This window comes from Leuciscus leuciscus (genome assembly GCF_965113295.1).
Source record: "Leuciscus leuciscus genome assembly, chromosome: 4".
Lineage (NCBI taxonomy): Eukaryota > Metazoa > Chordata > Actinopteri > Cypriniformes > Leuciscidae > Leuciscus > Leuciscus leuciscus.
In genome coordinates, this window is record NC_138728.1 from 24,980,382 (window position 1) to 25,045,837 (window position 65,456).

Consider the following 65,456-nt stretch of genomic DNA (forward strand, 5'->3'; position numbering starts at 1 on the left):
CTTAATTCTAAAAAAAAATACAATACAATACAATATTTATTTATAACGCACAATTAAAAACAGCCAAGGCTGACCAAAGTGCTGTACAGGGCAATAGATCAAATGCAGGGCAGAAACAGGACAATAAAAAAAAATAAAAAAAAGGCAATAGTTGTATCATAGTCAAGGGGTATTAAAAGCAAGAGAAAATAAATAAGTTTTCAAGGATGTTTTGAAGATGGAAATTGAGGGAGCTAGTCTGATATAGAGGGGTAGACTGTTCCAAAGTTTTGGGCCTGCAGTCGCCTCGTTTTTTAAGTCTGGATCTGGGCACGATAAGAAGACAGTGATCACTGGATCTCAAAGTACGTGGTGGAGTGTACGGGCAGAGGAGATTGGTCAGATATTGGGGGGCCGGTTTGTTAAGAGCTTTATACACAAATAGTAAAATTTTAAAATCAATCCTGAATGTGACAGGTAGCCAGTGGAGTTTGAATAGCGCTACCACTTTTGGAGCAATGCACAACATGTTGCAGAAATTTTCACTGCCCTTTTTGTGATAGCAGTATTATTAAACAGACAAAATGGGACAAATTGAATAACCACATTAAAATCCACTTTAAAAGGCTGTTGTTCATGAAGGAACATCTGGACTTACAGTGTACAGTGGCAATATATATTATTTTACATGTATCCATTTGTCAGACACTTTTATCCAAAGATAGATGGTTTTCTGCATGATTTAGACAAAATATTAAATTATCTTCATTTAATGTCTAAAGGTTACACAAACAATCCACACTGAAACTTAAGCTAACAAAACACAAACAATTATATATTCCTGTATTTTCTGTATTGTTTCTCACAGTAAACTGCCATGCAGGCTAGAATTGCGAAACATTATTGGATAAATCTTATAATTTACATTTCTCTGGGCCAATCGGAATCTTAGCACTTTTTCTCTTGGCCAATCGGAATCTTAGCACTTGCGTCATAATCTTGAAGCACACACACCGTCAACAACAGCTGAGCTCGCCATTTGCCTGGCTACCGTGCGAGTCTAATCGAAACTCACGCATGAATTTTCCTGCATTGAACTTGTTTTAGCGCCTGCCAAAGTCTTATTTGATCGGTGAGTAATGTAGATGAACGGCTGCGTTTGTGACAGGGCGCATGTTTTAACTAAAAGAACGACCAGAGAGAGAGAGAGCCGGTCGCGCGCGCGCACTCTCTGTGTAAACAACTTCTCGTTAGCTTTTGGCGCTTTTTTTTTTTTTTTAAGTTAGCTTGCTGCTCATGGTTCATGTTCAGTTTCCATGTTATTTTAGCTGTACACGAGAGAATATGTAAATTTGGGATACTAAACTGCACGTAAACCGATAGCAGCATGGCATAGATTTCTGAGTCTGACTGGCTAACTTAGCTCTTTGCTAACTAAGTTAGCTTGTCCATATAGCAGCTTGCTACGGGGTTCACAGATGATGCAAGGTGGGTTTAAAGGTGAATTGTCTAATTTATAAATGTGCGTCGTGAATGTGACACCTAACGTAACAACGTTACCAGGCAGAGGAGAAGGACGATGAGGTGATTAGATCTAACGTTAACTTAACGTTACGAGGAAGCACAAAAAAAAAAAAAAAAAAAAATCGGAGGGTTCTGTTAGAAATGGTATTCTCATTTTCAGATATTTTATACATTTGAAATATAAAATCGGTTGATACAAATTGGGCCTGAAATTTTATACAAATGATTTTTATTTTGCAGTATTATTGGATTCGGATGAGAATATCAGGGGTAATCGTTTTCTCTTAATTTATAATTGCAGTTTAAAAATTAAATTCTTTAACTTTATATATTTTATTTTACATTACCTCTGTATAAGCGTCAAGCTATAACGTTACCCCCTTCAATAATGTACGAAGGAAGCTGCAGCCCATGAGGACACCAGCATGTTGCACAATACTGGTGAGTACTGATGACAACTTAAACATAATATTGTGTTGTGTACAACATAAGTCACAGGCTTATTCATGTGTTTTATCTAATAAAGATTGTGCCATGTCTAGCCAAGTGGAGCGTCCTGGCAGTGAAATGTCCACTCCTGGTAAGTACTTTTCCCCCTGCACAAAACATTGCTCTGCACAAAGTCACACTCCATTCAAGACAAGTAGTTTTTTACTGCTTGTGAATAATCTATTTTAAATATATACAGTGCTGGTCAGAGTTATTTAAGCCGCTTAATTAAGATTAAGAGTGAGAAGAACCTACTCATCTTGAATGGACCAAAAAAAGCGAATGTTTTAGTTTCATCTTTCCATAGAACGTTTGAAAAGTAACGGACACTACTGGACCTTCAAACGGGCAGCGTTCTATGGTCAGAGTCTGGTCGTCCCTCTGCCCGTTTGAAGTTCCAGTAGTGTCAGTTACTTTTCAAACGTTCTATGGAAAGATGAAACTAAAACATTCGCTTTTTTTGGTCCATTCAAGATGAGTAGGTTCTCACTCTTAATTAAGCGTAGTAATGACTCCAGTATTTCATTATTAATTTAGTATAGGCAACATGACCGTACTTACTGGCTGACTCATGTGTTTCAGACATTAAGTCAAACTTTGAATGTCTTGTGGAAGCCTTCTCTGACCCGGAGAAATGTGCAGCCAGATTTCAGCGCAAGGAAATTTCCAGTGAGTATTCACTTTATCTGTTGCCCCAACCTTTATTTCTTTTTTCAGTGGAAAATAAATTTAGTTTGAGGAATAACATTTCAATATTTTTCTACAGAGATTGGACTTTAATGGCAACCAACAATCCCAATGTTCAAAGAAGGTTCAAATGTCTGTAATGCCAGCAGACTAGCACAAGACAAACAATTGTTTAAAAAATACATAAATGTGTATATATAATTTTAGAAAATGACAGATGGTTTTGCTAGATAAGAACCTGATTTCTCGACTGGGATTGTGTAGAGACTCTGAAGCTGCATTGAGACGGACATTTGAACCGTCTTGGAACATTGAGATCTTTGGTTGCCATTAAAGTATATGCCATTAAAAATATGGAAATGTTTTCCTTAAACTTAATTTCTTTTCCACTGAGGAAAGACAGACATGGATATCTTGTCACTCAGTGTGAGTAAATTATCAGGAAATGTTCATTTTGAGGTGAACTAATCCTTTAAGGCTGATTTATACTTTTGCGTCAGACCGAAGCCCGAGCCTCTACGCTATAGGCTACACTGTTTCATTTATACTTCTGCATTGTTGTCCCTGTTGACGCACAATTGCACATGCAGAAAGAAGCCTGTGAAACCCGAGGGAGGCGTTCTAGACCAATCACAGCGCTTCCGTCCACGTAAAATTGACGCATTGTTACATTTTGGGAGAGGTGCACGTCAGGGTGTGCTAAAGGGTACGCTATGTACACAGCCTACTCTGTAGCTACAGCGGGAGGTCGACGCATAACTATAAATTGGTCTTTACTTACTGCTTGAGAATCAAGTTTGGTAACAGTTTATTTTATTGGCTTAATGACATGTTTCAAACAGTCTTGCTTAGAGGAGCAGAGTGTGGCAATTCTTACCTTTTTGTTTGATTTCAATAATTGTACATTTTTGAATATTCTTTGTTTTTTTCGCCCTTAAGATGCTAGCGCACCTCTGAGCAAAGACCTGTTGACACCCAGTAAGTATTCATCTCATCTCACTTTTGTATTTTGTCAGGCCTTGTGAAATGTAAGAATATTCAGTTTTTCATGATTTCATCATAAAGCAAGAGGTCATGGGATTGATGGCTATTATTTGTTTAATAATTGTAAATAATCCTGTAATTTACAGGAAGCAGTATGCCATCTTCACAACTCTGAGACAAATTGTGGGCGCTACGAACTGGAGCAAGGTAAAAAAAATAAATAAAAGAATCTTACATTCTTTTATTTTTTTACTTTCATAAAAACTTACAAACATTTTAAAGGTAAGATTCAAAGAATATGCTTTCATTCTCTTGTATAAGAAAATAGATCCGTTATAGATCTTAATCATACATTTTGTTTTCACAGAGTAACCTCGCCTCATAACGAGGGCGTAACCTCACATTTACTCAGAGCTATGTCTGCAAGTTCAGATTTTCATGACGCTGATCATGACAACATTGTGTGTAAGTAACTTTTACTATTTTCTTCTTGTTTCATTTTACTGTGACTTGCGTTGTTTTTATTCATATCACTCTCATTTAATTGTTTTTCCAGCTGCCTGTAAGACGTACTACGAGACAGTACGCAGGAACTTCAGGTACAAACAACCAGATGTTGACACCCAGTAAGTATTCATCTCATCGGTCACTTTTGTATTTTGTCAGGCCTTGTGAAATGTAAGAATATTCTGTTTTTCATGATTTCATCATAAAGCAAGAGGTCATGGGAGTGATGGCTATTATTTGTTTAATAATTGTAAATAATCCTGTAATTTACAGGAAACAGGAAGCAGTATGCCATCTTCACAACTCTGAGACAAATTGTGGGCGCTACGAACTGGATCAAGGTAAAAAAGAATCTTACTTACTTTTATTTTTTTACTTTCATAAAAACTTACAAACATTTTAAAGGTAAGATTCAAAGAATATGCTTTCATTCTCTTGTATAAGAAAATAGATCCGTTATAGTTTACGATCTTAATCATACATTTTGTTTCCATAGAATAACCTCGCCTCATAACGAGGGCGTAACCTCACATTTACTCAGAGCTATGTCTGCAAGTCCAGATTTTCATGACGCTGATCATGACGACATTGTAAGTAACTTTTTCTATTTTCTCCTTGTTTCATTTTACTGTGACTTGCGTTGTTTTTATTCATATCACTCTCATTTAATTGTTTTCCAGCTGCCTGTAAGACGTACTACGAGACAGTACGCAGGAGCTTCAGGTACAAACAACCAGATCTGGCATTGCAGGCCGAAGCTGTGAAGAGTTCAGCTCGGAGTCGAGCGAGAAGAAAGAGGGTACGATTTTTAGTCAATGTGACTATTTTTCACGTGCATTAATAGATGTTTTGTGTCCATACACAGTGCATCACAGTACTGATTGTCTGTATTGGTTGATTTTACAGCTGCTAGAAGCGAGACGGTGTGCTAGGTGAGGATGACGTGGGCATTTGGAAGTGCGCCACCATAGATCTGATGTCCGATGAAGTTCAACCACCAGCCAGGAGCTCACAGAGCTCTGTGCTACGCTGCAGTCGAGATTAGAGGCGACTCCTAAATACAGGGCGACGCACCACAGACGTTTTCAAAGTGGATCGAATTCAGAGAGAACGCCGCTAGTCACCTACAGCTCCGAAGATGAAAACAGACACTGAGCTTCCAATTTGTTGTGTGTGCAGATGATCTATGCTTTGTACATAGGTGTATATTGTTTTGTGTTTGTGCTAATAAAGCTCTTTCTTTGAATAAACAGCATGTCCCTGGCAAAATTTCCTTTCCTTTATAAATTCATGTCCTTGATGGTAATAATAGTGTAGTCCATAGGTTAACAATGACATGAATATACCACAGAATAGCATATTATGAATATAGTTTTTTTTTTTATATATTATTATTTATATGAATATTATAATTTTTTGAATTTATAATGAGCGAGGGTGACCAATAGTAACAGATCTGCCAACCAATCACGTGTGATTTTTCTTGTTTAAACCACGTGGGTTCAACCAATAGTGAGTGAGGAAATTCAAGCCTTTCTCTGGCGGGAGCTGCTATTCATATGGTAATTAGAGCCATTCACACCTCCGGCGCGAGCGCTCTGCATACGTCATGGTTCGTTTCCGACAATATTCGGCACAGACGAACGCGACGTTCACAGGCTGTAAATTGTCGTTAACTGCCGAAAATTAGGGAGATTTACGGCCGTTTACGGGGTCGGAAATCCCAATTTTCATGCAGTGCTATAATGTATTATGTGTTTTTCTGGCTGCTCTCTTAAGGGCCCGAGTGTGCTTGTTGTACCACGGCGTTGGACTATTTTCTTTAATCTTCTTTAAGCGCAAAGGAGCAACTGTGTCTAAAGTGCTGGAAAAGAGAGAGTTAAACGTTTCTGTCGCAATATCGAGTTCTTCTAAGCTATCTGGGATGCTGAGATGATGAAACTGATCAGGAAGATTATTGATAAAGCAATCTTTAGTGGCAGAAGTGATAGGTCTAACATATTTGTAACACGGAGTCGGCTTTGCAGCCTTGGCTAAATGAAGTATACACGAGACTAGATAATGATCTGAGATGTCATCGCTCTGCTGCAGAATTTCAACGGCATCAACACTGATTCCATGTGATAATATTAGATCTAGAGTATGATTACGACAATGAGTAGGTCCTGACACATGTTGTCTAACTCCAATAGAGTTAAGAGTTTAAATGGCAATCCTAATGCATCTTTTTTGTTATCTACATGTATATTAAAATCACCAACAATTAGGACTTTATCTGAAGCCATTATTAACTGATAGAAAGTCTGCAAATTCTGTGATAAATTCTGAATGGAACCCTGTTATACAGTAGCCAGCATAAATCTCAAACGTGTTTATCATTTACACTATATATTGTTACATTAAGCACCAACACTTCAAAAGAATTATATTTGAAAATAGACTTAGTAATTCAGAAAATATTACTATAAATTACAGCAACACCTCCCCCTTTGCCTTTCAGACGAAGTTCATGTTTATAACAGTAATCTTGGGGGGTGGACTCATTTAAAGTAATGTAATTGTTTGTTATTTGCCAGGTTTCTGTCAAACACAGCACATCTAGATTATATTCTGTAATAATATCATTAACAATAAGTGCTTTTGAAGTAAGGGAGTGAATATTCAGCAACCCAAGCTTTATCATTTGCCCATTTGTATTATATCTGTTTTTTATTTGTTGAACATCAATTAATTTTTTACCCTTAGATGGGTTTGAAAGTTTTTTGTATTTCCTAATTCGGGGAACAGACACAGTCTCTATATGATGATATCTAGGTGAAAGAGTCTCTATGTGATGTGATTTATCTGATCTTGGTGATGTGAGACAGCTAGCAGACGGTCGGTTTAGCCAGTCTGTCTGCTTCCTGACCTGAGCCCCAATTCATGTTTGAGCTCTAAGACTATGTGCCATAGGAGGGATGAATACCATCTCTTTTCAACAGGTCAGGTCTGCCACAAAAACTTTTCCAATTGTCTATGAATTTTATATTATTTTGCGTACACCACTTAGACAAAAGTCTAAAATCATATCGAGAACGTTATTATATGACCAAAACCAACTTATAAACTTACCATTGTGTTCTCCAGTTCTGCCTCTTTCATCCCTGTGTCTGTTTAATACCATGACACATATTAAATAGAAGAAATTGTGTATAATGTAATATTTTAATTGGTATTTCTCCTCGCAGGGTCTGATTTTTGAGAGATGTGCAGAGACAGCAATGCAGGTATTGATTTGCGATCATTGTGCTCATTTCATTTTATAAAGTTTACACTCACACACTTATTATTGTGTAGTGATTTTAGAGTTTTATATAGCTATACTATCGTGCTATCCCCTGGCTCACCTGTTATCCAGCAAACACAAGAATGTTTTTCCTATTATTTGGTAGAATTCTTTATCTGTTTTGAAGCCATTATCTGTGCCTTTCTGAATAAGGTATTTGGCTTCGGGCACATCCATAGTTTACACTTTCAGAGCATAACAATGGTATTTAATTAAAGGCACACTATTTCTTTAAATGATCAAATAGTTTTGCCTGATGTAGTTTGATACTGCTGGGTGTGGCCACACCTCATAGGAGGACTCCCTCAATGTGAAAGGTAGTAAGTTCTTTGACATTCAATTTTTCATTTCTAACTTACAAGGTTGCTACAATGTTATAATTGTGTAGCGTCTGGACCAATCAGACACACAAATTATTAATTTATTTAATGAATAATCTGTGTAAACTCACTCTCCCAAATAAGGCCTGTGAAACGTTCCCCAAATGAAGCTAACACACTGGCAGGACACGGTGTCTTGTTACAGGACACACACTGAAACTGATTTTACGATCGAAAGGAATGTCCTGAGAGCTGCGACTCTCACTTAAACTCTTGCAGAGGAAGAGAAATAAAAACCCTGTTAATCCTATATATTCTATATATATATAACCACTTGATAAATGTGTAAACATGTATCTAATTTTCCCACTTCATGATTTTCCTTTAATGTGGTTGTCTTTTGTATTCGTGTAAACTCTATTGGGTTAATATTTCAGACTTTAGATAATATGGTTAACCAGATCAAATGTGTGGCATTTTTGGTCTCTATAAACTCCAATCTTCATCCCCGTTTTGTTAATTTACATTACATTCTGCTAACTTTGTGACGCATAAGTATTATAAGCATCTTAAAGATTCTTGTGTTAAACATCCAATCAAATTGCATGTTCAAAGGGACAATGGGTCGTAAAAAATTTCCTTCCAAAGGGAAATCTTCTCATTGGCTCACACAGCTCCAGAGGTTGTGCCATCTTCACGCTTTAAAGTCACTGATCAGCTCTTAGCTCTCTCTTAGTCCCTTTTCCTGAAATGCTGACGTGAAGATGATGCTGAACTAGAAGCCTCTAAGGACCCACCAAGCTTGTGCCAGGCTGCGGCCTTGTCTTTCCATTCACCAAAGATACTCTGAAAACCACTGGTTCTCTCTCATCAAGACCACATCAGCAAAGATCAACTGGAGCCTCAACAAATTGCATCAGGACAGTTTAATTCAAATGGCCGAGACATGCAAGTATCAAACTTAGTCTCATTATTTGATACATTAAGTATCCTTACCCCTTTAAAGAAGGGCGTTTTAGAACTAAACTGATGGTTTGCTCAAGGCTGTTGATCTGCTGACAAACAATGATTTCAAACAATGCTATAATTTCTTGCTTTCCTGTATTCTGCTTCAGCTCTCTTTCCCTTGGTAAACTGTATGCATGTATGTGTGTGTATGTTAGAGTAGTTTAAGTGTTTAAACTAGTTAATAAAATCTTGTTCATGTCACACGTAAAGTTGTCCTTGTCTCAAGCTCATAACTGGAGTCACTAATCATTTAGATTTTTGCTACTGCTCTTAGTAGTACTGTAAATTAAGAAAGACATTTCCCATGCCCCGGAAATGTACATTTCTTGGAGTTAATAAACAATCAATCCTGAGTGTTCACGGGATAAACAGGCTAATTGATTGTAATATTAATTTACGACAGTAAGTTAATTATATTAACTGATCCAAATATTCATAATCAATTATAACCAGTTATTATTGATTATTAATATTTCATAGAGCTAATTTGCTACAATTGTTTTACAATGTAAAATATTGTGACAATTCCTGCTTTTTTTTTTCTTTCTTCACATACAGGGAATAAAATACAAAGAATACAAATTTTAAATATGTGTTTTTCTTGTAAGAAGTTTATATATTGCTGGCCCACTTTGGCTAAATATATTGGGATAAAGGTAAAGTGGACCGCTTATAACCTTCAGTAATTATAATCAAATTCATTAGGTAATTTGACATTCACTGGTTATTTGTTTTATAGTTCAAATTTATAATTTACTTTTTATAACACAGAAATTAGTGTTCAGTCAGGAAATTCAAGTCAGAGATAGAAGAAAGGAAAGAGAGAGCAGAAAGAAGGGAGAGGCATGAAGTTGAATGGTGAAAGTTTATAAATGGGGAAACATTTTGCCTAGAAGTTTACATACCTGTAAACCAAGAAGTACTAAACAAAGATATGTTAATTACTTAATTTCTGGAATTTTATATATTCTGGATTACATGTGTTGTATTACAAATTTATAAAATGTTACATCTAGGTTCCAATACAATAGTATATAAACTGAGAAAGTTCTGTACACTGTGTTTTACATTTTGAGGCATACATGATGAGATTCAAAGAAGATTAAGTCAAGCAACCCAGGTGTTTGTCATTAACGTTTTGTCTTTATGCACCTCCTGAACAGTGTCATTGTCCCTAGTTAAGCTATGATCATGTGAAGGTATGGGTGATCCTGTCAGGCTGATTGGATTAGCATCTATGCATTTGAATGACACTGTTATGCTGATGAGATCAGGTAACGAGCTGACTCATTTATATGCCACCTCTATGTAAATCCCTCCCCGTGAAAGGTATATAAACTACAATGTAAAGTCCCCCTAGTTAGACTTGATGTCTGCAGTTACCGACAGCTCGTGTTCTCAATAATAAATCTTGCTGAAGAAACAACCAAGTCTCCTGGTCTTCGCTTCTGAGTTTCCTACACATGTGATCAATTACTACCCAGCAATGGATATACAGACATATAGATGGTTAAAGAAGGATCATTTTGAGGAAATAATACTTTACTGAAAACACAAACGAAGGAATTTTTTACTATATATTTTCATTATGATTCACCTGCTTGCTTGCTGCTGCTTTAAATCCAGCTTTATAAAGAAACAGTCCCACGTGTTGGGTTTCCGTGTTTTATGGCTTTCCATAGACATATTGGGGCTGTTTACACCTGGCCTCTTCATGCGTTTTCTCAGATCGAATAGCTATCTGATTATCAAAACGATTCCATTTACACCTGATCACATAAATGTGTTTTTGCGAAACGGATTTAAATCCGATCTTAAAGGGATAGTTCACTTTGAAATTAATTTTTGGTATGTTTTAGCTTACCTCAAGGGCATCCAAGATGTAGGTGTCTTTTTTTCCGCAGTAGTTTCAATTTTGATATTTTTAGGTCAAACCGTTCTTGTCTGTCAGTCAAATAATGCAGGTCTATGGTCACGGTCTCAAAACACAAGCACAGAGTCCAAATTAAAACAATTCCCCGTCGTCCAAATTAAACAATTCCCCATCGTAAGTACACATTGATGGCCTAAGACACGAAACGAGCGGTTTGTGTGAGAAAACGAACAGTATTTATATCGTTTTTACCTCTTATACGCAGACATGTCGAAGTGATCTGATCTGACGTGTACGCAGACTGGTGCATAGATATATACACACTAGATGTTGCCTTGTCTACGGCAGTTCATTGGAACGAATCATTCTTAGACATCCAGAAGACGTCCTCACAGGAGCCAGAATGAAAGTTTTTTATACGTCTTTTCTGGACATTGTATAGACGTCAATTAAAGAAGTGCTAAAGACGTCATTCTTAGACATCCAGAAGACGTCCTCACAGGAGCCAGAATGAAAGTTTTTTTATACGTCTTTTCTGGACATTGTATAGACGTCATTTAAAGACGTGCTAAAGACGTCATTCTTAGACATCCAGAAGACGTCCTCACAGGAGCCAGAATGAAAGTTTTTTATACGTCTTTTCTGGACATTGTATAGACGTCAATTAAAGACGTGCTAAAGAAGTCATGCTTAGACATCCAGAAGACGTCCTCACAGGAGCCAGAATGAAAGTTTTTTATACGTCTTTTCTGGACATTGTATAGACGTCAATTAAAGACGTGCTAAAGAAGTCATGCTTAGACATCCAGAAGACGTCTCAGGAGCCAGAATGAAAGTTTTTTATACGTCTTTTCTGGACATTGTATAGACGTCAATTAAAGACGTGCTAAAGAAGTCATTCTTAGACATCCAGAAGACGTCCTCACAGGAGCCAGAATGAAAGTTTTTTATACGTCTTTTATGGACATTGTATAGACGTCAATTAAAGACGTGCTAAAGAAGTCATGCTTAGACATCCAGAAGACGTCTCAGGAGCCAGAATGAAAGTTTTTTATACGTCTTTTCTGGACATTGTATAGACGTCAATTAAAGACATGCTAAAGACGTCATTCTTAGACATCCAGAAGACGTCCTCACAGGAGCCAGAATGAACGTTTTTTTTACGTCTTTTCTGGACATTCTATAGATGTCAAGTAAAGACTTGCTTCAGACGTAATTGTTAGACATCTAAAGGCATTCAGAATAAAAGTTGTATTAGACGTGTTTTCTGTTGTAGAAATGTCAAAGACTGTTAAAGACCCATACTGACATGGAAATCCTATATGTGCATTTTTCAAGGATCCAACTTTAAAAAATATTTACTTACAAATATTTACAAAACAGTGGCAGTGAGGGAGCTAGTTCTCACTGAGAAAAACCCAGTTACTCAATGTTAATGGTTGTCGTGTCATGAAACTGCAGACACACAGACCATAGACCTAAATAAGATTTTAAAGAATATTGATAATATTGAATATTCAATTGAATAACTGTGTAGTGTTCTGTTGCAAGATATACTTGCATTTGTATATCTTAACAATATAAGTTCTGTTGCAAGATATACTTGCATTTGTATATCTTAACAATATAACTGTAATAAACTGCTTACCATTTTCCTGTAAAACAAACTAAATCACTCCAAGAAATCAACTATTTAAATCTCAAAATATATTTTTATTACTATTTTGTTCTGCTGGACCAAAACTTAACAGCCGGAAGACTAAAGTATAAATTAACACAATACAACTTAAAAGCCTGAACAGTAAAGTTGTAAATTAACACAATTTCCCTTTAAATAGTCTATAAAATGTTGTTAAAACAATAACATAACAATGAACAAAATATGGCTGCTATAAGGTTCACAAGCTTCATTTATAGCAGCAAGCAGTTTCAGATGATCGGCTACAGACTTTATTTGGGCCTCTATTGCAGCTGGGTCCCATTTCATGACAGCACCTACAATCAAAGCAAAAAAATCCACATGTTAAATAAATAAATACAAATGCCACTGTTGTGGTTTAGCTTATAGCAGAGATACATAGTTGAAAATTTGAGTACTCGAATCAATTAAATGAAATAAATCACAAATCAAGTAAAATTACATCAAGCCTGATATAAGGCATTCCACACACACACACACACACACACACACACACACACACACACACACACACATATAGGTGCCATTTACAACTGCATGCGATTTTAGTGATCGGATAGCTATATGATCTTGAAAAGACCAGGTGTAAATGCCCTCCGAAACGCATTTGTGACGCATTTGAATCTGATTGCTCACACCACTTCAGGAGGTGGTCTGGGCCGCATTCCAGAAGAAACTGGACAAGTGTAAATGCATCTGGTTGTTGAAACCACATGTAAATTTTACTCCTCCCAAAAACGCTCTAAAATAAAGTTGTGAGAGCGTGTTATAGGCTATATGTCATGTTATAGCAAGTTATGACAACGCTACTGCCGCATCGCCGCTGACCATCTAACGTTATTCATCAAGCCAACGTGCAAACTATCGCAAATTAAAGTGAAAGTAAGTCCCCGATGCTTAACACACAGTTATCATCATTAAAAGTAAAGAAACGAAATGATCTTACCAGGGCTGTTGCCGCTCTCTCCTATTGCGGTCTTTGATTTAGAAATTTTAACGGATGATCAATAAAATGCAGTTCATATCTGTTGCTTTCGGTGACGTGAACGCCATTAAATTTGCATAGCGAGGGAATCGAAGATCTGATTTATATCCGTTTTGTAAAAACACATTTATGTGACCAGGTGTAAATGGAATTGTTGTGATAAAACAGATAGCTATCCGATCTGAGAAAACGCATCAAGTGGCCAGGTTTAAACAGCCCCATATACACACACACACACACACACACACACACACACACATATTAGGGGTGTAAGTTAACGGTTCACAAAATTCATGGTTCGGTTCAATACGATACACTTGTGTCATGGTTCGGTACGTTTTCGATACAGGAAAAAGAAAGAAATGCCAGAGAAATTTCCTTGATTTAATATTTTAAACTTTTTTTTTTTTTTTTACGTAACATCATAATTAAAGTATGATTTTTTTTTTTTACTTTGAGGAATGATGAAGCTATAATTGACTCTTAAGGCGGCCGCACACCGGACGTGCAGCTCAGCGCCGCGTCGCGCCACGTCTAGGACAACTCTCACCTGAAAATCAGATAACATCAGCAATTTTCAGATTTCTGTAAATAAATATAAAACTAAATGTATATTGCAGCACAGGGTGAGGTCCGTATATACATTAACTACGATTTGAGACACACACATGTAAATTTAATATAAAACTATGTAAATGGCGCTCTGTGGCGCGGCAGGATTTTGAACACGGTCCTGAGCCGCCGCGGACAGACGCCGAAAGGCGCCGCCGGTGTGTGTACTCTCATAGAGAATAATGTGTTCGAATTTAAAAGACGTGGCGCTGTGCGGCGCACCGCCGAGCTGCGCGTCTGGTGTGCGACCCCCTTTAGAAGCATGTAAAACAGCTACTTGAAAAAAATGTAATGTAATATTGTAGTTATAAACAAAGGTTTATTTTAGTTCAGATTAACTTTGAGGGCAGTAATTTTATTCATGTCAAAATAAAACCAACGTAATGTAACTTGAAAGCATTATAGCCTACTATTCCTGCCAAACTTTCATGGTTACAGTTTGTTTTACTACAGTAAATCCATGGTGAATGTTGCTGATCTGTGGACACTGGATTGTTCATTCATGGCACAATGTTTCCACGTCAGCGCTGTTTGATCCGTTAATAACAGAGATATATGAATGCTTCTCAATAGATCTTGCAGCGATGTTATTACTTCAGTGGGGATCTCTTAGCGCCGTGTAGTAACAGTGTCGATTGATCAAGATCGGCTCGCGCTGCACTGGTCCAAACTGATAAACGGCCCGTGAAGCACATAATAACAGCACCTGCTTTCTGGTCAGTTAGCCTACAGTATCTGCTTTTTTTGTGGAAACCAAATCTTTTGATTGTGAGAGAGCCATGTGTTAAAAGTCAGATGGCACTTAAGCTACTTTATGATTTGCCCTATGTCTGAACAAAAGAAATTAAAGTTAACTATCTATACCATATTGAATTGCATAGCATCATATTTTTGCAATGCGTTGAATCGAAATCGAATCGCACCGGATCGTAATTAAAGTGAATCGTATTGCATTGCATCGGTAGCTGGCAGCTGCTTATATGTATCATTAATGTATTGTATCGTTGGCTATGCATCGAGATGCGTATCGTATCGGCCTCAGTTATGGAGATGCACATCCCTAATACCTATATAGGAAAAGTAACTACATTTATATGTAAATGTAGTTACTTTTCCTATATAGGTATTAGGGATTAAGAAAATGTCATAATTCGATACAATTGCGATTTTCGATGCAAAAACGATTCACAGTATGCTGTGAATCGTTTTTGCATCGAAAATCGCAATTGTATCGAATTATGACATTTTCTTAATCTTACACCCCTAATATAAACACATACATATAGTACTTTGGAGACCAATTGTGTTGAAATAACATTGAGACAAAGGAGGTAGAGGACGAATATTCACTTCTCTTGGTAGCTGTTCTGATGAATGACGGATCCTGGCCACAGAAAGATAAAAGAGAGAGGTAAAAGGGGGGAATTAATTAGCATGGGTCACATTTCATTCGTTTTGTCTGGTATCTAAAACTTATGTCTGATAGAAAAATGTGCATCACCAAAAGAAGGAACATGTAGATTAACACAGTGGATCTGTCCAAACGGTAATCGTTTTAATAACATTGTCATCTGTACAAAGAAAAAACTTTTCCGTTTTTAGTACATTGTTGATGTGTAAAAGTTCCTTAAGTTTGTGTGTTCTTGACGTCTTTTCTTTTAACCCTGCAGGTAGTTACATTAACGCATCTATTAATAAAAGTTTTACCTATGGAACTTCGGTATGATGAAAATGTGTGTAATATAGCAAACCCAAACAAACAACTCAATTATTCTATGTTAAATTTAACTCTTCCACCATATCTACTTTAAAATGAAACACAGGAACTTGCCATCCTAGGTCACATTACCATAAATATAATATAAAATTACTATAAGATAAAATTACTTCAGTTAATTTACCATCGGATGCATGTCCCCCTTTGCTAACCCTTTTGTGGAAGGGCTCTTTGTGAAGGGATTTAGATGTTTGCTTCGAACACCCCTTTAATTGTACATTTATTAAATCACATGTAATGTTTATAAATAATACTAGGTAAAGGAGAGCAAACTGATTCCCCCTTCATTTTTTCTACCTTATGCCGACCAAAAGGTATATGATTTTCTTTCTTCAGATGAAAACACATATTTTAGAAAAAATAAACTAGACTTTTAGAAATATTATCCATCTCTTGTGTTTGTGTGTCAAATAATGCAAGTGAATAGACACCAAAATGCTGAAGGTCGAAAAAGTCCAAGAGCATTGTAAAGCTCACATGATAAGTGCAAGAAAACATCTTGTGTGAACAACACAGCAAGCTGTGAGTACGCTGTATGAAGTTTCTGGCGTATGCACTTGCATTATATTGGCTTACAATAATGGATAATTTTTCACAAAATCTTTGTTGAAAGAAAGTCAGATATATATCTGGAATGGCACGAGAGAAGAAAAAAAGAGAGATTTTTTTTATTTCGGAGTGCATTGTGCCTTTAAAATTGACTGCGGATTTAAATACTGGGTAACACTTTATTTCGATAGTCCACTTTAGACATTCTACTAACTATTAGTAACTTTGCAACTACATGTCAACTATCTGTCATTAGAGTATTAGTAGACTGTCTGCTTAATATTTGCTAACACTCTGTTTTGTTGGTCCCCCCAACAGACATTCTACTGACTATAAGTTACTTAGCAACTACAAGTCAACTTATTCTCCTAACCCGAATCCTAACATCTAAACTTAACCTACCAGTCTATTGACAGCCTACTAATACTCTAATGAGAGTTAGTTGACATGTTAGTGAAAGTGGACTATCGAAATAAAGTGTAACCAGATACTGCAGTGGATACTTACTAGTGATGGACTTGTTTCTCTGTTGGTGCCTATTCTGCTCCGTAAGTCCAATGCTTGATCTAAAAATATATATTTAAAAAAAAAGTGTGTTAATAGGATTATTGATCGCGTAACATAGGACCATTTTTTAATGTTCCATAAGTGTTATATAAACCTGGAGAACCATTACTAAAAATTAACAATGTTTTGCGACACTAACCAAATGGTAATAAATTATTGTAATACGTAAAATAGGTAAGAGGCCGCACTATGCATAAACTTTTATTTGCAAAAACAGGTTTCGGTGCGAGCCTTCATCAGTTTGCACGTGCCGAAACGCATTTTTGCAAATAAAAGTTTATGCATAGTGCGGCCTCTTTCCTATTTTACGTATTACAATTATCCAGGCCAGGACTCTAAAAGTTTATTAATATATGCAGTGAAGCCTGCTCCTATACTCACTTAATAAATTATTGTAATCAATCCACCATAAAAACATGGTTTCTACACTATAATAAAAAACATGGTTAATTTAGCAAATGTCCTTAAAGGATTAGTTCACCTCAAAGTTGAAAATTGTGTCATCATTTACTCACCCTCAAGTTGTTTTAAACCTGTATGAATTTCTTTCTTCTGCTGAACACAAAGAAAGATATTTTGAAGAATTTCGGTAACCAGACAGACTTGGGTCCCTTTGACTTCCATAGTAGGAAAAAAAAATACTATGGAAGTCAATGGGACCCAAGTTACAGAAATTCTTCAAAATATCTTTCTTTGTGTTCAGCAGAAGAAAGAAATTCATACAGGTTTGAAACAACTTGAGGTTGAGTAAATGATGACACAATTTTCAACTTTGAGGTGAACTAATCCTTTAAAAGAACAGCTCATCCAAAAAATAAAAATAAAAATAGAGTTATCTCATTATGTAGCTTACTCACCCATATGTTGAAATTGTATGAGTTTCTTATGTAGAACCATAATTAAGATATCTTGAAAAAATGCCTTTTATTTTTGTCATAGGCTACAATGCATACAGTTGTTTTATTCCCAAAATTCCTGTGTTTCACAAAAGTAAGTTATACAGGTTTGAAAATACTTTCATTTTGAAAGACATTTATTTTTGGGTCAGCTAGGCCTGTAAACTCAAGAAGATAAAGCTTGTCTGGAGGGTTTGAACCAGTGCATTTGAGCAGATTCACATATTCTGCCTCTATTTCACGTGTATTTTATGACAATACTCACCGCATCTGAACATCGTGTGGCTGGATAATATTTATTCCCCAAATGCCTGGATCATGAAGGAAACACACACATACATCAATATTAGTTATTTGTTTTACTTACTTACGGAGACATTTGCAAAAGCTTGCTAAATGACTCACCAGCTCCAAAACATATTATTACGACTCGTTAATTTAACTGATCGGTTAGCCATCCCGCGATCAATAGATTCATAAGCCTAGTTTGCAGATTCTTATAGTATAAGACTGTGACAGTTCCTTTCTGTCTAAAGATACAATATATTTTCAGTTCACTCGTTGTAAGCTCCCATGCTGAGTTTTATTTTATTTTTTTTATCATAAACTAAGTTAGACAAATTACACATGCTAGCAGCACATAACATTAATACATTGGAATACCGTATGCACTAACAATATTGCTCTAATCGCGTTTAGATTCTCAATTTAATACACTATATCTTGATGTAGCAGAATTTGTATAAAATAAAGTTTTACCTTCCGTAGATTGCAATATTTCCGTTGATAAAATTCTTTGTCCATATTCCTTGTTTGTTCTTCATTTACATCCAGCAACATCCAGCAACTCGCTCAAAATAAACATTTAGCCAGTAGCAGTTTTAACATTAAGTGACATGGCATCTGACGCACAGAAGCCAATGGCACATGTCACTATGCGTATTGGCACATCCGGTCTTCATTGGCATATGCCAGTGGATAGTGGCATGTGTCACTGACCTTATTGGCATGTGCTAGTGGTGGATAGTGGCATGTGTCACTGACATCGCGACACACACTGACATGACACCTGACTGACACCGAGTCGCGGAACATGTCACCGTGTTGCGACACCTCCAGTAGTGACTGACAAATTAATCGAACACCTATAGCCTACTGACGTAATTGTGGCACAAAATCCTAAATAAATAGCCGAGGTTCCATTTGTGCCAAAAATGAGTCGACTGCTTTGTGCTTTGTACTACACATTTGTCCTTGTCAACAGTCATTGTCTAGTTGTTCGAAAAATTGGTATATGTTGATGTGTGTGTTCTCTGTTTATGTCGATTTGTTCCGTCGTCCTTACTGTATTGATCCTCCTTTTTCAGAAAAAATAGTATTGATGTGTGTGTTCTCTGTTTATGTCGATTTGTTCCGTCGTCCTTACTGTATTGATCCTCCTTTTTCAGAAAAAATAGTATATGTTGATATGTATGTTTGTTTGTTTATGTCGATTTGATCTGTCTTCCGTACTTGAACTGTAGTCCTAGCCTATACTGTCGTCCGGTTCAGTCATCTTGTTCTGTCATCTTAACTGTCGTCCTGTTCTGTCATCTTAACTGTCGTCCTGTTCTGTCATCTTACGGTCGTCCTGTTCTGTCATCTTAACTGTTGTCCTGTTCTGTCATCCTAGCTGTCGTCCTGTTCTGTCATCTTAACTGTCGTCCTGTTCTGTCATCCTAGCTGTCGTCCTGTTCTGTCATCTTAACTGTCGTCCTGTTCTGTCATCCTAGCTGTCGTCTTGTTCTGTCATCTTAACTGTCGTCCTGTTCTGTCATCCTAGCTGTCGTCCTGTTCTGTCATCTTAACTGTCGTCCTGTTCTGTCATCTTAACTGTCGTCCTGTTCTGTCATCCTAACTGTCGTCCTGTTCAGTCATCCTAACTGTCGTCCTGTTCTGTCATCCTAGCTGTCGTCTTGTTCAGTCATCCTAACTGTCGTCCTGTTCTGTCATCTTAACTGTCGTCTTGTTCAGTCATCTTACTGTCGTCCTGTTCAGTCATCCTAGTTGTCGTCTTGTCCAGTCATCCTAACTGTCGTCCTGTTCTGTCATCTTAACTGTCGTCCTGTTCTGTCATCTTAACTGTCGTCCTGTTCAGTCATCCTAACTGTCGTCTTGTTCAGTCATATTAACTGTCGTCCTGTTCTGTCATCTTAACTGTCGTCCTGTTCTGTCATCTTAACTGTCGTCCTGTTCTGTCATCTTAACTGTCGTCCTGTTCAGTCATCCTAACTGTCGTCTTGTTCAGTCATATTAACTGTCGTCTTGTTCTGTCATCTTAACTGTCGTCCTGTTCTGTCATCCTAGCTGTCGTCCTGTTCTGTCATCTTAACTGTCGTCCTGTTCTGTCATCTTAACTGTCGTCCTGTTCAGTCATCCTAGCTGTCGTCCTGTTCTGTCATCTTAACTGTCGTCTTGTTCTGTCATCTTAACTGTCGTCCTGTTCTGTCATCCTAGCTGTCGTCTTGTTCTGTCATCTTAACTGTCGTCCTGTTCTGTCATCCTAGCTGTCGTCCTGTTCTGTCATCTTAACTGTCGTCCTGTTCTGTCATCTTAACTGTCGTCCTGTTCAGTCATCCTAACTGTCGTCCTGTTCTGTCATCCTAACTGTCGTCCTGTTCTGTCATCCTAACTGTCGTCCTGTTCAGTCATCCTAACTGTCGTCCTGTTCTGTCATCCTAGCTGTCGTCTTGTTCAGTCATCCTAACTGTCGTCCTGTTCTGTCATCCTAGTTGTCGTCTTGTCCAGTCATCCTAACTGTCGTCCTGTTCAGTCATCCTAACTGTCGTCCTGTTCAGTCATCCTAACTGTCGTCCTGTTCTGTCATCTTAACTGTCGTCCTGTTCTGTCATCTTAACTGTCGTCCTGTTCAGTCATCCTAACTGTCGTCCTGTTCTGTCATTCTTAACTGTCGTCTTGTTCAGTCATATTAACTGTCGTCCTGTTCTGTCATCTTAACTGTCGTCTTCTTCTGTCATCTTAACTGTCGTCCTGTTCATTCTATCATTAAAGTAAACAGTTTCAAATGTGTACATACACAAAAATCACGCAAAGATGTCAAAATAAGAGCAAAGTAGGTTTACTAAATAATTCCATTGATGTTATTTTGTCTTGTTGCAGAAGTTGCTACCTAAACGTGCGTGTGTACATACTTGTAGATACATACATGCATATATCAATCAGCATTTGAAATTATATATATATATATATATATATATATATATATATGTATATAGGCCTACATCAATATCCAACAGCAGTTTGCGCTTATAAAACAGCAGAAATGTCAATTTACACTATTAACCGCTTAAAACCACCTTATTACGTATAGCCTATTATACAGAGGTAAAGAAAAAAGAAAGAAAAAAAACAACAACCATAAACCATTTTCTAAATACACTCCTGAAAACAAGGAGCTTGCAAGCCGTAGCCATAAGCTGGAGGAGGATATGTTTTCAAAGGCAAAACAAGCTGCTCATCACAACAACCTTCTAGCTCAATAAATACAACATTAGAATCTCTTCAGTTACAGCCAAACTGTAAACTATGTACTACTATCTTCACTTCGAGTGTTAATATTTATGCATTGTGTGCTAAATTATTTAATATCTTTACTATAGTCAAATCAAAGTTTACATCTATAATTTTATATATATATATATATATATATATATATATATATATATATATATATATATAATTTTTAAATAATAGTCAATGAGAGCAATAAAAAAAATTATTTGTATCGAACAAAAGTTGTTTAAATCTGTGTTAATAAAGGCTTTGTGTCAAATGGTTTTATATGCCAAAAAAACAAAAAAAAAATACCAGAGCAAATTATTATGGAAATTAAAGATGGTACATTTTTAATAGTTTTTGGGAGATGAATTTGACCATAAAGTAACTAGTAATCTAATAGTAAACTAATTTTCAGATTTTCAGAATAAACAGCGAAATTGCTACAGAACAATGATTTAGTTTAGAGGGACAGGCCTATGGTGACCAGTTACGCATGTTAGAAATTGTAATCAAATTGCTCCCTTGAAACTCTTAATGCCTCCAGGAAAATGTCAACTCCAAAGCAAGTGCTAGTGCCAAGTGGATCCACTCTTCCCTGAAGAAACTGGAAAACAGCACTGTGTAGATTCTCAGGTGGCAGGGGAACTTCAATTATGTCATCACCATCAACTGGTGTTGGTCCCTCCCAGTCAATGCTGTGTTCTTCTAAATATCTCTAGAAGGGGGAAAAAAAGAGAAAAGAATATACATTATATATATATATATATATATATATATATATATATATATATATATATATATATATATACACACACACACACTACCGGTCAAAAGTTTTAGATTAGATCAGTACGATTTTTAATGTTTTTAAAAGAAGTATCTTCTGCTCACCAAGGCTGCATTTATTTGATTAAAAATACAAACAAAAACAGTCATTTTGTGAAATATTATTACAATTTAAATCAGCTGTTTTCTATGTGAATATAATAGTTAAGTGTAATTTATTCCTGTGATCAAAGCTGAATTTTCAGCATCATTACTCCAGTCTTCAGTGTCACATGATCCTTCAGAAATCATTCTAATATGATGATTTGATGCTCAAGAAACATTTATGATTATTATCAATGTTGAAAACAGTTTTTACAATTTTTATTTAATGATGCACACGATGAATAGAAAGTTCAAAAGAACAGCATTTATCTGAAATGGAAAGCTTTGGTAACATTAAACACTACCATTCAAAAGTTTGGAGTCAGTAAGAATTTTAATTTTATTTTTGGGGGAAAGAAATAAACTAAATAAATACTTTTATTCATCAAGGATGAGTTAAACTGATCAAACGTTACAGTAAAGACATGTAACGACTATGGCTCGATGGGTAAAAAATTGACTTTTAATTTATATACTAATTAAAAGTGAAAACACTTTCTAAGTCCCACAGACTTGGCGAACTCTGTAACTGAACCCCCGTTTACGACTCGCTTCCCCCCTCTCGACAGTGTGAGCTTCAAAGACATTACTGACATTCCGATCTCAACAGAAAACCTGCTCTGAAACACACACACACCAACATCCTTTTGTGTTTAACTTAAAATGTGTGTAACTCAGACTGGTATCTGAATTTCCTGTATGTATGTGTGATTAATGTTGTGTTGATCATACAGTTATGATCTTCGAGTGTTTGGATCTGAAATGTATTTTTGAAGAATGTTCTCCCAGTAGAATCGCATCCGTAACCCGAGCTCATTGGCAGGTCATAAAATTTGACCACAGAGCTATCCAGCCCTATGCATGAGATAACAGGGTCGCAACATTCCAACACACACACACATACAAACACACTCTGGACTGTGAAACAGAAACCCCCTACAGAAAAGGACTTTTACCCATAAAGTCACTCCTAAAGGTCCTAAATATATATATTTGTGTGTTAAGAGGTGTGTGTAAACCATAGGAAAGCATATGTCCTATTTGTGACCTTAATAGAACTGCTATTGCCTATACAAACGCATAATAATGTATCGTTGCATGGCTACAACGCCTAGATCCTATTTTTGATATCTCTGTAATCCTCTCCAGCTAACGGAGTTGAATTCCAATAACAGAATTCAGTGATGCGCATTGTTTTATAAGTTCATATGTCTGGAGAAAATCCTCTCCAGTTAAAGTCAATCATGACTCATTCGAGTGGGCGTGTCTAACCGGACAAAGGAATCTTCCCGCTCGAAAAATCTCGACAGCTGATTCGTCCTACACGAAGGAGGGGACGGCACCTGGGACACTGATAAAAGTCCAAAATCTCTTCTCTTCGCTCTCTCATCCTTCCGCTCTCAACTCAACTTCCGCTCCTCGGACCTTCTTCTCCCCGGCGCAGCGCTTCTCCAAGGAACATCTGAAGGAGGCCCTGGCCTTCTCCATCGAACGAACCCATGTTCGAGTCGTAACAGCCGGTCTTTGCAACTAAGATTTCCAGCCTCTCCCATCCCGGGAGACGAATCTGAACTTTCTCGGTAACGTTAAATTCAAGTGAGCCTTTACATCGTTTTGCGAAACGACCCAGAAGACAAAGCTAGACGCAAACCAGCCGGACACGCGCACGCGCGCGTCCCCTTTTCAGCATCACACTGAAAGAGTACCACAACTCGCAAGTATATTGATTCCTATAAAAGCTGTTCCAGGTGTCTAGGTCTTAGGTCTGTGATTTAAGTTACCCTCTATCTTCCCTCTATATCTTTCTTTCTTTCATTCCATTTTCATTCTGATCACGCTATGTTTATGTTTTTGTTCGGTTAAATGTTTATTCGTTTGTTTGCATTTTTACGTACGTTTATGTTTGTAGTTTATATAATCTCTAGTGTGTGCCATTTTATTAATAAACCCATTTATACGTTTAACTGTCTCTGTGTTTGAAAACCCACCTTTTATAAAGTCAATGAAACAAAAGATCTATAAAGCTACAGGCTCTATATTATAAAACTACTTTGAATAGTTTTAAATTATAAACCCAAAGAGGTTTTGTCTTCGTGGCCAGAAGACAAACTCTCTTGGAGTTTTGTAAACAGGAATACTTCTTAACTGTAATGATCAGACAGTACAGAACGAGGCATTTCCTATAATTGATAAAGTAAATGCATATGCGATTTATGAATTATGACCATGCGTTATAAATATTAATATTGCCAAAATTCCCTATATTCTTGAGCTAATTCGCATTAACCCAGAGGCATTTACGCTACAGACATTTATAATGTTAGAAAATATTCTATTTTAAATAAATGCTGTTCTTTTGAACTTTCTATTCATCAAAGAATTTAGAAAAAAAAAATTATACACACCTGTTTTCAACATTGAAAATAATAATGAATGTTTTTTGAGCATTAAATCAGCATATTAGAATGATTAAGTCAAGTCAAGTCAAGTATATTTGTATAGCGCTTTTCACAATACAGATTGCATCAAAGCAGCTTCACAGTATTAAATTAAAATAAAATTACTGAAGGATCATGTGACACTGAAGACTGGCGTAATGATGTTGAAAATTCAGCTTTCATCTGAGGAATAAATTACATTTTAAAATATATTGAAGTAGAAAACAGTCATTTTATATTTTCATAATATTTCACAATGATACTTTTTTTTTATATATATATATATAAAATAAATGCAGCCTTGGTGAGCAGAAAGGACTTATTTAAAAAAATCTAAAACTTTTGACCAGTAGTGTATATATATCATCCCTTTAAACCAGATGCTAATTTGTGCTGCTCTTAGTAGATGGTGTTGGTCATTATGGAAATGATCTGTCTGTGTTCTCTAATGTGGGCATTTTCAGTAAATCACCCACAGAACTTTACACTCCCATCGGCCCTTTTATGGGATTGTAGTACTCCCATTCTAATTTGCCTTTGTTAATTTAATCTGGCCCTACAAGAATCATACCGTTTCCAAACGTACATATACATTATATTTATCATTTAATCATTTAGCAGACGCTTTTATCCAAAGCCACTTACATATGAGATAACTTATGGTGTGTGTGTACACATGCACACACACACACTCACACACACACACACACCAGTGATGCGCGGGTTGATCCAAAATGAGCGGGTGCCTGCGGTCACCCGCGGTTACGAGTCATTCAAAAATATTTTTAATGATATTCGGGTCGCGGTCGGTCGGGTCGTTTAAAATAAAGATGCCAATTAAACCATTGTAATTTATATAGTACTAGACACAATTTTCTATGAAATACATAGGCCTACACTTTATTGGCTGAATAACTGGCAAGAAGTACGATGACGCATGAGCTCAGTCTGCAGGAATGGAGATGGAGATGGAGGCGGCAAGAGAAAAGGTGAAGACTGGGGAGTGGAAGCTGTGGGAGTGTGGGAGACATTTGCCGAAATAATGAAAGATGATGACCAAAGTGCCTTGCTTTGTCATGTGTACTTCTTGCGATGCTATTTACACATTTGATAGCCACAAAACTGGCACGACCAACCAGGCACGGTGCCAGGATTCCAGTTTTGGATAAGCCAGACCAATTGTGTGTGGGCCTTAAATTAAAAACGTTAAATAAAAAATAAAAAACATGATCCAATCACTGCTTAACCTATTAAAAAATATTGACTAATATAGCCTATGTTATATTATCTGTGCGTATACATAATATACATTTTAATAGCTTGATGCTCTTTAAATATTCTGTTGCACTGTTTAAAGTTTCGGTGCATAGGACAGACCTATCCGCGATCGCTCTCCATGTTTCTGACCAAAGAAGAGCGCTTTGGAATCTCCATTACGCATCATACGCGATAACATTATCTCTTAGCGCGCTACGAAGACTCTTAAGGTATAACTTAACTAAAGGTATACTACCACTAAAGGTATATCATTGCTAGGCGTCTTCAGGGCTATCATCCACTAGCGAGGCAGAGGCGCTGAAAGGCAGAGGCGCTGGCACCCTCCTAGCAACGGCGCTGTTTTTGGTAAAACATGATTTTGACGACTTCTTCATTAAGTTTTGTTTTATATAGATTATAAAGATGTTTGTTTTGTATAAATTGTATCTTAATTTTGATCAATGTTTTATCAATCAATTGCCTGCATTTAATGAATAAGAAGCAAATATATAGCAGACAATGTAATAAGGTGCAGGGATGATCACTTGCATTGCATGTGAACTGGAGGACGCCGAAACTCAGCTTGTGCCTCACAGATTTGAGAAATATAGGCTATATATTGCGTGTGGTCATAATGCTAACGCTTATTATACTGTAGGCTATAGCCTATTTACGTAATTCAATTAATATAAAGGGGAGATTTGTCCACGAATGGCTTAAATGAACAACTACTAGTCGACTAGAAAAAAAAAATCAGTCGGAGGCAGCCCATGGTAATTTTACAGTAACATTCTGCTAGAGGTTGTGTGTTATATTACAGGACTATTGTTGTTGTTTTTTTTTACATTTTAAAATAGCTTCTAGAGATGCACCGATTGATCGGCTGGTGATCGGAATTGGCAGATTTTCACGTGATCGGCCATGACCGGCGACCGGCCGGTCAGTCTGACATATGCCGATTTTATGCCGGTCAAATGCACTCGGGCGCCGCATGATTAACATCACACAACATCAGCATCACACGTGCACACGGAACGCACATGTAGGAAACCTTGTGAATTACGGCCGTTTCACACCGCAAATGTCAGCGGCGCGTGAGCAGCGCGTTGTTTTTTTCGTCGTGCATGTTAATCAAGGAGTGCATTCACACCGGCAGCAGGAGCAGCGCGTGAGCATCAGTGAAGCGCGGATTTCGGCGCGGGTCTATTTTTGCTGCGCTGCTCACGCTCAATTAAAGTGAAAGCACACTTTTGATGGACAAAAAAAAAATATATGAATTCGCACAGAATAAGTATGTCTAGTGTGTTTTAACAAGAACTGGAGTATGTCAGAAAAGAAAACGAAGACTCAAAAATATTTGTAGAAGATTTACCCATTTAAACTTGTTTTCATTATTCAGTTTTGGTTGCAAGAATGGTGAATGAATTGCCATTACCTGTTTTCATACAGAAGTTTAGTTTGCTAAATATATATATATTTAAAAAAATTTTGGGATATTAGATATGAAAAGAAGGAAATGGTTCTTCCATAACACTGCACTTTAGATGTGTGTGAATTTCCCACACCAGGAGTAATTTATATAATTCTATTTTATAGCGATTATCTGTTCAAAAAATTATCTATGTTCTATGCAAAATGTAAAATGTTCTATTAAAGAAAAGATAGAAAATAAATATTTGTGTGTGCTGTAAAGTGGTTAGAAAAATCGTAATCGGCTAAAATCGGTATCGGCAGGTCAAACTCAATAAAAAATCGGAAATCGGAATCGGCCTAGAAAATTGTAATCGGTGCATCTCTAATAGCTTCATTAACATACCTGCTCAGACAGTGGATCACAAATTTGGTTGCTGTTCCGTAACTGCCCTTCAATCCATAAATGCTGTGGTGACCTCCCATGCTCTGTGGATATTGGATGCCGATCCCATGCTTGCTTGAAGAGCTGGAGATGCATATTTATTCGTGGAAGCATCACATAATGAAGGCAAATTATATCAAGTTCATTATCAGGATTGAGAGCACCGGTGCTGGAGAGATGTTGGAGTGCAGAGTGATAGTTGACTGTCACTGCGCACCAAACATCTCTCCAAAGTCTCTCAATAGTTGATTATGCACGCTGCGTCCAGTGATGAATCTTTCTAAACAAGAGAAGAAAAAAAAGAAGCAATTATGAAATATGGCTGTGTTTTATCATGATTCTACATACAGTATGTATTTAGAGAAAAAAACAAGTGTTAAAACTGCTAAAATTACACTATTCAAGAAATACCTGATCCTCTATCTGGATGCTCAAGCATAAAGCGTGCCACCTCAACATTCTCTCCACCTTTATCACTACGCACTCTTTCAGGTACCCCAAAGAGTTGCACAGCACCAACAAATGAAGAAAGAACAGTCAAGGCTCTATTGTTGTCACTTGCATGCAGGTACATGATTTTCCTACTGTACCCATCTATCCCCCCATGGATCACAATTCTCCATCTACAAAAAAAAAGACACTTATGAGTAGGTCCAGAAGTATCCCTTTAAGTACGTATGTTAAGCATATACTCTATATTGTATCTATACATTGTAAAAATTGTAAATTGCAAAATTGTAACTGTATACTGTCTTCTATGTTAAATTGTATTCTGCGCTGTCTGGACAACACTCTTAATAATTTCACTCACTACGGCACATGTGCTGTTAGTGAAGTGACAATAAAGTGATTCTGATTCTGAACAGCTGTGTTTTATTCATAATAAAACGACTATTACTGCTTCACCCAATGGTTCAGTGTATGACCAAAGACTTTATCTGGATAATTGGCTCGTTTTCGCATTAATGTATAAAATTATTATTATTGTAACAGACTTTATAGTGATTAATCTTCTTATCTGTCTTATTGAGGAGGGACTCTTAATTTGATGGGTTTCACAGTGAGCGAAACATGAAATGAAAGGGAGATTTTTTTTAAATAGATATAAAGTTTGCATGTTTAAGCACCCACCGAAAAGGCATAAGTCTTGTATATATTTGTTTACAGTTAGTTGTAATGAGTGTTTTGTGTAGTTTGTGTAAGCAGATACAACGGAGAGAGGGAATGAGCTGCTGTTAATGTGCACTTCTTGTGCTTTGTTCAGCTCTTATGGTGACTTCATAAAACATCAATAAAGTTTTGACCATCATTACAGCAGGGTTCGTTACAACTATTATAATTATTATAATGCTAGTATTATTAAATTAATACTAGGATCTACAATTAATTTGCCTTCCTCGACCTCTACCGACCGAGCATATAAAGATTAGACTCCTCAAAGAAAATGTTTTTGTAGCCTACTGGTACCATGGCTGGTTTAGGCCTGTTGTTGACAGCACACTCACGAATATATTCATATTTTTCATATTCTATGCAGTGGTCAGTTCACAGCAGTGACAGAAATTAACATTTTTATTAAGTGGCAATATTTGCCACCTTAAATAGATTTTCACCTATATATGGAATTTTTTTCTAAACTTAATTAGAGGTATGCATCACCTTTTTATGTCAAATTCTAATATTTCAATTAAATTATATTAGAATAATAACACAGTACCACTGTTACCAGTCAAATTAAATCATTAAATCAAAATCCATCTTTGCAGGGAGTCAGGTGACACAGAAGTGACATCAGTTGTTACTACCAGAGATGGTGTGTTTTGCTTGCACATAATAATAATGTCAATCTTTAAAGGTGAACTAAGTAACTTTTTTTACCTTAACTGAACAGCTTCGGAGTCATTGGAATGGTTATATTACTTATTTCAGGTTGAATGGTGGTCGTTTCGCACCCCCCTGGTGCCCGTGAGCGGAAAATACGCACTTGCAACTTTGAGCCGGCGGGCCGCCGGCCGCCACGTCAGGAAGTCTCGCGTGATATCAGGTCTCGCGATGTAAACAATTGCTTTACGGCCAAAAGAAATCTGCTAAAATACTGTCATCATTGCGCTCCCTCACGCTGTCCGAACCCGAATGAAGAAGACGTTTTAAAGAACGTCCCATCTGCTTTGATGTCGTTGATCTATAGCCTCTGGTGTCTGAGAATCAACAACGAGTTTTTACGACAGTGTTGTCAAATATCTTTCGCTGTGGGGGGAGCTCTAGAGAGAAACCTGCGAGCAAAAAGCGAGAATACAGCGAAGAAGTCCCGAAGTTACTGAGTGCTGCTTTAATAATTCAATTATTTCAAAGACTGAAAATTACTTCTTGTATCCCATCATTACTTGTTTTTAGCCTAAATGTGAAGCTGGATATTAGGGGTCATATAATGCCATTTTCGTACAAGCTAATATGATTCTTTAGGGTCTAAATTAAAAGTTTGTAATATAGGCCTAATTTAATTTAAAATTCTCATTAGTATTGTAAGAAAACACTAATTTTACCTGGTCAAACAGCTCTGTTTTCAGCACGCCGTTTAAGTGCATGCGTCTTTAAATGATAATGAGCTTTGCTCACCCCGCCCCTCTGTTCTGTGCGTACACCGTTTCTAACACAATAACCATAACGCATTGTTCATTATAAGGGATTATGAATTATATTGAGATCGTCGTACATAGAAAACATGGCGTAATGTACCCTTGAATGTAAACAGCCGCATTCATCGTGAAGCGTGCAGCAAGCGATACGCAAAGATTAATAAATATTAAAGCTGCCGTCGGCAAGTCTGGCAGATTGGGTCGATTAGCCAAAATGTTGAATGTTTACAACTCTCATGCCCCTCCCCACTACCAGCGAGCACCCTCCCATCGAGGTCGTGCTCGTCAGTGCGTCACTGTGCGTGTGTACCTTATTTTCTGTGAACGCGTCCGTCTCTTCAGCATCTATCAACACCATGGACTCGGAGGTAGGCTGCCCTGGCTAATCTATCCATAGATAGCAATAACCGAGGAATTGGAAGCTTGTTAGTAGATTTTCTCTCCGCCATCACGCTTCATGCAATCTCCAGGCGAACTTCAGGCGTGGCGTGTGCATGTGATATTAACGTGCGCGAGTGAGGGGGGATCTGTGGCGTGTGCACGACCTGTGATTGACAGTCAGATCTCACACCCCCCTGCGCTGATTGGACCTGATGAAGCGGGAGCGCTGGATTTTTGCAAAACAAATAACACGCTCCAGGTGGAGTTAGAAGCTCGGGTTTTTTTCTAAAACCACCTTATTTATGTTGTTCTGTCGGACTATAGTGTCGATTACACTGAATATGATCAAAAAAATGTTGCCGACGGCAGCTTTAATATAACTGTTAATAAAACGTTACACTCACTTCAGTTCTTCTGGAGGTACAGCAGGAACACGAATAGTTGGTACGGATCCTATTTTCAGGAACAGCTTCTTAGCAAAACCAGCTTTACTGGCCCTCCTTTGTAACTCAGTCTGGTGTGAAATGTGTTGATCGTGGGGAATCCCCGCGAGGGAACCCCCGCGTCAATGCTTTGGGAATATTCCATCAAAAACATCAATAAAATGACTGCTGTGTTCCTTATTAGGCTACACCCAAGAACAATCGCTTAGACGACGCCATTCTTCTCCAGCATATCAATGCACTATGATGACAGTCAGACAGCTCGCTCACGAGTGAGGGGATCTGTGTTGAAACACAGTGCTGTCAATCACAATCGTGGGAGGGGCGTCGATTTAGTGACGTCACAAAATCGAACGGCTTGATTTCAGAGAGTGTCAAACATATAAGGAGATTTAAAAAAAAACACTGGATGGATTTTTATCATTTTATGATGGTTGTGTACAGGCACTGTCAACACACATTTCAGTACAATCAACTTGTAAAAGTGCATGTACCATTATATGACCCCTTTAAGTATCATGTTGTAGTGTGTAAAATAGATTTGACAGCATACCAATCTGTTTATGTCTACATCGAAAGCACTGACTTTAGCCGACATAAATTATAGAAAGCACTTACCGAATCAACTTGTGGTTTCCATCTATATGCCATAAAGCCATGGGTGCAGGAACAGAGTATACTCTTCTCTGAATTATGTTGATTCCAAGTCCACGACATACAGTGCCCACAGGATCTACAGTCCGTAAAGTTTCCATTACTCTGGACCTCTGCCCTTGGAAAAATATACATTTTAGACTTAAAACAACTTCCCATTGCACTACAATAAACAAAACTACTAGCTATATTTTGATCCAAGCTAAACTAATCTTGTAGTCAAGACCACCTAATCCAAGATAGCCTGGTTAAAAGTAGTAACTGAGTAATGGTCTGGCGAAGCTTCATTAATAACTCATTTCCAAAGGGGCGTCACCAACGGACGTTGCTCAAATGCCTGCAAATGGATAGACCTAAAACCAATCAGGGGTGCGTTTCCCGAACAACGACGTAACTCACTGCTTAACTAGTACGAAGTACGATGCATTGTTGAAGAAATCATCTAGCTAGTCCATAGACAGTAGGCCTATAGACCAATTTCGAGCCTACGTCACAGTTACGTCACAGCGTTAGCTGGTGGCAAAACGAACGGAAAACTGGAGGCGGCCAATACAAACCAGCACAAATTCGGCTACATAATAAGGAGCTTAAATTATTATTATTGTTATTAAATGTCATCTTGTTGTGTTATTGTTGTGTTAAGATAAAATCGGATTTTCTCCAGTCATTATTAAAAAACAAGCTAACAAAACTTGCAAACTAACGTTAGTAAAGCGGCCAAAGGCATCGTTCTGCCACTAAGCTCCGCCCACAAAAAAACGTCACCATGTTTACCAACTGAAAATTGGTCTATAAGAAATGGACACACCGACCCCATAGTTTTCAACGGAGAAAAGTGAAGCAAATTAGAAGCTCTCTGAAGAGAGATTGTCGATCCAGAACAGATGATTGTAACATTGTCCCATTTTATGCATGCAGTTAACACGCAAAAGTGAAAAGGCTTCGCTGGTGTCTATCTTTATATGGGGCTGATCCTGTGGTGCGACCAGTGGTCCGTTACAAATATTCAATCGTCGACCCATACAATCATTGTGTGCATTGCATAAAGACTCACCTTAGTCCAACGCTGTTAAGGAATCCACTGACTCGCTTTATTCCGGAGTCAGGACATTCTGTGATGAAGTTAGATACAACTTGTCTAAGTTCCTCATCTGTTATTGCAGTGTAATACATTCGTACTGACAATCCATATTCAGACATTCTTCTTCTTATTGTTCTGTAACTGACACAGAATAAGCGTGCAATTTCCTTTACAGTGAAATTAAATTCCAAAAGGTTTTCCAATTGCTCAGGGGAAATGTCCTAGTATGGGCGTCCTCTGTCTCCAGTCCTTATCCTGGCAGGCCTAAATCCATGCGTTGACTGAGTTGACTGGGCTTCCAACAAGTACAATACCCTTTGCATGCTGTGTAGTATGTCGTCAATTTCACAAAAAACACCATTCCGGACACATCTCACAAGAATAGAAAGCAGATTCTCATAACGAGTGTAGAGAAAATCCAAATCCATTTGATTCGGGTGCGTTTCAAATTGCTGACAAAGTCGTTGTGATTGAGAATGAATAAACTGTAGCAGACGATAGCTCTGTTGATTATCCTGAAAGCTATATATTTAAAAAGAAAAAAAAAATCTGCTTAGTCTAACAGGGTCATTCATGTGATTCGGTTGATGATACATAAAACACTTACTACTATATGTGATTTCTTCCTAAGTTTTCCCCACATTGTTGGGTAAATTTTTTTCATAATTAAAATTAATTTAATTTTAACAGTTATAATCGAGGTTTTCAGATTGTTCCTCAATTCCACTGGCCCTGTTTTTGACTATCCTTTCCTTTTTTTTGAAAATTAAATTTTATTTTCATCAATTTTATCTTTCACATTTTTACTTGATAAACCTTCTTTGTTACTTACAGTGTTACTCTGTTGTTGTGTTTCCCTTCCCTTTCCTCATTCAGATGTGGGAAAGGAATGTGTATATAGAAAAACGTGCAAACAATGTTTTCTTTTTAATGCTTGTGTCTTTAATTATTCAATTTCTACTTTTTTTGTCTGTATAATAAAAATAGTTATACATTTTTTTTTAAAACAGGCCTACCTTTTAGGCATTTTTTAATAGGCCTTTAGAGGATGGACATTTTTGATCTTCCATTTAAAAAAAAAAATTTTTTTTATAAATGGTTACATTTATTTACCTGAGTTGACTATATATATTTTTTTATGTTTTACATCACTCTATAATGAATAACGTTATACAAAAATGTATTTTAAAATTGGGGTTCCATGCTACTAAGGCTACATTATTGATGGCAAAAAGTCACCGAAAACCAGTAATGACCCACCAACATTATTAAGAAGGAACATTTTATAATCATATCATGGTTGAATGCATTATTTTATCTGGCCATTGAACTCATCTTCGCTTACTCCAGAGGATAATTTAAATTTGTTATTTTTCTTCTTCATTGGTGATTTTTCTTTTTGGTGGCTGACAAACTAGCTTAGAGGTGCTTTACCGCCACCTGCTGGACTGGAGTGTGGATATAAAGTGTGACCAATGTGACACGGGAAAGAAGATAATAGGCAACTGGTACTGTGAATGCGTCACGAAATTTAATTTCAAGGGTTTTTCAGCTAAGAATGTAATAAATAATAGCTAATAATCCATAATAAATTTCGTTTGCATATGTTTTCCTCAATGCTGCTCCAAGTATGTTTTAAGTTAAGTGTCAATTTTATATTTGTAGTTATATTACAATCTTTTGATTTCATATAGCCTATGCATGACATTTCATTATCACATCACATGTTAAACCGATTCTGGTTGATTACAATGTACACTACCAACCATATCTATCTATCTATCTATCTATCTATCTATCTATCTATCTATCTATCTATCTATCTATCTATCTATCTATCTATCTTGTTTTTATAGGCAACTGACTTAAAAAAAAAGTTATGAACAGTAATTTGATGAATAACTTGTAAGACCAGCAGGCCTATTGGTTTATGCAGGCGGACAAAAGTTGTTTAGCACTGAGAAACAGCAGATAGGCCTACAGTAGCTCTGGGTAAGAATTGCATTATTATTTATTTTATTATTTTTTAAATCTAAAATATATTCAATCCAAAATTGGTCCCAATGGTTGTGCTAAATCTAACACTCTTCCTCTGAAACTTCTGGACTGTAAAAAAAAAGAGGGACCTGTGTCACCAGCACCTATGCCTGCGTCCAGAACTTTCAGAGGAATAGTTTTAGATTTAGCACAACCATTGGGAGCAATTTTGGATTAAATATATTTTTTATATTGAATTATCCTATATTTCAGATCTATTAAAAATAATAATAATAGGCTATAATGTAATTCTAACTGTGAGCTACTGTGTCTGTTGTTTCTCTTACCAACTTGGCAACGTTCCCTGCAGGTTATTTTGGAAATTTATTTTATAACCATGTAAACTAATTAAAACGTTGCAGATGATGCCTATCCTAACGCTGAAATGGGTAATTTATTTATAAACAAACTATATTGTGCTCACACTCGGTCTGTCTCGCGCCATATCGAGCGCACTCTAGAGCTGTGTCCCAAAGTGAAGGCTGCGTCCTTCGAAGGCCGTATTTGAAGACCGGATGGCCATATTTGAAGGCCGATTGCGTCACCGCGGCGAGACGAAACGTCACAGCGGCGCGACGAAGGACGTCCCAATTCAAAGGCTGCATCCTTGGAAGGTCGCATTTGAAGGCCGATTGCGTCACCGCGGCTCGATGAAGGCTGTCCCAATTCAGTTATGCATCCTCGAAGGCCGTATTCGAAGGACGGTTGCGTCATCGCGCCGCGACGAAGGCTAAAAGCGACGCCAAATGCACCCTTCTTTCCCCGTGAAAGGAAGGATACAAAAACGGATCCTAATGGCCCTTTTCCACTGCATGGTACGGTACGGCTCGGTTCAGTACGGCTCACTTATGACGCATTTCCACTGCATGGTACGGTACGGTAGGGCTCGCTTCGGCTCGCTTTAAATGGTACCACCTCTGTTGAGGTTCCAAGCGTACCGTACCGATACTAAAATGTGACGTGAAAACACTGCAGATCACTGATTGGTCAGACAGAATCATCACTACCAGCGTCATTGTATTTACAACACGAGACACTAAACCCGCTAGATTTAAATAGCCAGTAGACAACAGCCAACGCTGTAGCGCCTGTTTTAAAAGTATTTGCTTAAAAAAAAAGAGTATAAACTTAAAAAAATAAATGGCTGAATCGTGGTCAGTGGACGAGGTGCAGACGTTCCTCTTGTTGGTTGCCGAGGAGCGGATGGGGAAACCCGGAATGAAAAATTCGCATTTAATATGATGATGTCATGGCAGTAGAGACGGCAACTATAACGATCAGTCACACCCACTTTGAAGCGGTACTAACTGCAGTGGAAAAGCAACCGAGCTAAAGCGAACCGAACCATGCCGTACCGAGCTGAGTCGTACCACGCAGTGGAAAAGCGAAGCGAGCCGAACCGAGCCGTACCACGCAGTGGAAAAGCGCCATTAGTGGCCTATCCTACCCCATAAGTCATTGCGCGCCGGTGACGAAAGCATTTTCATTTGAAAAAATGGTGTCCTCGAGTTCGGCCGGTGAGGGAAAATTCACTTTTAAATGTAAGTATTATGTTTTCATTTACTTAAATAGCTAGCGAAACCACAGTCAAAAGCCACAAGTTTTTATTTCTTATAAACTTCATCTTAACTCATTTGTTACCATTGGGTGGCTTTATTTGTCAGGTGGTTAGACGCAAAACTTGTGCTAATTACTTTAATAATTTTCAGGGAGCAAGGAGCAGACCGCTCAGTTTATTAAACTGCGGTCTGAAAACGACCATTTATTCACCGGGGTGAAAAACTCCGCCAGCGTGGCTTGGAGGTAAGACAACAACTTGTAAAATTTGCAGTAATCTGTCTCACTTGTGTATTATAATAAATATCATTCACCCTAGAAAACCCACAACAATAAGAAAAGCAGTAGATGATGCAATGGTTTTCACTTTTATGTGTTTTTGTAGTGCTGTCATGCAAGTTATGTTTACAAAGGTTTTAACCACATTTGAGTATCCAGAAATATGATTTCTAAACTATTTTGAATGCATGTCCTGATGTGTCTTTTTTCAGTTTTAACAATGCACTAATGTTAATATTTCATTTGCACCCCTGTGTTATAATTTTTCATAAGTACCCTTTTCTGCTTTTTTAGAGCAATTCTGGAGAAAATGGGCCTGCTGGGGAAGGTAACCCCCATGCAGGCAAAAAAACAACTTAAAAACAAAATACAAAGTAAGAAAGTTAATACACACATCTTTTCTGAAATATATTGTGCTGTTGTTGTTAACAAGCCATGGTTAATTTGTTCTGCCTTAGGATTGCAAGTGTCCTGGGACAGGAGAGGGAGTGGGTGGGAAACCCACTGCTGAAACGTGGCCCTGGTTTGTCCTCATGGATGAGGTGTTGGGGCAGAGGCATTCTACCAATCCTTATCGCCTCAATCCGTGAGGACACACCAGGGCCAAGTTCAGCAGTGGGTGGCCACAGTGAGGAGGAGCCAGCACCAGCACCCGCAGCACCAGCACCCGTAGCACCAGCAGAAGCACCCGCACCACCACGAGCACGGAGAAAGCGGGACTATGAGGAGGAGATGCTGGACCTCATTAGAGAGGACATGGCTCTGCAAAGGGAGGCAGAGGAGAGGAGAGCTCGAGAGAGCAGGGACCGGATGGACAGGCTGTTTGCGCTTCTTGAGCGCATGGTGGAGAAATAGTTTTTTTTTTTTTTATGTATATATAAAAGGATTTTTAATTTAAATTAAATGGAAAGAGGAAACTTAAGTTTTGTACAGTTTATTTTTGTAATCTAAGTTATATTAAATTATGTATTTTTTTCCAAACTTGTGTAGAGTTTATTTAAAATGAATAATAAACATTACTTTTGTTCCATTTCTGTGCATTGTTTATTTAAGTAACTTGATGTGTTGGGATATGAAATAAAAAGGAACCGGTCTTGACATTGCTTATTATTTTTAATGACAGGTTTGACAGGCAATATTTTATACAATAATAACATTTGGAAAAAATAAATAATTATATAGATAAATAACGTTTTATAAATAATAAATAACCATTTACAACATAACTTAAATATCATCTGACAACATAATTTAAATGAACAGTACATAAATTAAGATTTCAGCTGAGCAGGGAGACCCTGGTGGTGCCGCTGGACCCCGGTGGGCTCCTCTCTGCCGGTGGGTGGGACATCATCTAGGATGGTCTCCAGAGTGTTTGACTGCATAATTTCCACTGTCCACTGCATTGTCTAACAACAGGTTTGCAGGGCTGACTCAATCGACGGCTGCCATCTCACTGAATCATTTCAAAAAGAGGGAAGAATAAAATAAATTCTCATCCTCAAATCAAAGCATCAAAAATTTCAACATGTAAACCCATTCTATGGAAATACATTTTTGGTTTTGGCCATTATAGCTTTAAAGTTCTCTGACTTGCCTGTTACCAGTAATCATGGTCAATGGGAACCTCCTCCAGGGCAGACACCTCTGCAGAGAGCTGGTCACGCCAGGGAGCCCCACTGACCGTCTCCAAAACATGCTCCCCCTCATCCTCCGCATCATCCTCCTCATGCTCATCCTCCGGGGCCATGATGTCACCAACCCCAAGGCAGATGTTGTGGAGGATGGCACAGGCTGTGATGACCTGAAAAAAAAAGAAAAAAAAAGATATGGTCTGGAAGGAAGTAGTTAATTATGTTTTTTGCAAATGTATTTTTCATTTAACTTACATGAGGTACAAAGGTGTGGTGCACCTCCAAGCGCTTTCAGGAAGATGGATCGGAACCTGGTCTTCATCCCAAAAGCACGCTCTATAATGTAGCGTGCCCTGGAATGATGGAGATTAAAGCGCTGGGCTCCCACACCTCGTACTGGCCTCTTGTAGGGAGTGATGAGGGGGAGTGGGTGTTGGAGACATGGGTACCCTCCGTCTGCGAGGATGAAGTGCCCTGGAGGAGGGTACATTATCCTCCTGTACAGTGGGCTGTACCGGAGCACCCGTGCGTCATGCACTGACCCCGGCCAGCCCACGTAGGTGTCAATGAAGCGGCCCTGATGGTCACAAACAGCCTGCAGGATGATGGACGGGAACAGTTTCCTGTTCCTGTAGCATTGACCATCAGGGCCGCTTGGAGGCTTGATGCGGACATGGCAGCCGTCGATTGCTCCAGCAGCTTTCAAGAAAGCTCTGTGTCTGGCCAGCCCTGCAAATCCACGGCAAACTGCCTCCAGGTCTTCTGGGGTGTTGGGGAACCGAATGACCTGGTGGCGGATGGCCACCACCTCCTCAGCGACCCGGTGGACAATGCGGTGGACAGTGGAACGAGGCCTATCAAATGCTCTGGAGACGACCCTATAGGGTGTACCACACGCCAGCCAGAAAAGAAATACCAGGGTCTCTATTGTGGAACCCCATCCGTGTTGCCGGTCACTTCTCAACAGGTCCAGCAGCACTCTCAGGGCCTCCCTGCTCAGCCGAAAATCAGGTCGTGTGTCACGGTCATTAAAGAACCCATCCAGCACTGGCACACTCAGGTTTATCCTGCAGTACAGGGGTGTGGTCTGATTTAGGGAAACAAACAAAGAGAGATTGTTTAAAGTTGTGACAAAGTAATTGTTGGAAGATATAGTGATACTTAAAATACTTTTAGTAAGTATTAATGGCACATTGGGGAAATTTTAGTAGTTATATTTTAAAACCTTACTTATGTACAAGTGTTATCTTGCATACTTGTATTTAATTTACTTAAGATATGAAGAGTAAAAGAACAGTTAAAGGAGAACTCCGGTGAATTTTTAAGTTAATCTTGATCGTTTTACCTTTGTGAGTACTTTCTATAGAAAAAAAAACGAACCGGATCGGTGCTTGCAACTCGGAGCTGTTACAGTTAATGCCCAGAGCTCCCATTCAGCTAAAACGGCAGTTTTGGGGGCATCGACCTAAAGAGTGTCTTTGTGCCTCTTAACAGACACAAAATGCAATTAAAATGTCTGTCCAACATGAACAGGGCCCTTACATGACAACAAGATGCGTTTAGCAACTTAGCCATTGTTTAAACTCACCTAAATAGTGATTTAGACGGCTAGCTGTAGTCTCGCGCTGAAGTCCCGTGGGATCTCAGTAGTAGCCGGAACACGACGCTCCTCCCACCTGCACTATGTGCGCGATTTCCCCCCCCAAACCACTTCAGCGGAAATCCCGCCCTGCAGCTGATTTAATTGGTTTAGGTTACAGTGACGATTGACATGACCAATGAAAACCTTAGAATCAGCTGCAGGGTGGGATTTCCGCTGAAGTGGTTTGGGGAAAAAAAAAAATCACGCGCACTTTTTCCGGCTACAACTGAGTTCCCACGGGACTTCAGCGCGAGACTACAGCTAGCCGTCTAAAACACTATTTAGGTGAGTTTAAACAATGGCTAAGTTGCTAAACGCATCTTGTTGTCATGTAAGGGCCCTGTTCATGTTGGACAGATATTTTAATTGCATTTTGTGTCTGTTAAGAGGCACAAAGACACTCTTTAGGTCGATGCCCCCAAAACTGCCGTTTTAGCTGAATGGGAGCTCTGGGCATTAACTGTAACAGCTCCGTGTTGCAAGCACCGATCCGGTTCGTTTTTTTTTCTATAGACAGTACTCACAAAGGTAAAACGATCAAGATTAACTTAAAAATTCACCGGAGTTCTCCTTTAAGTATTCTGCATAAAAAACGGTTTGTCAGGGTTTTTAGATATTTTGTTGCATTCATATTACTGCTTGGCTATGTGTATGTTGCATTTTAATTCTGAATATGTTGAAGGTAGTTATATTTTAATTTACTGTTGAATAGTTTACTATAGAACAAGTTATCATATTGTAAAATACCATGGTTTTGTAGTGTTGCTGTCCTGTGAAAGAGAAAAAAACCCTCATTACTTCACATTTGTATGTGAATACTTAACGAATGTACTTGCTTACAGTCAACCACAGGTTATTTTGAAAATGAAACGAGCACAATTTTAAGGAAATGTTGCTATACAGATGCATCATGCCATATAAAAGGCTGCATCCGAAGGCGAGCGGGAGTAGCCTACCTATATATATTAAAGAGGTATATTTCACTGTATTTATTTAAGAAGTATATTTCACTGTGTTTATTTATTGTTTTGTGTTTTATGCCTCGACTGCGTTAAAACAAAGCACGCTGGAAACATGCCTGAATAAGATCACCATGATCAAGAGAATAAAACTACATAAAAATCGCATCTTCGTAAGGTAACTTAGCCTATAACTAAACATTTGAACAGCTTTATGTGTATTTTGTATTTTCATAAGTAGCCTATCATAACATGACTCAAGTACAGTCTCAATTGTGTACTCCAGCAATTAAGGACGCAACTTCTGAATTAGGATGCAGCAAACCAGTTTACTTTACCTGGCCACGGTCTTGACAAAGCCAGAGATACATCACCCGGCGGCGCCGCCTGGGATGAAACATCCCCATCATCTCCTCCAGTAAAACATAAAATAAGAAAAATAAAATTATGTAGTCTTGCTCTTGCTCCATTTTTATTTGTAATTGATGCCTTGTATGATGGCAGCTCTCCTATCGCAGCGTTGCTAGGCGACAGCATAATGGGGAAAACCTGGTGGCAATTACAATCCAACGAAGGCTAGACTCGGAGCGTCCTTCTACGGCTGGGAAGGCTGGGAAGGCTGGGAAGGCTGGGAAGGCTGGGAAGGCTGGGAAGGCTGGGAAGGCTGGGAAGGCTGGGAAGGCTGGGTCCTTCGACGGCTGGGTCGGCTGGGTCCTTCGAAGGACGCAGCCTTCACTTTGGGACACAGTGACAGTGTGGAAGTGGCTTATATGTGTGTGTGAATGAGATGCAGGTGTGTTGTGCAATCAGTCCCAGGTAAGAGGCATTGTGGGAATTGAAGTTCGTTGAAAAGAAGTTAATACTCTGGCGACGGCTTCCTCCGGTGGTGAAGAGGAGGTGGAGAGGAAGCCTGCTCTGTAACACTGCTGGACTAAGCACTAAACTGATAACGTAGCCATTAACTTTGTAAGTCCACTTTATCTTAAATATGTGTTTATTATGTGTTAAATATGTCACACCGTTGTTCCCCTGAATGGCATAGATTAATACAGATTAAAATATCAGTGAAAACGTACTCGGTTACTAACGTAACCTCGGTTCTCTCTAGAAGAGGGAACGAGTACTGCGTTTTGTAAAAACGCTACGGGAAAAGTCTCTTTTCACGAAATACTGAAGCAAAAAATTATCCTTAATTTTCATACATGTAAAGCGCGTTGCGGCAGTGCTTAGCTATGGCGAGACGGCTCGCTCGCTCATTGGCTGCTCTGCAGCAACTGCATAAGCCTATCGAGCGAGGCCTGATGTGACGTCAGGCCAATGAGGACGCTTCGCGCCCTCCTAGCCATTTCCAAAGAGCAAAGAGCCTGGGATTACATAATTCCCTATATTGTGACGTCCGCGGACGTAAAACATGACCTCACATAGAGAGTCTAGAGACAAGAGGGGATTCCTCTGTCCTTATAAGGTTGCGTCAGCAGACGCGAATATGACATCACATAGACAGGGTGGGGAAACCTGAGCTAAATGTGGGAAATGTGGGTCTTACACAGTTCTGCCCATAAGACAGTCGGCAGCGCGTTGCGCATGCGATTTCAGTGTTCTAGTTAGACAGCTGAATCGGCTACACCGATAGTAGCTTAGCCTGTAAGGCGGGAACCTCTAGGTTGTAAAACCTAATAAATGTAGACGGCGAGGCCCAGCCCGCCGCCGTACATATATCCTGTAAGGAAATCCCGCTGGACCAAGCCCACGAGGAGGCAACACTCCTCGTGGAGTGCGCTCTAACTCCCAACGGGCACTGGAGGCCCTTGGCAGTATAAGCCAGCGCTATGGCGTCAACTATCCATCTGGATAAGCTCTGTTTCGAAACAGCCATTCCCTTGGAACGTCCACTGAACGAGACAAAGAGCTGCTCAGTCTGTCTGAAGACAGCAGAGCGGGACACGTAAGCTCTTAAAGCCCTAATGGGGCAAAGAAAACTTGAGTCCCCTTCCTCACTTGATCCCGGCAGGGCAGACAGGGAGATAACCTGAGCCCGAAATGGTGTGTTGAGGGATTTTGGCACATAGCCATGCTTAGGTTTGAGTATGACTTTAGAGTCGTTAGGTCCAAACTCTAAGCACGCTGGGCTCACAGAGAGCACGTGCAGGTCGCCTATGCGCTTCACTGAAGCGAGAGCCATCAAGAACACTGTTTTGAAAGACAAATGTTTGAGGCTAATAGATTGGATAGGCTCGAAAGGGGCACCTTTCATGGCCGCCAAAAACGTAGAAAGATCCCACATAGGGACTGAAGGAGGTCTGGGAGGATTCAGCCTCCTAGCTCCCCTGAGGAAGCGGATGACTAAATCGTTCCTTCCTAGAGACTGCCCCAGCGTTGTTCCAGAGAACGCTGTAATAGCCGCCACATAAACTTTGAGCGTGGAAGGGGATCTGCCCTTATCCAACAGCTCCTGTAGGAAGGAGAGGACCTCCGTCACCTCACAATCGATAGGTGATACGCTCCGAGCTGTACACCAGCCGGAGAAAACCGACCACTTCGAGGCATAAAGCCGCCGAGTCGACGGCGCTCTGGCCTGAGTGATGGTATTTATCACTCCCTCTGCGAGGTCAACGGATATCCGTTGAGCGCCCACGCATGAAGGGACCACAGCTCCGGGTGTGGGTGCCAAATCGAGCCCCCGGCCTGCGAGAGGAGATCTCTCCTCAATGGCACTGGCCATGGAGCGAAGTCTGCTAGCTGCATCAGGACTGGAAACCATGCTTGGTTCCTCCAGAACGGTGCTACAAGCAGCACTGGGCATTCTGTTTCCCTGACCCGCTCTAACACCTGTGGCAGGAGGGAGACGGGGGGGAAAGCGTATAGCGGGCAGCGCGGCCACATCTAGGACAGCGCGCTGTCGTTCTTGGAAAAGAACACGGGGCAATGAGCGTTTTTCGCAGGACGCGAATAGGTCCACCTCCGCTCTGCCGAATCTCTCTCACAACAGCCGGACTGTTTGTGGGTGTAGAGACCATTCGCCCAGGGGAATGTTGTTCCTGGACAGTCTGTCTGGGCCCACATTCTGGAGCCCAGGCACATGCACTGCCCTCAGCGAGCGCAAATTGTGCTGAGCCCATATTAGGAGGCGTTTCGCCAGCCTGTACAGGGATGTGGATTTCAGACCGCCCTGGCGATTTATATGGGACACCACGGCCGTGTTGTCCAAACGGACTGCGACGTGTTGGTCCTTGATATGGGGACAAAAACGCGTCAGCGCGTTGTGCACTGCCAGCATTTCCAGGCAGTTGATGTGTTGGAGCTTTTCTCGTTCCGACCACAGGCCGAAGAACGGTCTGCCCTCGAGCAGCGCTCCCCATCCCGAGGTGGATGCGTCTGTCGACACCATCCTCACTCTCGAGGAAGTCCCCAGGCTTACACCTGATTGGTACCAGCCGTCCGCCAACCAAGGTATCAGGGCTGTCACACAGCTTTGATTGATCTTGAGGCGTAACCGGCCGGACACCCACGCTCCGCGCGGTACTCGCGCTTTCAACCAGAACTGCAGCGGGCGCATGCGGAGCAAGCCCAGCTGGAGAACTGATGATGCTGAGGCCATGAGACCCAGCATCCTTTGAAACTTCCTGAGCGGGGTGAAAACGCCGCGGTCTTTCCGCCGCGCGCTGAATGTGCAGCACACGCTGTGGCGACAGCCGCGCCGTCATAGACTGCGAGTCCAGAACGATACCCAGAAACGAAATCGTTTGACTGGGGTTCAGTGAACTCTTCGCCCAATTGACCGTGATACCAAGATTCTCGAGGTGATCGAGTAAAATGGTTCTGTGCTCCACGAGCTGAGATCGTGATTGAGCTAGGATCAACCAGTCGTCCAAATAGTTCAGCACTCGCATGCCTCTGAGTCTGAGAGGAGCGAGCGCTGCGTCCATGCATTTCGTAAATGTACGAGGTGCCAGGGACAAGCCGAAGGGCAGGACTGTATACTGGTATGTCTGACCCTCGAAGGCGAATCTCAAGTATCGCCTGTGATATGACGCTATCTGTATTTAAAAATACGCGTCCTTCAGATCTATCGACATGAACCAGTCTTCTCGGCGAACATGCGCGAGAATTTTGCTGGTCGTGAGCATTTTGAAACTGCGTTTCACTAATGCTCTGTTCAGCCGTCTTGGATCCAGTATGGGTCTGATACCACCGTCCTTTTTGGGGACTATAAAGTATCTGCTGTATAGCCCCCCTTCGCTTTGAGCTTGGGATACATGCTCTATCGCCCCTTTGCTCATCAGTTTTGATATTTCGGCGCGAAGTAGGTGTGCTACTCCTAAAGTCACCATAGTTTCGACGCGCGCTGTGAAGCGGGGAGGGCGTCGAAAAAACTGTAGCGAGAAGCCTCTGTTTATAATGTCTAGCACCCAGTTCGAAACCCCTGGAAGCGCTGCCCATGCCTCTGCATGGCTGGCTAAGGGTTGGATGCGAAGCACGCTCTGTTCTGCAACAGAGGTGCTTCGGGGCGCAATAACATAGGCGTTACGCCTGTGACATTCGAGGCGGGGAGCGCGCTTATTACAGCGGGCAGAACGCTCGTCCTCGACCCTACTACAGTGCTTAACTGAGTGAGGGAGGGCTGAGAAAGTCTCGTGGGACTCATGCTGTCTGCGAGTAAATGTGGGCAGGAAACGGGCACATTCACTGCTTTGGACGCGCTGCCTGCCTGAGCAGAGCGAGCGCGCACAGGTCCCGTTTTCACAGAGAGCCTGTGATCTGTGAGACATAGTGTTCGTGGGCACTGGGAAGTGGGCACTTTTACTATGTTGGAAGCGCAATCGACCTGAGTCGATTTTATGTGCGCGAGCCCTAGGGGGAAGCGCGCTGATCACAGTGGACAGAATGCCTGCGCTCGACCCCGCTGCGGTGTTTAACCGAGCAAAGGAGGGCTGGGCGAGTCCCGTAGGACATATAATGGCCGTGAGTAAGTGTGGGCGCGGGAGAGCGGGCACAGTTACTGCAACGAGTGCACTGTCTGCCTGAGCAGAGTGAATGCACACAGGTTTCGTCTTTACAGAAACCACAAGGCATGCAGAACATAGTGTTTGTGGGCACTAGGCAGTGGGCACGTTCACTATGTTGTGTGCGTGATCGACCCGAGTCGAATATATGAGCGCGGGCTCTGTGTGAAGGGCTGTGCTAGTGTGTAGGGATGGGCACTAGGCAGTGGGCATCTTCTCTACACATATAGCATTATCGGCCGTGGCCGGGACTTCGGTAGAAGTCTGGCCATGTACCAGGTGCTTGTGGGCTGCAAAAAACACGTCTGCAGTTGCCTCTCGGGGAACAAACAGAGTGATTTGCATTCGGCGGCATAAATATTTTCTGCCGGCAGACCTGGGATTCGAACTCGGATCCCCCGCGCGAAAGCCTAAGAATCTACCACTGGACCACAGTGAAGATACATAGACAAAGTCAGCGCGAGTATTATCCACACTGGCGTTTGCTTGCAGGCATGTACCACGTGCTCGTGGGCAGCAAAAAACACGTCTGCAGTTGCCTCTCGGCGAACAATCAGAGTGATTTGCATTCGGCGGCATAAATATTTTCTGCCGGTAGACCCGGGATTCGAACTCGGATCCCCCGCGCGAAAGCCTAAGAATCTAACACTGGACCACAGTGAAGATACATAGATAACGTCAGCGCGAGTATTATCCACACTGGCGTTTGCTTGCAGGCATGTACCACGTGCTCGTGGGCAGCAAAAAACACGTCTGCAGTTGCCTCTCGGGGAACAAACAAAGTGATTTGCATTTTCAGACGCCTGCAAAATGCCAGAATGTGAGAAGAGTGGATATCGCCCAGCTACAGCGGGGCTGAAAACCCTCCATTCTCCTTTCGCCAGTGACGCACGGGAACCGTAGAAACGGTGTTCGGTTGCAGGCAAGCGGGTACTACGCGCTCGCTGGCTGCAAAATGCATCTCTGCAGTCGCCTTCAGGGGACTGACAGAGCAAAGCATTGGCGGCATAAATATATATGCCGCTAGACCGGGATTCGAACTCCGGTCTCCCATGTGGAAAACCTATAATTCCACCACTGAGCCACAGGGGGATACAGGCTTTTGAAAGCGGCGTCAACATTTATTCTTCGGCGTTTGCTGGCAGGCAAGCGTGTTATAACAGACTCACTTGCTGCAATAATATTTCCAGTCGCCTAACAGGGAACTGAGAAATGTGAGAGAAAAGAGGTCAGACCGACCAACGGTGAGAACGCTCTTTTCTCCTTCGCCGGTGAATGACGCGTGCAGAGGCAGGGTAGCTTTTCTTGTAACGTAAAGAAAAACTAATCCCGCCATCCGCTTCCAGGAAGGGCAGCCTCGGAAAGGATGCCCGGCGAGTCCTCAGAGTCACCGTAGGCAATTGGCTCGGAGTGAAGGCGTTTCGCCGTCAGCGAGCGCGAGCGCTGCATTTGAAGGCATCTTGAAAAAGACGCAGCTCTTTTAGGGGTGAGTGTTGCAAAGCGAACACACACACACACACACACACACACACACACAAGAACAAGAATGTAAAGGATATGGCGTCGGAAAGCGCAGCAGGTACGGCGGTAGAAGGCGGCGTTGGCCAGCTGCTTCGAGGGCTTGTCCCGCTGAAGTGCTTGCATCAGACGACGCGTGCTTCCTCGTGATCCAGCGATGCGTGAGCTTCGCTGAAGAGATGAAAATCAAGTGAATCAGCCTTCTCGAGCTCCTTATATAGAGGCTAGCCACACCCGTCTCGGCGGGAAATGGCTAGGAGGGCGCGAAGCGTCCTCATTGGCCTGACGTCACCTCAGGCCTCGCTCGATAGGCTTATGCAGTTGATGCAGAGCAGCCAATGAGCGAGCGAGCCGTCTCGCCATAGCTAAGCACTGCCGCAACGCGCTTTACATGTATGAAAATTAAGGATAATTTTTTGCTTCAGTATTTCGTGAAAAGAGACTTTTCCCGTAGCGTTTTTACAAAACGCAGTACGAGAGGACTCTCGTAAGAGAACTTCAGTTATCATTTGACAATGGTTATACCTGCAAGCTATGTCCATACAAAATAATGTTGCATTTGCAGCTTGTGCCAGCTCCTTCTGCAGGAACATTGGGTCTGCATATATTTCACCACAAAAGTGATTCAAGCGTTGCAGCAAGATTTCATGTCTGCACACAGCAATTTTAAGGCCCTCCTCATCCACCTTGGCCCTGTACTTCTGTGATACTGTATTTCTCGGCCTGCTGTAAATGTTGCAGGCCAACAGACATCATGACCTGTCCTCTCAAAATAGAAACAATATGTCACGTGTAAACCCAGGACAAGTAAAAAAAATAAAGAAGGGTTAAAGAGTTGAATAAATCCTTACACAAATCATCTGGCTTTTTTTTGTTCAACAAAGGCTGACAATTTTGTCATCTTGTGTGGTGAATAGTCCATCAAAAGAGATGTTTCATCTGTCCTGTTAAATAAAAAGAAATCATTGGCCACTTAATCATATAATCATAAATGTTTTATTCTCCTCAATTTAATGTGACAAATATTGATAAAGGTGCCACATATTTTAGTCTGTGTGAATCACATTTGATCTGGAACAAAGTTTTTCAGGGCAAGGACCCCTTGCAGCAGGGACCCCCATTACAAAATGTGTCAAACAGGTAAGGGAGGCGAATACAACCCCGACAGGCCGATCTTGAATCAGCCTGAAGGGGTTGTATTCGCTATATAAACCGCCTCGCAATACATTATCCCGCTTATTACATGGCTACCTAACAAATAAATCAATAATTTGACTCAAAATATTGATTTAAAATGGAGTTTATTGATTTAAAAACGATTATATTGCCAGAGCAGAACTGTGTCCATATAGCAACGCTCTTTTTTTCATGGCAACGGTATATACCAGAGTAGAAGGGCTCTGGTTATACTTCGAAGCGGTCTGTTATCAAGAAATAACACACTGCATTCTACATTGGAATTCAACCTATAGCCATGTAATAAAACTAGGCTACATATTAAAGGTGAACTAAGTAACTTTTTTTACCTTAACTGAACAGCTTCGGAGTCATTGGAATGGTTATATTACTTATTTCGGGTTGAATGGTGGTCGTTTCGCACCCCCCTGGTGCCCGTGAGCGGAAAATACGCACTTGCAACTTTGAGCCGGCGGGCCGCCGGCCGCTGCGTCAGGAAGTCTCGCGTGATATCAGGTCTCGCGATGTAAACAATTGCTTTACGGCCAAAAGAAATCTGCTAAAATGCTGTCATTATTGCGCTCCCTCACGCTGTTCGAACCCGAGTGATGAAGACCCTTTAAAGAACGTTCTATCTGCTTTGATGTCGTTGATCTATAGCCTCTGGGGCCTGTACCATGAAGCCGGTTTAGGTGGCTAGCCAGCTATGTTTCAGTTTAGTTTCCGCCAACCCTGGGTTTTAGGTACTATGAAAGTAGCTTGGCTTTAATCGGTGTTCGTTGCCATGTCTTTCTGAACACTATGATCATGTCCCACTTGTCGTACTGCACCACTGTTTGGTCCCAGACTAGCCAAACTACTCTAAAGCCTATTGAGAGGCTTTATAACCGTGCCTTAAAAATTTTAGATAAAAAGCCCATTCGATTCCATCATTGTTACATTTTAAGTAAACATAAAATCTTAAATTTTGTTAATTTTGTTAATTTTAGACACATAAAGTTGTTTTTTAAATGTCTGACTGGACTTGCACCTGAGCCACTTTGTAAATTTGTGAACAGGTTGGAAACCTCCAGATCAACAAGAGCGGCTGCATGTGGAGACTGTAGGGTTCCATTTTGTAAAACGTCTTTTGCCCAGAGTGTTTTTTCTGTGAAAGGAGCCAATCTGTGGAACTGGCTTCCTACAGATATAAAGACTTTGACTAAACTGTCCACCTTTACAAAACTAACAAAGGCCTGGTTCATAGAGCAGCAGCAGTGTGATCATGCCATATGAGATGTGTAGCTGGGTGTATGGGAGGTGTGCATCTGTGTGAGTTCGAGTGAATGTGTTTGTTTATTATACTTATATTTATTGGTGCTAACTGGTGTCTGGACATTTCATTGTATTTGCTGTAAATTCGTTGTAACCTTATTTTTATTACTTCATTAACTTGACTGTTAAAAGCTCTTCTAGGGACAGGTGTTGCGAATTAGCCATGGCTATAAACACTGTGATACATGCATTGGATTGTTTTGTAATAATCTATGTTTATTTTGTATCTGTCCCTATTCAAATAAACAACAAATAAATAAATAAAAATCTTACGCTGCACGGCTAACCTGCTCCGGGGCAGGTTATGTTCTGGATTCAAGATCTCAGACTGAAGTTTGACCAATCAGCTGAGAGCAAAGAAACATATAGGTGACGTAACTTATTCCAGCCCGATCTCACGGGAAAACGTACAAATTCTACAAAGTGGCTTATTCGTACGAATTCATACGACCTGACTCGTACGAATTAGTAAGATTTTTGCAAAATCTTACATATTTTACGAATTGGCCAATTCGTATGAATTCATACGAATGACCTACCCCTGACCCCGCCCCTAAACCTACCCATCACGTGGGTTTAGACAAATCGTACAAATTCGTACGAGTGAGGTCGTACGAATTAGTACGAATTAGTACGAATTAGCCAACTTTTTATCATTCGTACGAATTCGTACGAATTGGTCGTGAGATAGTGTCTGTTGCAATGACTTCACCTTTTCTTCCAAATCCTGTGACATCTCAGCGCAAATTGTTAGACAAGCACTTCGTAGAGAAAGAGTTTTTAGCCAGACAAAATCCCTGTGCCTTTCCTGATAGTTATTTGTATGAAAGATACAGATTTTCCGCGGAAGCAATGTCTTATCTTTGCGAACTTCTTGAGCCGCACATAAATAATTTAACACGTCGAATTCATGCACTTACTGTATCGCAAATATTGCGTTGCGTTTTTTTTTTTTTTTTCTCAAGTGGTACATTCTTGCACGGTGGGTGACGCACAGAAGCTCGGGGAAAACACGGTTTGTCGAACCATTCGCAAGGTCGCTCTGCAGGAGTACATGAATAGTTTCATTAATAGTGTTCCCCGGACAATTATCGACCATGTCCATAAAAGAGGGCTTTTATAAAATTGCCGGTAAGATATATTGATAGGGTGACATCACATGAACACATTTTTTTTTTTTTTTCAAAAAGCAAATTTCACAAATGTACTATACAATACATGTATTGTATACAACACAATATATATGTATTATATGTATTAAGTAATATGTATATTAAGAATTATTTTAAATCTTTTTTTATTATTATTCTGTTAATCTTATGATAGGATTCCCTAGAGTCATTGCAACATGTATGCAGTCTATTGCTCCAATCTCCACTGCTCTAGGGGAACATGAGGCAGATTATGTTAATAGGAAGTCCTATCACAGCCTTAATGTTCAGGTAGAGATGATGTGAATATGTGAGATGATTATTTTCTGTGATATGAATCTTTAAATTAATAGTAACATAACAGATTTAACAATGATCTACTAAACATTTCATCTGCTGACGACTTGTGGTCATGAACGTATGATCACAAGTTTGGATGCCAAATAGCCTGGCTCCAGTGCTTGACTCAGTTTTCCGTGAGTCTTTGTTGTGTCAGCGCTTTGAGGAAAGCAAGTTAAATTTGGTACAGTACAAAACACTTAATTTGAACTGAGATAGAAAAACCTACACAATAACCCCCTATCATGACCCTCAGACAGGGCCACAGCACCGCTTCAATGTGGCCCTCAGTAAAACCAGAGTGAAGATAGAGATGACCTTTGGCATCCTAAAGGCACGTTTCAACTGTGTTCGGCGCTTCAGAGTCACCAGAGCGGGCCACCCAGCTGGTGCAGATGTAGATGCTATCACCATACAATATTACACTTAATAAAAGCACATTGAAACTGCAGATAGGTCTCAAACTGTTTTATTGGTTTTGTGGGATGGGAGGGAGAAAGAGAGCAAGACAAAGTTGCATTAATAAATATTCATACTAGAGTGTTACTTGGTTAAATAAGTTCACATACTGAGATCAGTTTTATCCAGCTGTTTGATCTCCTTTTTTTTTTTTTTTTTGGAGCCTCCTCAGCTCACAGTCCAGCTCCTTTAGTGAACAGTCTAGTTCAAGTCTCCTTTAGTGTGCAGTCTAGTTCAAGACTCCTTTTGTACAGGGCCCTGACTGAGTCTGTTTCCACCTGAAACATAATTCCACCACAAACATGATCATTACAAGTTTTCTGGAGGCTCATCAAATCACAAAAAGTTCCTTGACTTCCTACAAACACAGGACTGACTGTAATTTATGTCAAGGGTTTTAAATCCTTACACATTTCTTCTGAAGCACATTGAGGTAGAGGCCTCAGTTTCTGGGGCAGGTTGTGGAAAATCCTACAATAAAAGAGATGTGTCAGTCCCTTTTTATGCCACACATTCAAATGTTTGCCATAATAAAAAGCCCAGTGCATTCACATCAGCAACTGTCTGAGAACACACAGACAGAGTGTCTTCATCATTTCCTCCACCCTAATAAATAATAGACTGTGTGTATGTGTGCTGGCTTCAACAGGGACACTGTATTTCCCTCTACTGCAGAACATACAGTCAGCCATATTTAAAACTTTAAAAAAGTAGTAATGTATTGCAAATACTTACTTGCTTAGAGGAGCCAGCACCAGGGTCAGATAGTACAGCACCTGTAATCACGTCTATAATCAGCCGTCCCTTATTACCTACTCAGAGCCATCTCCTCCGCCACAGTGTATTCTGGTTTACTGAATTTAACTCTTTATTTTTGTTTGCTGCAAACAAGTGTTTGTGATAAAATGTTCACAAAAGTAATAAAAGGTTGTTGTAAATATCACCACTTTGAATTATATTTTTATATTTTGTCTTTATCTGCTGCCAATAACATTTGGATTTGGGGTTGCATCTAAAAATAAAAAAATCAATGAATATTAATCTTTCTTACATACATGCACATTTTTTATATATATTATAAAAATAGGCTATAGGCTATATTACACATATAGGCTACACACATATATATATATATATATATATATATATATATATATATATATATACATAATTTTACATAAATATAGAACGTATTTGTTTAACTTACACATTAACAATCAGCAATCTTTCTCCAACAGTCTTCTCTTGCTTTGGCAGCAGAGACCGTATTGGTTTGAGCTTGAATACATATTTAAATTCATCGTAATTATGAATGATTATCTCTTGCTCCTCCGCGGAAAAATATATCGCTCACGCTCTACTACCCGCTATTGGTTGTTCAGCGTCGACGTCACTCTTTTATGTGCACGCGCGCGTGGAGTAATCATAGCTTTAGGATCAAAGCCTGAGTTGACAGAGAAAGTTGATGAGCTGCATCATGGTACCAATAAAGCCTGATTGCATCGGTTTGGTTTTGTCAACTCAAAACCAATCCTGTAACCCTGAGTTTGTTCAGCTACCTTCATGGTACAGGCCCCTGGTGTCTGAGAATCACCAACGAGTTTTTACGACAGTGTTGTCAAATATCTATTCCGAAGCTGTGGGGGGAGCTCTAGAGAGAAAACTGCGAGCAAAAAGCGAGAATACAGCGAAGAAGTCCCGAAGCTACTGAGTGCTGCTTTAAGCATATAGTCTCCGATATTAACATTATTATCAAGACAAAGTTATTTTATGTTAAGACTGTAATTTATTCTTGTTGCACAGGCATCAATGTCTGTATATTACTTTTTATTGTTAAAATTGAAATTTGTGCATCATAAAAAAACATGTTACGATAAAAATCTAAATTCATTACGAACGAATGAGATACAATCACAAGTTTGATATAATAGTTTTATGAAAGGTAGTTGAATTAATTAATATAGATAAAACACTTATTTTAGTGAAAAGGATACTTTGTGATTGTGTGTATTGCACTAACACAATTGAAAATATGATGAAAATGTTTGAAAAGTGCACTTTTGATTATCTGTTGTGATATAGTAATAAGATTTTTTTTGTGATTTTTTTTTTTAAACATGCACCAAAGCAATAAAAAATATCTATACATCATTTATTGATTGGATTGTGAGGGGAAAAACTCCTCTTTATAATCTACACGTTAAAAAAAAAAATTCAAGAAAGGGCGGGGTTTAAGCAGAATGTTTTTTAATTGAATACCATGATATTCAAATTACAATCCGATAAAAAATAATTACATTTTAGAACGGTTCACAATAAGATGTGGCTAACATACATTTTGAAAATAAACAAGTTGAATTTGCATTTGATGCAGACTTAAAAGTACGAAAAATATTAACCAATAGGACTGAGCTCTCAGTTTGAATTAAGGCGGGTTTACGGTTATTTTACCCGGGCCGTGCTAGCCTAAATGATAGGTCAGTCGAGAATCGAGACACAACGTGTAACAGCAAGACATAATAATGCATGTCTTGGGTATTGTGTAGCCTTTGTTCATAAATAGCCTATAGTTTATTTTTAACAATAAGAAGTAAACTCAGAATTCTTCGAAAAAAAATTTTTTCACACAGTTCTTTCCAGATTCCATAACAATGGAAGACAAAGATCAACCACAAGGGTGAGTAATATTAATAATTAAAATAGCCTATATATTTTTTTATAGAAAGAAATTCAAGGTTGGTCATCCCTACTTTGCGGAAAATACTTTTTTGGAAACAACGTTATAGCACAGTATAGTAAACGTAGTAGTTATGCAATTAGGTTATTTAACGTTAAGTTATACTGTACAGGGCTGCGTTCCCTAAAAGCATCGTATGCCTAAATTGATCGTAGAGACCATTGGTGGCAGTAGTTGATACCCTGGACCTCCTGTCAAAAAATGATTGATTGACAGGTGCCACGCCCCTTCCGGTGACATGTCCCGCCCCTTCCGGTGACATGTCCCGCCCCTTCCGGTGTCCCGCCCCTTCCGGTGACATGTGTCCCGCCCCTTTTGACTTTTGATTGACAGTTTGACAGCTAGTTTTGACTTTTGATTGACAGGTTGACAGTTAGTATGACTTTTAATCATGTTTTGACAGCTAGTTTTGACTTTTGATTGACAGTTTGACAGCTTTTGATCATGTTTTGACAGCTAGTTTTGACTTTTGATGTCTTTTGAAGGCTTTTGAAGCCTTTTGATATTGACAGAAAGTGTTATAACAATATGTCATGGTATCTGACAGCTAGTTTGATGCCTTTTGAACATGACAGTTAGTGTTTTTGAAGCCTTTTGATCGTTTGAAGACACTGTGATTAAATAATACGTCATGGCTATATGACAGCTAGTTTTAATTGTTTGAAGCCTATTGAAGCCTTTTGAACATGACAGTTAGTGTCTGTGAGTGTGTGTGTGTTTTTGAAGTTGGTATCACACACACGATCCTCCCTACATATTCCTGAGCGTATCCGGGCTGTACTGTGAAACTGATAAGGGGAAAACTGGAAGTTTATCTCACACACAAATGTTGAAAAACCATTCAGTTCTTTTAAAAGAATATAAATGAAATGTTTATAAAGATCTTACTAAAACCTCACACCAAAAGTTTAAATAAAATGGAGTCACAAAAACAATTGCAATCAGTTAAATGTTTATAGAGTTAAAAAACAAACAAAAAACAAACAAAAAAACATACAGGTTATGAAACAATCAGTTAAATGTTTAGAGAGTTGAAGAAAAAACATATAGCTTATGAAACAACGCAATAAATGAAACGGGTTCACGAAAAAAATAAAATAAAAAATCATCTCACATGTTTAGATAACTAAAGCGCCTCTCCAGCACAGCCCCAGCCTGAGTGGTGCGCGCGCCCTCCGCATTCTGACATCCCCCTCCTTCTGCTCCTCCACATTCCAGAGCACAGTGATAGTGAGAAACAGAGATTTTATAAAATAATGTATATTTCACACAAATAATATAATATACAATAATATAAAATAGCATCTTACTGAAACCAATTCTTTCAGTTTTAGATAAACAAAAGAATAAAAAATCATCTTACATAAAACATTCTGTTCTTTAAAAGAATATAAATGATTATAAATAAATAATATAAAATAAAGATCTTACTAAAACCTCACACAAAAAATTGAAATAAATGTAGAACTATCCAGTTTAAATAAAATGGATTCACAAAAAATTGCAATGAGTTAAATGTTTATAGAGTTGAAGAAAAAAATCCATAGGCCTACATGTTATGAAACAATCAGTTAAATGTTTAGAGAGTTGAAGAAAAAACATACAGCTTATGAAACAACGCAATGTATGAAACGGGTTCACGAAAATAAAAAATGATCTTACATGTTTAGAAATCAGGGCCCTCTGGCCTCTCTTTACACCAGCGTTTGACCTGCGGAGCTTTCAAAAAGCACCAGCCAAAGGGTGTGTGTGTGTGTGTGTGTGTGTGTGTGTGTGTGTGTGTGTGTGTGTGTCAGAGAGTCACACAAATTTAGTGATCAGGATATCAGGTGCTGAGTTTATAAGTATAATCTTAAAAGTTTAAATGATATCTTTTAAAAATAAAAGATTGTTTAAATGAAATCTTTAAAGTTTGAATAAATACACATCTTCTATTTATCTTTTAGAAGATTACTGTAATGATTTTGTTTAACGGTTATTAAACAATGTCTGTTCAAAAACTGTACTTAGTCGTCTTAAATCTCATTTATATGAAAAGATTCAATCAGCATTTTTTTGTCCATGCGGGGTTTACATTTTTATGGTGGGGGTCTTCCATAGCCATAATGATTTTTGTACTGTAACTGCATATTCGATCATGTACACCTAAACACGACCATCACAGAAAACTACATTTGTACATTTTCAAAAATGAAATAAATAAATAATTTAAGATCATTTCTAAGCTGTATTGCACACGCGCGCACACACGGTTCTAAAAAATGAACTAATCTCTATGTGCATCATGTCACAGCGTATGTAATGTTAGTCTACTAACGCCTTTCCAGAGCCAAAGTTTTGTTCACACTAAATTCATTTAAAAGCATAATCTTAAAAGTTTAAATGATATCTTTTAAAAATAAAAGATTGTTTAAATAAAATCTTTAAAGTTTGAATACATTCATATCTTCTATTTACCTTTTAGAAGATTTCTGTAATGATTTTGTTTAACGGTGACCCTAAAGTATAATTGTTATAATGTGAGACAATGTCTGTTCAAAAACTTTCGATGGTTTAAAAACTGAAAAACTCGGGGAGATAATGTCACAGTAAATCTAGTCTGCGTTCCAGAGCATACTACATCCAGAGTTTTACACTAAATTCATTTAAAAGCATAACCTTAAAAGTTTAAATTAGATATTTTAAAAATGAAAGATTGTTTTAGTTTGAAGTTTAAAGTTCTTAACTTTCTTTCTCGAAAAAATCTTTAAAGATTTATTAAAATCATATCTTCTATTCATCTTCTTAGAAGACTTATGTAATGATTTTGTCTAACGGTGACCTAAATTATAATTGTTACTAAACTTTAGATGGTTGAAAACCTGTACTTAGTCGTCTTAGATCTTATTTATACAAAAAATGTTGTCCATACAACATGTTGTCAAAGTCTGTCACAATGTTTTGTTGTTTTTAAGACATCCGAGGACTCTACATTGCTCTTACTTAGACTAAGTTGTATCATTTGGAAAATCACCACACAACTATATTTTCATCTGTGGGTGGCTGAAGGATTTCCTTGTAGTTTATGAGTCTCTGAGCTGATGTGTTTAAATTATGTGTCGATCTGCCAGATCTCATGTTCTCTATTGATGGGGTCAGTCTCATCATTGATGATAAACAGTTCAGTGTAGATCTTGTTTAGAGAGACCGACTGTGGTGCACTTCCCTCCAAAGTCCTCTCATTCCTTACATTCTGAAGAATTTCTAAAAATCAGGACAAAGTTGGATAGTCATATTATTAACAGGAGCATCACGCTTATGAATGCACAGTGTTCTACAACAAGAGATCTTACCATGTTCGTTTACCGAGGTAGAGTGAGACACCTGAAAAACAAAACAAAAAATACTCATACATAAATATATATATATAACATACACAAATCATTTCTTAACTAAGCAACTGTTTCTTAAATTTTCAGACACTCACCACACTGATGTTAACATCACCATATATTGTCTTGTCTACCATGATTGGAGCAAATATTGACCCACCATTCCTCTGGACAATTGTTAAGTTAAGCTGTCCGAATGATGTAGAATTATTATTATGCTCTCGTTGTGGAAGGTTGTTAGGCTGTTGATTTGTCATGTTTCCAGAATGTGCACCATCTGTTAAAAAATTAACAATTAAATACACAACCAAAACCATGTAAAGCTTATTGAAGATTGAGAAACATATTGACTACTAACAAAGTAAATTATAAATCTTTTCCTACATTTGATATTCTTTTTTCTGATTTTTTTCACAATGTACTTGATCCTTTTTAATGCTGTTTTCTCTCCATATTTATTCTGTAGTTCCTCTACTGTGTCTTCCAACCTCCCTGTTGTTCTTCTCCAGCTGTGTTAACCAAAGACAAACAATTAGAAGAATAAAATGTATGTACAATAGCAAAAATAAAGTTGGTCATTAGTTGTTAGGGTTAGATACACCTGCAGACACATTCATACACCTGTTCACCTGTTTTCATTTAGCATACACCAGAGTTCAAACATTCACTTTTTCAAAGGCCAGATTAGCTCATAAATATGGCAACCAAAGCCACATGGACAGTGAACAGATGTACAGCAGGTTAAAACAATAGTCTATGTTAGGACAATAACAATAATAGTCTATGTTAGGACAATAGTATGTTCACAGGAGCCGCTGAGAGCGAGTTCCTGCTGACAACGTTCATAAAGTGCGAGATAAGGTGCAAGTAGCTAAACTAAACATTTCAAATTTGACAGAAAAGTTTTGAGAAATGTTAAACAACGAAAAAAATAATCAAGGCAAACTAATCAACTTTTTTTCTAATTTCACCATTTTGAACTTAAAATAGGCCTATATAATACATGTGATTTAATGTGAGAGGAGAAGAAACAAATAACAGCCTTTTTCATCATATTAGGCATAAGATTAATAATGAATGTGTACATATTGTGAATTAATTTAATAAACATTTACCTAAAATCCATAGCCTTCAGTAAATTAAGGCTAGACAAGAACAACAAAGTTCCTTTTTAACTCTGCCCCCTGCTCTAGTTAGAACTTTGGAGCGCTTAAAATTGTGGGGCTCAAAAATAAGTGTCATTTGGAACTCTTTTATAGTTATTTTTATCAAAAAATATGTTGATAATGATTAAAAACTTTAGTGCCCTTCGAAGGCACCATTTTAGATAGTTTGGCATGCATGGGATTGTGTGTCCATATGCTAGTGAGAGCGAGCGTCTGGTGCTCAGAAATACATTCTACAATGATATAAAATATATCTTCATTAAATGCCTATTTTGTCTATTCTACTAATGTCTATTCTTTAATCCACACATAAATCGTAAGCGCATAATATCACCTGCTCAAGTACTTCTTGATGAGTTTCTTCTGTATTAAACAGCGAATCTTCTCAGTCAGATCGTCGCAAGATCTCAGGAATCCTCCCACACTGCTCGTGTTCACGCGCTCCATCGCTGCACTTGTGTGTATGACTCCAACGATTCAAACTTCCATAAAGCGCGCCAAAACAGCAGCGCGGAGATGTGACGTCACGTGTCGAGCGGGCGTTCGTAAAAAGCACAAAAATAAATAAATAAATTACATTACCTTCCGTCTTCAGCATCTGATGATTCCCGATATTATAGTTACTTTATTCCTTTATGACTCTGTTTTTCGGTTCAGCATTTAATATCAAATTAGAGGTTATGGTTTTATTGTTTTACACTTCTCAAGCGATTTCTGTTTGCTTTAAACAAGCGACTTTTTATTTAAATTTTTAGATTTGATAGAGTATTTTATATTACAGCGAATTTTGTCCAACTGTTTAATACAGATGTGAATTTGTTTGATCATTTCAATGCTAAAAACTCGAGTTTTTATTAAACCAATGTGCTTCGACATTAAGTAGGCTAATTGTTGAGTATGATCTGAAATATTTAATCTTTTAAATCATGTTTTAAAAAAAAAAATGATTCTAAATATTATTATTATGTATACTATTATAATACTATTTTTATGTGTTGCAACTGCGGTAGCCGTTATGTGCCAAGAAGCTATGACAACATGTCTTCCAATAGCACTTCATCGAGTTTAATTGTACTTGTTCTACTGTTATGCTGCCTATATAATGATATAATGATATAATGATTTACACAACCAAGCAATGAAAAAAGCTTGTCATTTAGACCGTAACTTTGACTTACCTGTCGAGAAGAAAGCAGGCAACTTCAGCATCCCTTTCAAAGTAAATGGTAAATGGACTGCATTTATATAGCACTTTCACAGACCTATGGCCACCAAAGTGCTTTACATAGCCTCACATTCACCCATTCACACACCGACGGCGGTGTCAGCCATGCAAGGCGCCATCCAGCAAAGTCTTTCTCCTTCATTAGCTCTTTCCACCTGTGAAAAGCTATCCCGATATTTACCCTCGTTTTGAATTCGCCGGTCACGTTTCCTTTTAAATAAATGTTTTGCTTTTTGGCGACGAGGATTCCTTCTCCTGTGGCTCTGCATAACTATGATCCTGCATTATATTGTACCGTGCAGTGCAGCCTTTCAAATGTGCCGGGGCAGTATCAACGCCTCCCATAATGTCTAACGGTTAGGATTCCTGGTTTTCACCCAGGCTGCCCGGGTTCGACTCCCGTTATGGGAAGGCAATTTTTTATATTGCCAACAAAATTCAAGTTATTCAAGTTCATCAATAATCATTTTTAGTTATTCATAGTCTTAGAGGCCTACACGAACTGCAGAAACAAGCAGAAGATATGTAAAAACTCATAAATGCTGTTTCAGTACTGAATCATTTTCACAAATACAATTATACTAAATTCAGAAAATTTCACTATGGAATATTTTACTTTATCTATCATAATTTCAATTTAGTATGTCATCATTTAAACTTTTCATCTCATAATTATGACGCATAGTCATCATTTTAATTTCAACTTTTTAAGTCATAATTTCGACTTTTTGTCATAATTATTACTTAATTCAGAATTACAATCTTTGTCAATTACGCCTTTTTAATGTAATACTTAAAACGTTTTTAAGTCATCATTTGGTAGCAGTTGCTGTTGACTATAGTAGTGTTGCACCTGCATGCCCACTAACTCGCTTGTGAGAGTCAGAGTGTGTAAAGTAAACTCTCATTAGTGTTAGTAGAGTATTAGTGGACTGGTAGGGATAGAATAAGTTGAGATATAGTTGAGTTACTTATAGTTGAGTTACTTATAGTCAGTAGAATATCTGTTGGGGGGCATCACAATAAAGAGTTAGCAGATATTAAGCACAGTCTATTTTTTCAGATGTTTAAATGACAAAATACCATTTTTTCAACCGAGTGAATCAAGGCCTTCAGAAGTCATAACTTCAGGGGTCAACGGTTTAGGTCAGTTGGCGAAAACACTGCGTGTGTAAAAATCAAATACTGTATTACACTTTTCAAAGGATAATCTAGCTTTAAAGTTAGAATAAAAAGTAAATAAAAACCAGACATATCTTCATACCTGTTGTGTTCTGACACAAGGCCATTAACTTGTTCTTTTTTGTTTTATAAATGTATTTCTACAAATATCAACCTGATGGACTGAATACACGATTAAACAAGATAATCATGCTACCAAATACGTCTGACACAACATTTTTAAGAAAAAACAGTGTTTTAAAATACAACTAAACCATGATAACAGATGATTTTTGACAGTCCTACAGTTTTTGACAGTCCTACATAAATGCATGTTGATTACTGAGTTTCAGGCATAGTGCAATGTTCGAGAAATCTAATATTGGCGTAATCTTTGCGAGGTCTCACTCACAACGCACAACTTTGTGTTGGGCATACCTTTACTAAAATAAAATATTATGGAAGTAATTTTCAAACTGTAATTATACCATATTTTATTTATTAATATTATGGCTTCATGTTGATTTTAAGTTTTTTATTTGTTTGTTATTAACTAATACCTTCATCTTTTAACTAACATCCAGCACAAAATTAAAGAGATGTATGAGCTAAGGATGTTCTCTGACCCCAAATAAACTGCAATGTTCACAATCTACAATATACAGTTAGATATTCTCCTACATAGTATGTGTGTAAATAGTTGTGCTTAAATCTTTGGGTGTATTTTTACACACCATAGTGATGCAAAGTTCCACACCCTATGGACTAACTTTAAAACATCATCTTATTCTTTATCTTTAAGATTCAAAAGACCGAATCCCTAAGAAAAGAGGATTGAAAAGCTCCGTTTATAATAAAAAGTATCCAAATGATGGTTTTGTTACTCCGCTAGATTTAGTCATCTTGTTCAGACGACACTGTTTCACATTTTGTATGTTGGACTGTGTGTGTGTGTTTTAGGTGAAGACGTTTCTTTGAGAGCCGTCAACATTCAGTGTTTATATAAATAAATGACCATTAAGAATTTAAGTGAAATTTTAAGAAGAAACTTTCCCTCTATCTACGAATCACACAAAGCGCATGCTGTTTTACACTTAAACTATTACAACAGAATCACATCTGACTATGGCACTGAGAGAGGCATATTCATCAAAGCTTGAGGCTGTTAAACAAAGTTCCACACTTTGGTAAAATTGCACAAAAGTAAATTCTAGAGGTCAACTAGGTTAAAAGTAAATGAGCCATTTAAAACAAATACAGAAAAGCCACTATAGTGATAAGTTTTAGCTTTTGAATGTCTGTAATTGATCTTGTTTTTGTACAGTTTGCAAAAAGTATATAGTCTCCGAGCGTGGTCAAACATGTTCATATAGGAATGTATGAAAAACATGAACAAATATTGCATAAAGAGAATTAAATAACGGTCCTTCTAGAATGAGAGTGTTTAAGACTAAACAAATCATATTTATTTTAGAACATCTTTCTGCTATGTCTACGAAACATCGACGTGAAAGATGAGTATTGCTGTTTTTTCTGTTACCTACTATTACGCTTCAAACTTGTCTAACTATTACACTTATTTTGTTATTATTACACAGTTATTTTGTGTATGTCGCTAAACAACAGTTAAGCTAATGAATCACAGTTGATACGTGAAAGGAGGGTTGATTCATTTTATTACGTCCCCACCAATACTTTGAGTTTTAGGCATCTGTCTTTTAGGCCCGATCCAGAAAACAGACGTTGTGTTTATGTCTTAATAATTGTTCTTCTTTTTATGATCTTCTTTTTATTCGGCATAATGCTGAATGTTTTAACATATCATAAATTTCAATGGTTAGAAAAATCATCTAACTATTATATCTAACAATCAACAGTTATATGTGAAACAAGCTCAGTCGCATTAGAGTCGGATTCTTGTTTATATTGAACATTGTTATTGAAGCGCATGTTTAACAGCGCTATTATTCTTGGCCTCATCAAAGTTTTCACCGGAGCATACCGATAAATTTATATTTTATATTTTAACCCTTTATGCGGATATAGAATACCACACAAGGTTCTCTGTTCTCTGGTTCTATGTTTTTAAAAATACAACAAAACACATGTAGGTGTACTATGATTTATCAGAAAATTACCTTTGTTTGAAGAAAAACTTCAATCAGCTGGTGCTTGATAACTATTGAAGTTATTAAACAATAGTCTATGTTAGGACAATAACAATAATAGTCTATGTTAGGAACACCCGTGAATTCAGTAATGATGCGTTTAATGGGATATCACGTTTTCATTTTAACTCAATACGCTAAAGGTCTATGAACTTTAACATCTTCATAGTTGGTAAAATTAACTTAAAGCATGCACAAAATGAAATACATCCTAACTACTTTCTAAATGTTTGTTACAGAACTTATGGTGAACAATTCACCCATGCATATGTTTTAAACGTTTTTTTAATTTTCAGATTTAAAAAAATCTGATTTTAAAAAATCTGATTTTGTAACTGGATTGAGTGAAAATAATAATAAACTTCTCTCTGGTGGCATATGCATAACTTCTCCATGATGCTACTTCTGTTGCATCGTGACTATAATTTACATAGGCTTCCCTGATGACGACACCCTATTCAACCCCTCCAGTGGGGCGAGGGGGCGGACCCCAATCGCTGTCCTGATAAATATTTCAGGACATCGCACGCTCTAGCTCTACTCTAGCTCTACTAGCCACGGACTGCTGTGCTACTGCATCATCTCATTGATCAAAAGCCGCTTCAGCATTCCTGTTTGCCTGAACCTGACGCAAACTACGCTTCTACGACTCACGCTTCTGACCCAAAAACACAAACTTCCGCACATTAACGCACAAACCCTGGACGATTGTGCCGCAAGGACTCACTCAGGAGATTCCAGGAAGATTCCAGGAACGAAAAGCATCTTTCATCATCGAATAGTGGACTATTCGGAAAGTTGGAAAAAATGGCGACGCAAAAACGGATGGAGAACAAGTATCATCCGGCGTGTAAGTGCGCCACGGGCAAAGAGTGTCCTTTAAGAGCTACGCTAGACTCTATGTTTAAAGATCATTTTAGAGGTCAGATGGTTGGCTTGATGCACAGGATCATTGATGCTGCGTGTGGTATGAAAAACGATTGTGCACAGGATACCAAACGTGTGACAAATCTCAAAAATGAAATGGATGTCGTAAGAGGCTTGACAAAGCCATGGCCTGATGTAACGCCCATGTTTTTCAACGGCAAAGAGCCGAACGGCGTAATCCTCAGAAAAGTTCTGGATGTGTTGCGTGAATGTTGTGACGAATTCGAAATCACCGAGATACTCGCTATATGGACTTTTGTAACAGATCTCTGCGTGTCACTGGTGTCAAAAAATGCAAAAACTGACGTTGGTGAAATAGTTGAAAGTCTGGTCAACTATACCCTAGAGCAAAACATGATAGCCTGCAGAGATTTTCTATTCTGGTTAGACCATCTGTAAACGTCGTTTTACTTTATGTACTGCCGATCTATCATTTTCTTCACTACTTCAATGTATACTCGAAAGTATAATGTTGAAATAAAAAAAATCTGGTTAAAAAATGTCTGAGCTCATAATAATAGTATTATAATAGTATACATGATAATATTTAGAATAATAATATTTAGAATAATTAAAAATACTACATGATTTAAAAGATTAAATATTTAAATATTTGATT

At 38.7% G+C, this 65,456-nt stretch overlaps 1 protein-coding gene and 3 long non-coding RNA genes across 5 annotated transcripts; all 4 read right to left on the reverse strand.

The window, feature by feature from the left end:
* Nucleotides 1-5,959: 5,959 nt before the first annotated feature.
* Nucleotides 5,960-7,065, reverse strand: LOC309496002. The gene is made up of 2 exons (XR_014204926.1): nt 6,800-7,065; nt 5,960-6,280 (listed from the first exon to the last, which is right to left on the reverse strand). It is a non-coding gene; the product is annotated as an uncharacterized lncRNA (long non-coding RNA).
* Nucleotides 7,066-12,408: 5,343 nt separating this feature from the next.
* Nucleotides 12,409-18,620, reverse strand: LOC309497220. Its single transcript, XR_014205444.1, has 5 exons — nt 18,541-18,620; nt 18,047-18,092; nt 16,826-16,884; nt 15,343-15,376; nt 12,409-12,691 (listed from the first exon to the last, which is right to left on the reverse strand). It is a non-coding gene; the product is annotated as an uncharacterized lncRNA (long non-coding RNA).
* Nucleotides 18,621-38,016: 19,396 nt separating this feature from the next.
* Nucleotides 38,017-41,749, reverse strand: LOC309496954 (uncharacterized protein). Of its 2 annotated transcripts, XM_082167151.1 has the most exons (5): nt 41,461-41,749; nt 40,911-40,933; nt 39,438-39,608; nt 38,485-38,691; nt 38,017-38,343 (listed from the first exon to the last, which is right to left on the reverse strand). In XM_082167151.1, the coding sequence occupies exons 1-4, from the start codon at nt 41,657-41,659 to the stop codon at nt 38,488-38,490; spliced, it is 597 nt and encodes a 198-aa protein (XP_082023277.1). In that variant the 5' UTR covers nt 41,660-41,749; the 3' UTR covers nt 38,017-38,343; nt 38,485-38,487. The 2 variants fall into 2 exon arrangements, 1 of the variants encoding a protein (XP_082023277.1); XR_014205291.1 differs by lacking the exons at nt 39,438-39,608; nt 40,911-40,933; nt 41,461-41,749 and adding an exon at nt 38,777-38,830.
* Nucleotides 41,750-55,062: 13,313 nt separating this feature from the next.
* LOC309496660 lies at nt 55,063-58,622 on the reverse strand. The gene is made up of 3 exons (XR_014205191.1): nt 58,575-58,622; nt 57,681-58,467; nt 55,063-57,379 (listed from the first exon to the last, which is right to left on the reverse strand). It is a non-coding gene; the product is annotated as an uncharacterized lncRNA (long non-coding RNA).
* Nucleotides 58,623-65,456: the final 6,834 nt, after the last annotated feature.

Bases quoted from the DNA above. Each gene is read 5' to 3' on its own strand.
- LOC309496954 (XM_082167151.1), bottom strand. From the start codon at position 41,659: ATGCTGTCGCCTAGCAACGCTGCGATAGGAGAGCTGCCATCATACAAG. The intron at 39,609-40,910 runs GTATTTTACAAT...TCCCTAAATCAG, and splicing joins AGCAACACTACAAAACCATG to ACCACACCCCTGTACTGCAG. The intron at 38,692-39,437 runs GTATTTCTTTTC...TTTTTTTTTCAG, and splicing joins GTTCCACAATAGAGACCCTG to GTCATCACAGCCTGTGCCAT.